We start from the raw sequence: 71,191 nt of genomic DNA on the forward strand, positions 1-71,191 counted from the left end.
ACTATACCATAACAAGCAAGATATATCTCTTTACAACATGTGGTATTCTTCCTCTCCCCCATACTTATTCTATTCTTATCCTCCTTTGAGGTTTGCTTAACTGTTTTTTTTACTGACTTCCTTTTTTTTAAACCAAAGGTGTAGGCGAATAATGGGGTCATCGGTAATTTACCTACCCCTCGCTTCCAAGCTTTGTGTGATCATTTGACTCAAGAGTAGAATAATGAGGTCACATGTAATTTACCTACCTCTCTAAACTGATCAAAAATCATCTCATCTTTTATTCTCTTTTTTTTTAAAAAAAAAACAAAGCTCTCAAGAATAATCTCTTCAACTTAAATAAGGGAGAGGAGTATCATTTTCTTTTGAAGATCTTACTTGTCAGGCATGAACAAGGAGTCAAGCTCTATGAACATCAATCTCCTTGATGAGTTAAAAAGAAAAGTACAGAAATTACTTCAGGCTTTTATGGATTCAGTTGGAAATTTAGATGTCTCTGGTTTACTGGTCAGCCATTGGATTTTTCATTAGTAAGATTAGAGGATTCAATCTGCAACATTATCAACCAAGTCAGTACACCTAAAAAGAAAAATCATAGGTCCCAACACAATTTTAAAAAATTTGACTCAATAAAAACAAAAATCGGTTTTGACAAACTAAAAACAAAAACTCTGTTAGTAGTTAGTACTAACCTCCCCCAGACTTAAACAACACTGTCCCCAGTGTTTTCAAGTAAGAGGAAGGCAAAAAGAAGCAAAAACGTATTGAAAATTGTAATGAAAAGATGAACTGTTCTCGGGTTACCTTGGGGTGTCGACCAACACCATTTCAGTGTTGATCGACACTCATCACGAATGGTGTTTTGGCCGTTACTCCTTGTTAGTTGCAGTTAGTTGTGTTGATGGATCAATCCTTGGATGATTATTCTGTTAATAAGCACTCAAACACAAGTTAAAAGCAACATGATAGATAGACAATTCATAATTTCAAACAAATTTCAAACAAATTTCAAACAAAAACTGACTCAAGGCAAAAAGAAAAATGACTCAAAAGGAAAAGAAAAACCTAGAAGTGGGTTGCCTCCCACTAAGCGCTTGTTTTCGGTCATTAGCTTGACTGTGATGAAGCTCAGGCACCGGGTGGAGCAGAACGTGGCAATGCATGCTTTCGAGAGAATGTCCTCTTCATCCAAGGTGGTGTATAAGCTTTAGGTTCATGAGGCCTACCAAGGACATGAGGAGCAGGACCAGGGTGGGATTTAGGGATGTGTTTGCTTCTTTTATGTCCTGTAAAATCATCAACAGAAGAAACAAGCGCTCTACGATAATCTCGTGGCTTGGTTAACTATGAAATAGTTTTTGTACCTTTGAAGGTCTTATTGATGATATGAGGGGGATTAGGTGCAGATGATGTGTACCTTGGCCTTACGTGAGAACTCTGGAGTGTGGAGTGGGGAGGTTTCTGTTTGGGAACAGTTTTCTGACTTGGAGGATCAGTTTTGGACAAGTGCAGGCTCGGCTGTGGAGGGGTGTCGACCGACACTGATGGAGCATCGATCGATGCTAAGCCTGCAACTCGAGTAGCAGAAACTTTTTCAATAGAAAAAGTCTGTCCATCAATAGTAGGAGCTCTCCTCAGCTTATCCATCTCAAATTTCATACTGAAACCTCCCACATTCAGTGTTATGTGTCCCCTCTGCACATCTATGATGGCACCAGTTGTAGCCAAGAAAGATCTGCCTAAGATGAGAGGATCTTTAGGTTATTTATCATACTTCAGTACCACAAAGTCAGTGGGAATCATAAAGTTTCCAATCTTAATTGGAATATCCTCTAAGACACCTTCACGAATTCTTCGGGATCGATCAGCCAAGATAAGAGAAATCTTAGTTGGCTTGAATTATGTCATCCCAAGTCTCACAGCAACAGAATGTGGTATCAGATTAATACTAGAACCAATATCACAAAATGAGTGTGCAAACCTTCCTGTTGAGATTGAGCAATCAAATACAAATCTTCCAGGATCTGATAACTTCTTAGCAGTCTTACACTGAATTGTTGCACTCACTCTCTCAGAGACTACCACTTCTTGTTTCCTCTCTTTCCTCCTTGTAATAGGCTGGTTTAATAGAACTGCACTGACATCTTTTGAAAGTAGTGCTCCTTCCTCAGGGTCCAAACCATTGGATACTATTCTCTTCACATACCGCTTAAGAGGTGGTGAAAGCTTAACTGCATCAATCAAAGGCATCTCAATCATCACCTTGTCCATCATTGCCTTGCATCTAGCTTCCTCCATCTCCTGCTTGGATTTTCTTGGCTTAGGAAAAGGAATCTTAGATTCGTACACCCTCTCAGCAGCTGCTGGAACCGGAGATTTTGCAACTTTGGGTTCTGTCTGAGAGGGGTGTCGACCGACACCCATGTGGTGTCGACTGACACCCATGTGGTGTCGATCGACACCATCGTCTAAAGTCAAAAAATTGGCTGATTGCTCTCCCAATTCTGCAGAAGCAATTTCACCATCATCTTCATCTCTCACTGATATGGCATTGCAAGCATGCTTGGGGTTTGATTCAGTTTTTCCAGGAAGAAAACCCTCTTGCCTTTTAACAGACCCAGCAGTCTGCGCAACCTGATTCTCCAGCTTCTTAACATGAATATTCATTGCATCAATCCTCCCAGTAAGCTCATTGTAGACATTGTCAATCTTCTCATTGAATGTCACTGTCATATTTTCCTGTCCCTGAAGAAGCTGCTCAAGCATGGCCTCAAGTCTACTCTCAGAAGGAGTTTGTGGAGGTGGAGACTGATAGGAAGAGTTCCCATAAGTGGTTGTGAAGTTGTTCCCTTGTTGCTGCTTCTGAAAATCAGGCTTATGAGTATAGCCCAAAGAGTTCCCACTCTAAGGCTTGTTGCTTTGCTGATTACCGAATCTCTGACCCTGATTTCCATAGACAAAGTTGACATCTGCTTCTTCATTCCCTGTCTCAACTTCAGCAGCAAAGTGAACTGATTTCTTACCCACAAGAAGATTATGCACTGAATCTAGCTTAGCATTGACTGAAGCTAGCTTGTTTGAATCAAATCCTCCATGTAATCTCTTTCTTTCAGCATCAGCTCTCTTAGTACTATTGCTGGAGGCCAAATTCTCAATCAAAGCTTCAGCATATTCAGGATATCTTGTCTTGAAATTTCCATGGCTTGCAGCATCAAAAGCTAACTGATACTCCCAGTCACATCCTCTGAAGAAGATACTCAGCAATTGAACTCTTGAGAAACCATGGTGTGGACAATCCCTTTGATAAGCCTTGAATCTCACTCAAGCTGTCTTGAAAGCTTCATCTGGTCTTTGCATGAAAGAGGACAGCTTAACTCTCAACTCATCTGACATTGCATCATCATAAAAGTAGTTGAGGAAGGCCACCTTGACGTCATGCCAATTTGTCAATGACCCAGCTGGTAACTGCTTTAACCACTGAGATACTTCTCCGGCAAGTGAGTAAGGGAAGAGCTTGCAGAAGATGTAATCCTAAGTCACTCGATTAGCCTTGATACTAGTCACCAGATCCTCAAAATGCTCAATGTGGTCCAAAGGCTTCTCATTGGGCAGGTTAGAGAAAGGTCTCTGCCCTACTAGTTGAAAATATGCAGGTTGATAAACAGGTTTTCACCCAGGGTATCAATCCCCTATGCAGTTGTAGTACAAAGGGTTATCAATCCAAATTGTTGTGTATTGCTAGCAGGAAGGATATGATCAGAACAATGCTAGTCAAGCCAAGCAATTAGGGTTTTGGTTCTAACGATTCCTAAAATAAACAAAGTAAAATTATATAAACAAGTAAACCACACGACCTAAGCACTCTATGCAAGCAATCGAGTACAGGATCGAGTGGGGTGATAAAGTATGCAAGTGAGATATGAACAGCTCGAGGTATTACTCGATACAGGTTATCGTGTACCTGATCGGGTAAGTAGTCGAGTAAGTGAAAGAAATGCAAATAAATAAAATACAAAAGTTCCTAAGGATGGGGGAAATCGAATCCTAAGTGTTCTAGACCAATACGGATGCCTTACATGCCTCAAGCAATTGTTTCCTAGACAAAGAACCTCTAAGACATTGTCACCACACTTTCGCACTAGCAACAATCAACCTTGAACACATTACCACACTGTCGCACTAGCAATATGAACAAGCAGGCATTAAGAACGATTCATTATTGTCAGTAGACTTAAACTCATCTAATTTTGTTACTCAGAGTTAAGTAAACCTCTAGCATTGGCTAAATCAAGCATTTTATCTACTCCTTTCGGCCTGTAGCATTTGTAAACGCCCTAGATCTAATCTCAACCTTTCGGTCTGTTGACAGCATTAAGAGCACCAATCTAGAAGGAAATCTATCATTCATTTACAATCAACTAAAGCATCCTAACCGATCAAGAACAAAAAATCATCTATCCCATCCCTAGAAACTTTACTACACTACTCGGAAATAGAAGCGAATAACAAAACAATCAAAATGAATGAAAATGACATTGTATTAAAAGATAGAGTAGAGTAGAGAAAGTAAAGGATATAAATCTAAGAAAACTACAAAATAAAAATGAAAAACAAGAAGAAAAATGTTGAGTCGCTGAGTTCTCTCACAGGAGCGCTCGCTCTCTGGTTTGAGGTTCTGCGGCGTACTCCTTTGCAAGCTAGGGGAAGAGGGGATTTATATATGGAAACCTATTTGACCTAGCTTCCCAGAACTGCCCGATGATCTACTCAATGGGGTATACGAGGGTGAAGTCGGGTTACTCCTCGGATGGATCTTCGGGTTGCTCTTCATGCTCTTGGATCCTCCTCGATCGTGTTGGGGTTCGGACTTGTTCTTGCAACTCGATGGCTCCTTCGGGTACAACCTCGAGTTGTCCTTGTTTTTCCCCATTTTTGGCTCTTTAGCACCTGTTTTCATCCAAAATATGCAAATGCAGAAATGCAACACCCTAAATGCTCTAAAAGTGAATTCCTACAGTAAATGACATAAAAATGCTAAGTTAGAGGTATGAACAATGCAAAATATGGACAAAAAAGGATGCTAAAAACATGTAAATTAGAGAGTTATCAGACCCCGAAACTTAAATCTTGCTAGTCCTCTAGCAAGGAAGTAAGAGGGTACGGATTGAAAGTGGGGACTCATAACCTTAAGATGCTAACCGAAAGATTCAAGCTATAGTCCTTAAAGATAGTTTAATGGTGCTAAGATCAATCAACATACTTACAAATATTTTTCTATGCTTATTACCATGCATCGATCTAGCTCAACCTCCAACTAAAGATAAGGAACATCTCTTTCACATTCAATTAAGTGTTTGGCAAATTCTTGCAAATGGAAGGTGAATCAAGCTCAATCGGTTTCAAGGGTAAGGCTTTTTAGTAAGGTGGTTTCAAACAAATTCTTTGGGTGGTTTTCTCTCAAAAGATGGAATGCTAGACAGTTGTGAAAACTATCTAAGACTGAGAACAATTTGGGCATACAAAGCTTAACTCTTAATGATCTATCATTTTCTCATTTACTCTCATTTTCATTTTTTTATTTCTTTAAACCCCCTAGAATTTAAACTACCCACATCCTTGATTTTAACTCTCTTTTTTTTTACTCCCTAAAGTTTAGACTTTTAAACTTTAAACTTCTAGCTCTCTCTCTTTTTTTTTTTTTCTTTGCAAAACTCCTAATGTAGATATATTCTTCTCTTTTTTCTAGGAGACTATAGCAAGAATTCTTCTTTCTTTTTTTTTTTCTTTTTTTTTTTTTTTTTTTTTTGTTTTTTGTTTACTTAGAGACTTAGAGCTAATTGATTCTAACCTTAGGAACTTTTTCTTCTTCCTTTTTTTTTTATTCCACAACCCAACCCCAAATAAACATTCTAACCACCTAACCTTCAAAATCGAAGCTATTAGCTAGTTCAAATTCTAACTTAGCTAAATCAAGAGGCAGTTCTTTGTCGTTCTCAATACTCTCAAGGTTTCACAACCTATAGCACAATGAAAGAGGCCTCACTCAAAAATTCACAACAAGGTTTGAAAGAAAGATTTAGGTTCATGGGCAGGACAAACAAAACGGGTTAAACGAAAAGATTGGTAAAAAGTGGAGTGCTAGCCCGAGTTTGGAGTTACCATGAGCAAGTATTCAAATTCCATAAGCAAGACAATTAAAGTTCAAATTAAATCCAATAATATAAGGATGTTCTAATGTTCAAGCAAGTGGAGGGAGCATTCAATCGACAGAAAGGGTCTAAGCAAAGATTTTTCATTTTTTTCCAAAGACTGATCTAGCAACAATGAACTGTGACTAAGGGCAATAGCTTCAATCCTAAGGTTTGATTTTAAACAAGGTGGTTTTAATCATTTTCCCCTAAGATGCATATGCGACAATCCTATATGAAACAAACTAGACTCAATCCTAATATGCAAATGCAACTACATGAACACTCTTTTCTTTTCTTTTTCTTAAATTTTTTCATTTTTTTTTTGGGGGTTTTTAATGCACATAGATGCAATGCAGACTCAAATGAATAAAACTAGCATGCAAGAATTTGAAATAAAAAAAAATAAGAAAATAAAACACAATGTTAAATACATTCTAGGACCCTCCCCCCAAACTTAAATTACACAGTCCCTGTGTCAATAAAAGTTTGAAAAAGAATCCAAGAATCACACAAAATGAATTAAACTAAATGAAATGTTATATACAAAGATCGGATGAAAGTGGTACCTCATGGGTTGGTGAAGAAGGAGGTTGCAACAGCCTCCATACTCGCCAACTTGTAGCCTGGGTCGTCTCCGGCTTCAGCAGGTGCCGGTGTTTGCTCGTCAGAGAGCTCAGAAATGCGCACTGACGACTTACTCGGACCAACATCCGAGGTGTTGATCGAGGGTGGGATCGCGTAGTTCATCGGGTAGGGCATCAGGTAGTACGACGGAAATGGCGGAAAAGGTCCAGAATGATCACTTGTGTATCCACTCGCAGGGTGCATCGTGTATGGCGTCGTGAATGGCATCTGGTAAGGTGGAGGGAAGATCCCTGTGTACTCACCCGATTGGGTGCTCGATGGGTGCATCAAATAGTTCATCGTGTAACCCATCGGGTTGGGCTTCGGGTAAGCATCAGAATGGCTTCTCCGCGATGCCTCATGTCGGGTGATGTTCTCCTCGGCTTGGGGCTCGTATGATGATGCTCTGTAAGGTTCTGGAGGTGGCAGTCCTCAAGTTCCTCCTAGCGGTCCGCTTCTCCCCATCCAAGTTGGTGCTTGTGCCTAGGTAGGAGCTGAGGCACAACTTCCCTTATCTTGCAACTCCTTGATTTGACCTCCCATTGTCTTCACCGAACTGGTAAGATCTTTTACTTTCTTCGCCAAGAACTTGTTCATCCTCTTCAGCCAGCTGATCCTCTTGTGAGCTTCCCTCACTCCAACCGGTTGCTTTTGACAGCATACATACTCCTTAAAATCGAACTCCTCCGAGCTATCTCCCTGTCTCTGCCCGATCTCCTCTCTCTTCTCAGCTTCGGACTCCTCCTTCGGGTTGTACAGCTCCTCCAGCGGTGGTGCGAAGTCAATGTTGTCGCCCAGCCGAACCTTGGTGCATATGACATTAGGTAGAACCATTTGAGCAGCTCCGGCGGTTGGATGGACAAACTTGAACAGCGTCATGTCATTAGGCCTTCCATGGGCCAAAAATCTCGCCAGCACGAGGTAGTCCGCATCCAGCCATCTTGGTTCATGAACAATTCCTTTAAGGGCACATGGCATGCCACTAGGATCGGTGTGACTAGTCCCCCAATGGAGATCTCTCCGCCTCCTTCTCTTCTTTTCACGGCCCACGATTTCAGGTAGAGGAATTGATCGAGTAACACAAACAACATGCTTGTATCCGCAACATCTCCAACTAGTGGTGTACCATCCCTAGTATTGTCCAAAACTCCATACAGTGCAATATCTAACAGCTGGAGCTCATGGTCGTTCACATTCCCAGTCTCTTTTCTAGCAAAAAGAGTGCATGCAAGGGACTTGTGAAAATACCTCAAGACAGGGCTCCTTATTTGAGCGGATTTGGAGCTTGTGGACTTGTAGGGGTTCTTGTCTCCTATTGTCAGCCATAGGGACCTCATTTCTTCTTTGCCTACCTCCATACCTTCCCCACTACCAGATTTGAAGCTATACAGCTTCTCCATCTCTTTGAAACTGAGTCGATAGTCCTTGTTCCTCACGGAGAAGGTGATGAACCCGATCCCCCCATCATGTAGTAGGGTCAGGTGGTCCTCAAAATAGTGCAGCTTCAAGGTTGAAAGGAAGTGGACCGTCTCCTCCTCATATGCTTCAAGGTGGGCTCGCATCAATTGGCCCAGGTGGCACATATCGAACAGGTACTCGACGTCTCTAGCAATGCCCAATTGCTTTATTGTATCTCGGTGAGGGTAGCGGGTACCAACAAAGCTCATCTTCTGGAAAAACTTGAAGAGTCTTGCCGGAGTATCCATCTCCTTCTGCTTTAGTCTCCGAGAGGCTTGGCGGGTCCTCTCTCTCTGCTCCTCTTCTCTCTCTCGGTCCTCCTCCTCAGCGTGTTGATCCTCTTCCTCAACTGCTCTCTCAACCACCTTCTCAGCCTTCTCCGAAGCCGTTCTCTTCCCCCTTGCAACCGCAGCTCTGCTCCTTGATCGAGAGATGTGGATCTCCCCTTGCTCTTCTCCTCCGGCATCAGAATCGACCTCCATAGGGTCGGTAAGTGTCTTTTCGGACGTAGACAGGTCCCTACGTCGAGAAGAACGGCGGAGAGCACTCGCCATTGGACTCGGTGAGTGAACTCGAGGGCCTACTCGATCGGTTACTCGAGAATCAGGTCGGGTGGTGGATCGGGTTGTGCATCGGGTTGGGGAGGCTAAACGTCCACCCAACGGTTGGGAATGTGGAACGTTTCCTCTTCCTTGAGACTCTCGAACTTCGACGGCATCACCTCCGGTTGTAGCAGCGGCGGGGGTTGATCTTCTTCCCTTCCTTTGGTTGATTCCTTGAGAAGAAAAAGGCTAAGTCTCGAGGTTAATAGGGTTAGCCCCAAAGAAATCGAATAAAGCTCGATTTTGAGAGAGAATAGAATCGAAACTTTGGAAAGCAAAAACTCCAGGGTTGAGAGATACTTATCGGTGATGGAAGGGGAGTGAAACGAGTTCCTTTCTTGTGTGTGTGTGAAATGGAATGTGAATGAATGATGTGATGATGATGATGAACAATGGTGAAAGCAGGGTGTTTCAATTCCCCTTATGCAATTGTAGCATAAGAGGTATCTATCCTAAATGAGTGAATGCAAGCAATCAAGGTGTGCAATACTTGTCTAAGTTAAGCCGATTATAGAGAGTGTTTGTCACTAACAACCTATTGCAGAATGTAAAAAGCTGAATGGACAAGATACTAAATGTAATGGAACAGAATGATTATGGCAATAATGAAACTAGAACAGAGATCAAACTATAGTAATGTAGGTAATGAACTAATGCAAGGAAAGTAATGAACAGGAAACTAAATGAATGCAACAGAAATGCAACTAGAATGAAATAAGAAACGAGACAGGACAGAACAAATCATAAACAAGAGTTCTGGGAATGAACTCGAGCAAGCACTGGATCGAGTGCAGGGTCGAGCTGGACAAAAACGTAAAACAGAGCAATGCAAACAAAACCGAGCAAGACAAAATTAAATCAAACATTGATCAAACAACAGGATTTAGACTAGGAAATCAATAGACAAAGAAGGTCTTAGGGATGGATTCATGGGCTGAACTTTGATTGTGGTTATCTAACTTGATCAACAAACCTCAATCAACATGAGCTAATCTCTAGACAATAATCTCTAATAACATGTTAATCCACTCTCATGGCAAAAACAATCAAGCTAACATATTTCTAGACTTGTTCTCACAAAGTAAAGAATCTATACAAGCAAGCATTAAGCAATATGTCAAGAATCAAACAAGACTTCTAATCTCTTAGCAAGTCTAATGATAATCTCTAGATCTAGCCTTATATATGCACCTTAGACATTGGTGTGATGCTAAGAAGCTTGAGATCAAACCCTACCCTCTCAGTTATAGGATCAACATTAAGAACATCTAGCCTAGAAGAGATCTACAACAATCAAGCTTGACCAAATCAAATAACCACAACATCCATCTAGCCTAAACCATCCCTAAGAGCTAAGGAAACTACTCACAATCACACATGATGAACAGCAAAGTCATAAACCCAGAACAACACGAAACTTGCATGATTAGAAAGATAAAACAGAGATCTACAATATTGGACAAGGAATCAAACTCGAATTCTTGATACTTTGAAAGTTATGAAACAAACAATTACAAAGAATCTTGTGTTTTTTCCTTCAAAAGAGGTACAAGATCTAAGAAAATAAAAGTGCAAAAAGCATAAATTCCCAAAAAGGGTAAAATACTAGGTTTGAGAATATCTAAAAAGCTGCTCTCTGGTGGCTGCAGGGTACAAGGTCCTTAAATAGGAAAAAGGAGGGGAAGCCCTAAAAATGCTAAAAGACAAAATAGCCAGGCGGCTCTGCCAACTCGACCCGGTGCTCGGTCGAGTGACCGGTCGAGTTGGGTTTTCTTGTGCTCCTTCCACTCGGTCGAGTCTCTTTCAGCACACGGTCGAGTGTCTGGTCGAGTGGGCAGTCGAGTGGGACTCCGGACCTTGGTTCTCCAGCCTTAACTCCTTTGCTTTCTCCTCATGATTGCTTCACTTCTCCTCAGCATTGCTTCCATACTCCTTAGGCTCCAAAATCACCTGTTTATGCAAGAAAAGATGCAAATGCAATGCAACTACACTCTAACGCAAGAACAATCCTAAAAATATGCAATAATGGTCAAAAAGGATAGCAAAGGATGAAAAAGATGTGAATATATTAAGGGAAAACAGGGTAAAATATATGAACATCAAGGAGAGAATGTCGAAACCCCTTAAATAGGCTAGGGTTTGGTTGGTGGGCTTCACTGAGAGTGGGCTTCCTTGTGGGATTCAGACTCCACTTGCCACCCGAGGAGGGACACGATCAGGCGCGTCGAGTACGGTGTCTGGTTGACCCTCGGGTTCCTCAATTTTCCTCTTCTTAATTTTCCATTTTTTTGTTTTTTTTTATAAAATTGCAAAAAAAGAAAAAGTAAATAAAAGTAAGTAAAATAAATAAGCTAAAATTAAAAGATAACTTTGGGACTTCCTCCCAAGTGAGCTTGTTTAAAGTCACTAAGCTTGACTCTTCATGCTCCTTAAGCATAGGGTGCATGTGGAAGAGGTTCTGGAATCCTCTTCACTGCAGTAGGCTGGTTCAACAGATTTTCCAGGTCTTGTCCAGGTTCTAAGGCAAATGTGGTGTTGACCTCTTCAAGATGTTGCACCTTCCTTTGCTTGGTCTTTGTAAAGAAAGCTTGACCATCAATGGTTGGCCTCTTAATCCCCTTCTTCACATCAAACTCCATCTTGAAATGTTCACCATGTTCTATTCTGATCTTGTCTTGCTTCACCTCGATCACAGCACCAACTGTTGCCAAGAATGGTCTTCCTAGAATCAGCGGATCATCCGGTTCCTTGTCTATATCGAGGATCATGAAGTCGGCAGGCAATTCTAATCTTCCAATCCTGAGAGGCAGATTCTCCAGGATACCAATCGGATGCCTCACTGTTCTGTCGGCCAGAACCAAATACAATTTACTTGGTTTAAAATCAGTGAATTCTAGCTTGTTGGCAACTGGAAGCGGCATAATGCTAACTGAAGCTCCAAGGTCGCACAAACAGTTCTTGAAGATCAGAAGTCCTATCGAACACGGCAAGGTGAAAGAGCCAGGATCTTCAAGTTTTTCCTCAATTCACAGCTCAGGATCCAAGCAAACTCCACTTCTCAGAATTTCAAAACCGATCTCCTTGACAGCTTCCTTGACCTCATCCTCCAATCGAGCTGCTTCCTTGGCAGCTTCCTGCTGAAACTCGTGTGGGAGCAAAAACTTAGGTGTTGGAGCTTTACGCTTAGCCATTCGCTCTGCAAGAGCCTCCAGCTGGATGTCAAGTGCAGCATTGAACCTTTCCTCTAACTCCCCTTCTACTAGTGCAAGTGGTTGAGGCTGATCTATCTTTTCAACATCTACTCGATGCATCATCCGATCAACACCATCATGTAGGTCATCGGGTTCCACTTTGGGTTGTTCTTCGGTTTGCGATTCTCGAACCAGTGCTTGATCATCAACTCGATCAGTCTCTTCGGCTGAAGACTCGAGTTCATACTCGGATATGTAGTACTTGGCCTCATTTCGCATTGAGTGTTCCACCTCCTCCCCATCTTGATCATCACTGTCCCCAGTGAGGTAGTCCTCAGAGTCATCATCAAGGAAGATGGCTTGAGCAGTTGCATAATCCTTGGGGTTTTGAACAGCTTTACCTGGGAGTTGGTTGATCTTTGGGGCTGGTTGGTTGTTGTGATGGCCTTCCAGGTATCGAACCTTTGTGTTAAGTGATTCGTACTTGGCATTGAGATCATTGTACCCTGAGTCCATCTTGTTGCTCATCTCTGCGAACCGTTTCGCGATGTCCATAGAAGCGGTAGCCTGATTCTGAATCATTTGCTGAATGAGATCGCGTAACTCAGCTTCTTGTGATTGGTTTGGTGGACCTTGGTGTTGTTGGAATCCAGGTGGTTGGTTGTAGGTTCATGAATAATGCTGCTTAGGTGCATCACCTTGGTTGTATTGGACAAAAGGCTTTTGTTGGATCTGGTTCCCTTAAACTGCAGATGGGTAAGTTTCGTACTGAGGATTCGCAACATTCGGGTTCCGATAAGACAGATTCAGATTCGGCTTGAAGTTGTTGTACCCTCTGTTGTACCCTCCTTGGTTGTTGATGTAGTTAACATCCTCTAGTTGCATAGTCTCCCCATCTTGTTGTTGAAACTGCTCTTCCTCTGATATAGCATGAACATGCTTATGCTGGTTGAGGAGCTGATCGAGCTTGTCATTGAGGGCTTTCATGTCCCTCTTGTACTTGGCATCTTCCTCTCCTGTAGATCGCACAGAGCGATCATATTCCTCATGTAGTTGCCATCAGATTGAGCCAAGTTCTTAACTAGGTCCCAACCTTCATCAACATCTGTGTTGAGGAAGTTACCATGGCTTGCGGTGTCCAGCAACATCCGTATCTTGGGGACCACGCCTCGGTAAAGTGTGCTCACCAATGAAGCATTACTGAAGCCGTGATGTGGACATCGAGTAGTGTATCCCTTGAAACGTTCCCAAGCTTCACTGAACGTTTCGTTGTTCCTCTGAACAAAGCCGGAAATGTCATTTCGCAGCCTTGCGGTTCTGGAGTTGGAGAAGAATTTGTCCAAGAATGCCTTCTTGCACGCTTCCCAAGTGGTGATGGACTCCTTAGGGAACGATTTCTCTCAGATTCGTGCTTTGTCTCCCAAAGAGAATGGGAAAAGCCGGAGCTTGAAACTTATTGCTCTGTATCATCTGGATGAGACTACTCTTGATCTCAAAATTATTGTTCTGCACAGCTGGTCGCACAATGCCATTCCTTTGAGTGTGAGTAGATGGAGCATCTCCTGCTCCTATATTGGTCCTTGCTTGAGGAGCTGGTGGACCGTTCTGATTATTCATCGTCTCCTCAATGATTGATGGTTCTTGTTGAACTTGTTGTTGTCTGAGTAGGTGAGGTCTGTCGATGAAATGACTCAGGTTCTGGCTACTTCTGGATCGTGTTTGCATGCACAGGTATGTGTCCGAGTGTGTACACAAGGATCAACTCGATACAGGTGATCGAGTGAAGGGTCGGGTGGGTGCTCGGGTTGTACCTGAGATTCAAAACAAACAATGCGAAAGCAAACAAGTCAGTATCCAAACCAAATATAAACAAACGAACTTGATCTAGCAAGCGCTAAAATCCGAAACGTAGCAAAAGTAAAACAACCAAATGGCAACAGCGCCAAATTGATAGACAACGGCGCCAAATTGATAGACAGGTTTTCACCCAGGGTATCAATCCCCTATGCAGTTGTAGTACAAAGGGTTATCAATTCAAATGGTTGTGTATTGCTAGCAGGAAGGATACAATCAAAACAATGCAAGTCAAGCCAAGCAATTAGGGTTTTGGTTCTAACGATTCCTAATATAAACAAAGTAAAAGAATATAAACAAGTAAACCACACGACCTAAGCACTCTATGCAAGCAATCGAGTACAGGATCGAGTGGGGTGATAAAGTATGCAAGTGAGATATGAACAGCTCGAGGTATTACTCGATACAGGTTATCGTGTACCTGATCGGGTAAGTAGTCGAGTAAGTGAAAGAAATGCAAATAAATAAAATACGAAAGTTCCTAAGGATGGGGGTAACCGAATCCTAAGTGTTCTAGACCAGTACGGATGCCTTACATGCCTCAAGCAATTGTTTCCTAGACAATGAACCTCTAAGACCTTGTCACCACACTTTCGCACTAGCAACAATCAACCTTGAACACATTACCACACTGTCGTACTAGCAATATGAACAAGCAGGCATTAAGAACGATTCATTATTGTCAGTAGACTTAAACTCATCTAATTTTGTTACTCAGAGTTAAGTAAACCTCTAGCATTGGCTAAATCAAGCATTTTATCTACTCCTTTCGGCCTGTAGCATTTGTAAACGCCCTAGATCTAATCTCAACCTTTCGTCTGTTGACAACATTAAGAGCACCAATCTAGAAGGAAATCTATCAATCATTTACAATCAACTAAAGCATCCTAACCGATCAAGAACACAAAATCATCTATCCCATCCCTAGAAACTTTACTACACTACTCGGACATAGAAGCGAATAACAAAGCAATCAAAATGAATGAAAATGAAATTGTATTAAAAGATAGAGTAGAGTAGAGAAAGTAAAGGATAGAAATCTAAGAAAACTACAAAATAAAAATGCAAAACAAGAAGAAAAATGTTGAGTCGCTCAGTTCTCTCACAGGAGCTCTCGCTCTCTGGTTTGAGGGTCTGCGGCGTACTCCTTTGCAAGCTAAGGGAAGAGGGGGTTTATATATGGAAACCCATTTGACCTAGCTTCCCAGACCTGCCCGATGATCTACTCGATGGGGTACACGAGGGTGAAGTCGGGTTACTCCTCGGGTGGATCTTCGGGTTGCTCTTCATGCTCTTGGATCCTCCTCAATCGTGTTGGGGTTCGGAATTGTTCTTGCAGCTCGATAGCTCCTTCGGGTACAACCTCGAGTTGTCCTTGTTTTTCCCTATTTTTGGCTCTTTAGCACCTGTTTTCATCCAAAATATGCAAATGCAGAAATGCAACACCCTAAATGCTCTAAAAGTGAATTCCTACAGTAAATGACCTAAAAATGCTAAGTTAGAGGTATGAACAATGCAAAATATAGACAAAAAAGGATGCTAAAAATATGTAAATTAGAGAGTTATCACAGGTTTCAACTCAAAATCATTCCTCTGGAATGGAGGAGGAACAATAGCAGACCAGGTCTCATACACAAGATCAGCCCGGTTGTAGTCAGCAATGGTCATGATCAAATCTCGGTTGCCTGTCTTCGAACCGGATTGTTAACGTGGTTTGCAGCTCCACGTCTGTCTGCAGGAAGGGGGTGTCGATCGATACCCTGTTGGTGTCGATCGACACCATTGACAACAGCAGCTTGCTCGTCGCCAACAAAAACTTCAGTAATAACATTCCCTTCTGCATCAAGCTTTTGGCCCTGCTCGTTGCGCAAGTGGCCCTCTTGATCCCTCAAAACACCATCCTCATCACACATCAGAATGATTGTGTTAACCATCTTCAAGGATTTGGCTGCTTTTCGGTTCTCACGCTCAAGTTATCCCAACTCTTGGTTTGAAAGATTCACAGTAGGACCAGTCTTGTTGCTCCTTGTGTTAGGCTTATTAGGCATACACCTGAAACAACAAAGAGAAGAAAAACAAAAACGTGTAAGTAGAAAATAAAAATAAAAGTTTAGACGAAATTAAAAACTCAAATCTAATGGTAGATCAAAGAGTCCCCGGCAACAGCGCCAAAATTTGATATGCTCAAATTAAACCCTAAAGCTACTCTCTCAAATTAAGAGGCCACTACAGTACTTAGGGGTCAAATTCCACAAGGACTCAAGTCTACACAATAAATTATAGAGTTTTATGATAACGCTAAACAGAATAATCGGAATTAAAATAAACAATGCAAAATATTAATTAAAAGCTGTATAAATTCAGATGATCAAAAAGCTAGGTCCAAGAAATTTCTCAGGAAATTACAAAATATTAAATCATTTAATAAATTAGGATTCAAGCAATTAAAATCAGATCTAGAACTCTAAACACTTTTGTAAAATAAATCAGTTCTCACTACAAATATTATCTAAATTTAAAATCAGAAAATCCAAATCTCTTTGCAAAATTCTAGGTTAAAAATCAGCTTTAACAACAGGTTTATATTGTTCATAAAATTATTAAATCAAATCTCTTTGCAAAAAGTAATTTTGCTCATCAAGAGGTTTTATCAAGAAATCAATTATATTCTCATATCAATTTATTTCCCTAAGATAATAATTCTAGATGGCCAATCAATGATTAATTATGAAGAACAACCTATGATGAGGATCTAGTATGATAATGAATCCTAAATAAACAGATCTATTAAATCATAAAAACCCTGTGAAAAACCCTGAACCTAACAAGCAAACTACTCAGACATATTCAATGAAGAACAAAACATAATTCTGAATAATAAGCAATTGATATTAAAAGAGTTAAGAGGGACTTTATGAATTCTTCTCTCAAAAAAATTCAGATCTCTCTCCCAAAAGCTCTCAAAATCTCACAGGGTTGCAGAAAATAAAACTTGCTAGAATAAAACTTAAGGGTTTACAAAACCTAAAAACACTATATCTATGTCATAAAACATGTCAGGGACTTGTGTTGCAATTTAGGAAAACTTTGGGTAAAACTGTAAAACTTCCAATCTTCTTGTTCTCTCGTAGACAAACAGAGGTGACGATCGATGCTAAGGCAGTGTCGATCGACACCATCACTCTGAATCGAATCCAACTTCTCTTCCTTGATGAATTGCTCCAAAATCTCTTAAATTGCTCCATTTTGCTCCTTTCATACCAAAATCCTATAAAACTTGTAAAGACTCTCAAAGAACCTAAAAACACATCAAAAGACTCTAAAAGACTCCTTATACCATGGTTAAAAACCATGAAGGCCGAGACGCGGGCGTTATAGTCATCCTCAGCTACGAAATGGACAGTCTGCTGTTGACTTAGCAAGAGGCGGTCAAGCTTGTCATTGTAGTTGCCGTCAGATTGGGCGAGATTCTCAACTAGTTGCCATCCTTCATCCACTTCTTTGTTCAGGAAATTACCGTTAGAGGCAGTGTCAAGCAGCATGTGGATTTTTGGAAGTAGACCACGGTATAGAGTGCTGAGCAGTGACTCGTTGTTGAACCCATGGTGAGGACACTGGCTCTAGTAACCATTGAAACGCTCCCAGGCTTCACAAAATGATTCTGAGCTCTTCTCAGTAAAACCAGAGATGTCATTCCTGAGACGTGCAGTGTTGGCATTGGAGAAGAACTTTGCCAAGAATGCCTTCTTACAGTCATCCCAAGTGTTGATGGATCCCTTGGGGATGTTTTTCTCCCATTGATGAGTTTTATCTCCCAGGGAGAATTGGAAGAGTCGCAACTTGAAACCATCTTCACTCACTCTGTTGATCTTGGTGAGACTGCACAGACGGTCGAATTCATCCAGGTGATCAAGTGGATCCTCCATAGGCAATCTGTAAAACATGTTCCCTTGGATCATAGAGATCAGACCACTTTTGATTTCGAAGTTGTTATTCTGCACAGCAGGAGGGACGATTCCAGCATGCTGAGTATGAGTGTTCGGTGCATCTCCTACACCAATGTTTCCCGGTCTCGCATTTGGTCCATTTTGTTGTTCCATAGTGACTGGTGCGGGATGATCAGTGAGATGACGAGCTTGTCGTGGTCTTTGTAACCGATTGATGTCGTCGATAGCAGGAAGGAGATTCTGATGTCCTCTTGATCTGGTGTGCGTGCAAGGTTGCAATCAACAGGTTCTTGAGATGCAAAACAAACAAGCAGACAACCAAAACAAGTGTAACAGAACTTAATCTTGCAAAACTTGTAATCTTAAATGTAGCAAAGATAATCCCAAATGGCAACAGCGCCAAATTGATACTAGGATTTTTGTATGTCTATCCTTGTGGGTTCAATTAACCTTATGTGTTGTAGTACTTAAGGTGTCAATCCAAATGGAATGTTGCTAGCTTTCAAGATGCAATCAAGATATCACAAGTCAATCCAATATGAAAAGAGTGTTTGTCTAACAATCCTAGAATGATGAAAATGCAAAAACGGAAATGAACTGTGGAATTAGAAACAAAAATGTATGACAAGAAGTAAACAAGAGTAAAAACCAAAACAAGTCTAAGCATGAACAAAATAGCAAGACTAGAAATGGTCTCAGGAATGCAATATCAATAAAAAAGATAGCAGTCCTGAGGATGGGAGTAATTGATCTCGGTGGAGTATCCTTGTCTACAGAGTGTTTAACATGCCACAAGCGATCTATCCTTAAACAATGAACATCACAACTTAGCTAATCCAATCTCTTGGCAAAAGCTACTCAGACTCAACCACTTCCATACCTAGCTCTCGCTAGAGAAACATTGTTGAGCAGGGATGACAAGCAAGTTCATTCACGTCAACAAACATCCTAGAAAACTAATCTCTTAGGCTAGGAACGTAAGTTTCTGACACTAGTTGGTCAAACATTTCATCAAACACCTTTTGGGTGTGGAAATGTCACGAACCTAGTTCCAATTGATCAGAGAGAAACTAGTATTTCTAACACTAGTCCAGAAGGGAATCATACAAATCAAAGCTTAAACACTCTACATCCTAAGATCCTCCACCTAGTCTATCCCATGCATCCCCAAGAACTCTAACACTACTCAGATCTGGAAATCATCACCAAAGACACAAATCCAGAAAACATTGAAACAAGCATTCTTCGATAGGTAAAAATGAGATGGAAAACTTGTAAAAGAAATCAAATGCAAATACTCAATAATCGCCAAGATGTCAGATTACAAAAGTCTGAGAGCATCTATGGTGGCCAGGTAAACCTTTAGGAAAAGACCAAAACGAAAACGAGATGAAAGATAAGATGTCCAGCCAAGACTTAACAAAACGTATTTATAGTAATCCAACATGGAAAACTCTAAAACTTAAAACGACAAGGTAAAGAGTCGGTTTTGGGAATCTCCTAAAGCGTGTAAGATGGAACGTCTTCCTAACATGTGCGAACGAGTGGTGGCTCGAGTGGGTGATGGTGTTGGCTCGAACGGGTGGCTCGAGTGGTGTTGGGTCTACTCGAAGGATGTGGACTCAAATGGATCGAGTGGGCTGGTCTCAGCTGACGAACGGTCGAGCGGTACAAGGGTTGAGAAGAGGAGTCTTGACAGAACGACGATCGGCTCGAGAGAGGAATATAACGTTGGCTCGAACGACGACACGAACAGTGACTCGAACGGCATCTCAGACGATGTGTTCCTGACGCTTCCTAGATACCTGAAATACTCCGAAATGCACAATGTATGCAAGGATGATGCAAGAACTACCTAAATATGCAAAGTATACAAAAGAGACTAGAAATTGATGTAAAAGGACTAGTTATTCTAGCTTAATGCATAACAAATACATGTTAAACAGAGACAAAATATAGACATCGCGTGCGCAGATCCAGCTTCTGGTCGGATTTTCTTCATCAATCTTGACCTTTTATACTAACAAATCTCGACCATATAATTTAAATCGTGTTTTAAACTAGAATCAATAAATATTACTAAAAAGGCCAAATATTCTGATCCATTTACAGAATTTTTTTAAAAAAACTATAATTAGATTATTTCATTCAATATGTAGGGTCCCTATTAATCAGATTTATTAAACCATACACTTAAATTTAAATTTCGGATATTGTAGTTTTAAAAACATAAAAAATACTTTTATTTTGATTGATAATTTAATTTATAAATTTATAAAACTCAAAAGATAATACCTCCTATTATAAGGTTTATTTACGATTTATGTAACACATTGTTAGATTTCAGAAATTATATATGGTAACCTTTTAAAAAAAAAAAAAATATGGTAACCTATGATAATGTTTATTGACAATTAGTTTTTACCTTTTAATTATAAAACGAGTTATGGTACAAACCTTCGTATATGACTTCATCCTATATTTTGGCAGATAAATTATGGTAACCTTATAACTTCTTCTTATGTTTTGGGAAACCATAATACATTGGTTTAATAAATTCCTTAAAAATCTATTGTTAAATTTAAAAACTTCACAAACAACTATTTTTTGGATTCCATTTTTGCTGATTTATTAAAGCATAGAATTCGAAATGCATTGAGTTATTATTGATTTTTTTTAATAAAATTTTAAATTTTTAAATTATATATTTTTGTTAATTTGTTTGTCTTTTTTTTGGTCTTATGATAAAAACCCCAAAGAGTCAAACTAAAATACACTGGAAATAAAGCTAAGAAACAAAATTGACCACAAAAACAGCTAATCAGATTTAGCCCTCACTTGATCATGAAGCCAAGAAGGATCTCCAAATATAAAGTAAGACTGAAGCCTTCCATCTCTTGTAACACTCTTTGCAATAGCTGCAGCCATCTTATTTGTAGAAAAGGCAACTTGATAGCATTTCCATGAGGAAAATTTCAATAGAGCTGCAGAGATGTCACCCAGTACTAAACAATATCTTGGCCATTCCGTGGGATTATTAATTGCATCCATAGCCGCAACACTATCCATAGCTAGACAAATTGTTTTTTACAATCAATAAATTCATTTTTAATATTTAAAATTATATTATTATATTTTGATTGTTAATTTTAAGATTTAACCCGCAGCTAAATAATTTATTTTTTACAATCAGATATATGTATTATTTTAAAATTGATATAATAAAACAATTATTATCCTTGTTGTAACTAGGGCTGGGCACGAGACGGGTACCCTTGAATTTTCTCATACCCTTTATCCGACCCGACCCTAATAGGTAATAGAAAAAAATTATTCGTACTCGACCATTAAATAACGGGTACCCGGAAAAACGGGTACCCGGAAAAAAATAGTTGACCCTTTAAATACCTGACCCTTTACCCTTACCCGGAAAAATGAATATCCGATAAAACAATTGTCAAAAATCGCAATAATAATTTCATATTCCAAAATTCGAAAAGGAATCAATTGGGCGTCGTATATATCATTTCAGTTGGACTCTTTGAACGTGGGCTTTAACGTTAACTCTATAATATATTTATAAATTAATAATAAATAATAATAATACAAAATATTAAAGGGTATTTACGGGTCGGGTAACAAAACGGGTAAAGGGACGAGTAACGGAACAGGTATTGAAAACTAAATTAATACCCTATACTTGTCCCTTACTCACAGGTAATACAATTATAATACCCTTTACTCAACCGTAAAGCTGCGGGTACCCTTTTTTCGGGACGGGTACGAACCGAGTAACAGGCCGAATACGGGTAACGGGTATTAGTGGCCAGGCCTAGTTGTAACACTAACGCTTGTTTATTTTTAGAATTGTAAGTCATCACACCTTTATTTACTATCATAACTCGATGCTACAAAAAGGTTTGATTTTTTTCTCCCCAATCGCAACTTTCTCTACGAGATTTTAACCCGCGACAATTTTTTTTCTTTTTTACTAATCAAGAGAGATTGTAAAGCGGAGAAAGAGATGAAGAAGAGCAAATTCATCACCATCGCTGGTCTATCTCCACCGAGCAATCCGCTCAATTTTACATCTCTCTTTTGGTTGTTGTCATTAGGCGAGCTTCTTGAATTTTAAAATCTTGACAAATTTTTTTTAAAATGTTAAGAATACGAAATCTTTTGTTTGTTACTCCCCTCGTTAGATATCTTGGGGGAGTCATACTTGGAATTGGTGGTCTTGTAGCATATCTTGTTAGAGCATATGGTGGCCTTACAATATGCTGCTCTTACTTTGTCAAGTCCAAAGTAAAAATATCATTTTTGTTTTCTTTTGTGTTGTTTGTCTTCTTGATTAACTTCATCATTGACATTTTTTGTTTGTTTCTTTTGCCAGGTTTAAATTGGGAGTCGAGGTGACATTTGATCTTTTAGGTGTTCTTTACAATCAGGTGAGCTTTTGTCTGTGAATTTCAATTTTCTTTTAAAATTATATAAGTCAATATATGATTATGCTCCTGGATTTTTATATGTGTCATAGCTCCAAGAAATCCAAGAAAGACTAAGATAGTGGTAAAGATGGTACGTACTGCCATGGCTTATTTTAAGGTTGAATTTGATCCGGTTGAGAAATTAGAGGATGCTATCAAATGAAACTATACGTGCGATGAAGCCGATTGTTTTGTTCTCTCTGAATTTGCGAATCGAGATTCACCTACTTAGAAGGTGAAGCTAACCGAGTTTTTAATATCATTGAAGTTGACGACCAGACGAACACACATGCCCCAAAAGAGGATTCATCCTGCATATGGGAGTGACTAAAAAGAAAGAACTGGTTTAGGTTTCTATAATCTCCCCTAAAGTTGATGACCATATGAACGCACATGCCCTAAGAGAGGATTCATGTAATACCCAAACTTTGTACCCCGACATGGTCAACGGGTTGACTTCCTGGCTCGACTCCTAAACACTCTGCAAAACCACCAGTTAACAACACAAAATTAACACTTCACCTAGCCAACATGCAAAAAGAGAGGGGTGAGTAATGGATAATTACTCAGTGAGGGAAAGCTTCAGGTTCCTGAAGTCTCCGCACTCAAACACGTTTAGACAATCACAAAAGTCTAAACCTAAGACAAACAATAATCAGTGTGTCCTAAAGCTTGTGACACACAAACATAAGCACACACCACACAAATGAGACTAAGTCCCATAACCACCACCACACAGACGAGCACGATACGACGGTCCACACAACATCGTCATCCCGTACATTTCGGGTTCTTCATGCATAAGCACTTCTCCCATACTTGTGCTAATGGATACCTCTTGCCTCTTGCACTTCTTCTTATCACCTCACTCTTGTTGGCTCGTCAGCCAATCCTGATCTACCCGCATTTTTCGCCTGTAGACCACCACACAACTACAAGGATTTCTCTTTGCAGGACTCTCTGCGGCTAACCCGCTTTTACGTGCCTTGGCACCTTATTTCCTCACGCACAAGCACTTATTTTTACCAAAACATAACAGGCATTCACGCAATCACGTCAATATCAATTAACACTCATTCATTTCCTATTCTCATATTTATTCTAATTCTTATATATTATAATACTATATATTTATATACACATAAATAAGATATACTCTCATCCGAATATACGTTAATAATAATTATTTAACATATAGGTATACTCAGGTTAACCTTTAACCTTAAACTAAGTAACTATCCAAACATTTTTAAAATATATAGAAGACACCAACTAGTCTTCACCTTAGCCAAATGGACCGTGTCCTTGTTAAAAAATAGCAATACTGCAAATCCGGTTCAACAATACTTTTTAATCTGCATGATTTAGATTAACCAATCAAATATTATATTCCAATAATAATCTATGATTTAAATCGAATAACCAAAATCCAGTTGTCTTTCCCAATTAAATTAATTAGACCTAAATCTAATAGTTTAATTTACCAGAACTTCATCTTTACGATCCCATGAATTGAGATTTAAAGGAGAAAAGGGGCATTTTCCCAAAGCCACAAAGATAGAGAAATTTAAAAAGCCACATTTTTTCAAAAATTAGGCTTAGTATTTACTTTTAAATAGTGTTGTAGGGATTTTTCTTTAAAACAAAAAAAAAAACATAAAATGAACTTTATGAAATGTTTGTTTTGTTATTTCTTACGACATTAACTCACTAAATCTCATTTTTAATGAAATTATTTGAAAAACGTAACATTTCCTTTTATATATTTTCTAGAAAAATATAATACATATACAAGCAAATTACGGCACTGGCTTCAAAGCAGCTATTTATAAAATAGGAAATAAGTTAAAATATTAGAAGAAATAAAACCTGAACATTATTGTCGTCATTGCCAGAATCTAACTCTGCGGCTCTGTGAGTAAATCTGGACAAAGTACTTCAAATAATTCTATCCTATTCCCAAAGGGACCTGCATTTCACTTTTTCAACCAATTTTTTTCATCCAATTAAAACCCAAAATTGAAGAGCATGAAAATATTGGCATGAAATTAAACTTCTCCGCTTCTCTTGGTCTACACTCTACCGCATCAAGTCTTTTCATCTCGCCCCCAAAACTGGTTTTAACTTTTTCCTTAACTACTCTAACTCTCTAAGAGTACAACGCTATGATATTTACTGAATTTTTATTGGCCTACTCCGATAATTTTGATAAATTGATTAATTACTACTGTACTATGCGGCATAGTCCATGCCCTTAGTTGAAATTAGTACAATATTTAACGTACTAATCATAAGTTAAAAAAAATTGTTCATGTATTTAATAGATTCCCTGATATATATATATATATATATGTATGTATATATATATATATTTATTCATATGCAATATATGTGATGTTGACAGAAAATTCCAGATTCCAGTTTTAATGTTTTCAAATAACATAGTTGTAATTGTTACGTAGCTTCTTTTGGTTTGTTAGTCTCCCATTTGGATTTGATGAATATATTATGTATATATGAAAATTTGAAACTAAACTTTTCAACAAAATTTTGCTTAAACAAATTCGAGACTGGAATTAGGTAAACATTGATAAAAGAAATAAAAATTGAGTAAACAAATAAAAATTATATAGGTGGAAATTTGTCTGGTTGTTACTAGATATAGCAAAACAACACTGTAGTAATATGGATGAAAAATAAGACATTATCTATAAAAATAAACCTTTACCATCATCACTTATTGATTTTATGCTTTTATCGACTTACCATCACTTATTCATTCTCAACCAAAATCACAACTCTAGTACACGTTGTCTCCCTTTAAAATCAATTCTAACACCAATATGTAAAAAAGCTGGTGAAGACCTCCATTAATGCCCCCCTTTTCCTCTCTATTACTTTTTACATTTACACCTATATATACACAGACAATCATGTTCCCTTCAACATCTTCAGCTCGTAGCAAAAACCTAAACAGAGTTCACATTAACATATACATCAATTTTTCAAACTAGCTAGCTAATAGCATTTTTCGTATATATAAATGACGAAGTCGGTGGCTAATTTGGCTCTAGTAGGGTTCTGCATACTGCAAGTAATGAGCTTACTTCTGCCGCAAGCCAACGCTAGGGCTTTCCTAGTGTTCGGAGATTCCCTCGTGGACAATGGTAACAATGACTTCCTAGCTACCACTGCTCGTGCCGATAACTACCCTTATGGTATCGATTTCCCAACTCACCGTCCTACCGGCCGTTTCTCCAATGGTCTTAACATTCCAGATCTCATCAGTAAGCTCTCTTTTCTTATTCTCCAAGAACATTAACACTCTCAACGTTACCAAAAAAAAACAATATGAATAATGATTATCTGTTTGTAGGTGAGCATTTGGGTCAAGAGTCTCCAATGCCGTACCTCAGTCCTATGCTGAAGAAGGAAAAACTATTAGTCGGTGCTAACTTCGCCTCCGCCGGTATTGGAATCCTTAACGACACGGGAATCCAGTTTGTAAGTTTCACCGGCATTACTATTATCATCGGTTAAGGGAATTTTTGAGATCTTGATGGTGAGGGATGTTTTGCCAAATCCAATGCAGCTGAACATAATTAGGATCACGAAGCAGCTTGAGTACTTCGAGCAGTACAAGCTCCGAGTGAGTGGGTTGGTTGGAGAAGAAGAGATGAATCGGCTCGTGAATGGAGCTCTTGTCCTAATTACACTCGGAGGCAACGATTTCGTCAATAACTATTACTTGGTCCCTTTCTCTGCAAGATCTCGTCAATTCTCTCTTCCTGACTACGTTGTCTTTATCATTTCTGAATACCGCAAAGTCCTACGGGTAAGTTTATGATTACAACTCAACTGCTATTGGCTTAATAACCTACTATACTAGTTAAACAGATTTATTTATTTTTTTAGTTGGAAAACAGAAAATTTGGTAGAAATTTATTTCAATCTACTCTAGGAAACACTAGACAGTTCATCTCAACCAAAAAAAACAGGAAACAATTAGTTTATATAAATTTGAATTAATAGTAGTAAATATGTTGAAACCTACATTTTGGCAATTTCTTTCGCCTATGTAAAAATTCAAATTGTTTGTAGAAAATGTACGATTTGGGTGCTCGACGTGTCTTGGTGACTGGAACAGGGCCGATGGGTTGCGTCCCGGCCGAGCTGGCTCAACGTAGCCGCAACGGCGAGTGTGCTACAGAACTACAACGAGCCGCCTCACTATTCAACCCACAACTCGTTCAAATGATAACTGAACTCAACAACGAAGTTGGATCTTCGGCCTTCATTGCCGCTAATACTCAACAAATGCACATGGACTTTATCAGCGACCCACAAGCATACGGTACATGCTCTTATCATTTTGTCCCTCTTAATTAATTTTATAGATTTTCTTTTTCATAAAAGAGAAGAAAGACTTATTTATTGGCAAAATTATTCCAAGACAGGGTTAATATTTGGGCATAAAAAATTAGCCTCAATGTACATAAAAATTTATTGTAAGGATTTCATTTTGACTTTGGTTTCAATTATGTTTTGAATAAAAACAACTAACAAAAAAAATGTTAATTAATATTGTAATTAATATCGTTTTGGTTCATGAAGTTTAAGGCTGCTCCTAGAATTGACTTATTTGTTTACGACCAAATTGTGATTGGCAGGTTTCGTCACGTCGAAGGTGGCTTGTTGTGGACAAGGGCCGTACAATGGGATAGGGCTATGCACACCATTATCAAATCTTTGCCCAAACAGAGATCTCTTTGCCTTTTGGGATCCTTTTCACCCATCAGAAAAAGCAAGTAGAATCATTGCTCAACAAATCCTCAATGGCTCTCCAGAATATATGCATCCCATGAATCTTAGCACCGTCCTCACCGTTGATCTCATGACCTGATCTGCTACTTCTGATATATCCCAAATCCACTCTATGCTTTGTTTTGAGTTTACTTTTCTCTTTATGTATTTTTACATTGGTGGTTTTATTAGTTTCCTTGAGTTATGTTATGAGTTTTGTGTTCGTCAATAATTTAATCACCAATTGTGAGCTAAGAAGTAATATGCAACAATCTTTAAATGTCCATTGTCGTTTTTTCTGTCTTATATTTTTATTCAAATATGAATTAACTGGTAATATATTATTCATGGGCTCATTCTTTATAAGATATCAACTTATAGATCAAACAGTCACGTGGTCAGTTGTTGTACCTACCCTAAATCATAGTTAATAATAATATGTACGAATTAATTTCATTGTCAATTCGGACATTTTAACATCCCCCCTCCCCCCAACTAAAACAATAAAAATATATATATACATTTTTGTGGCTTTGCGTATTTTCGTTCTCGACTAGTATATTTAAAATTGTCCAAGTAAATTATGCCCTTCATTTCGTTCTCAAACTTCTATGTTGTTAATGTTTTCATAAGATATTATTGCTGAACTCATCTTTGTCAAATAGCTTCTACTTTGCGACTTACGTATGAATCATTTCCGAACACCTTAAGCTGTGACTGATCTAGATCATTTTACAAACTTTTTTCAGTTTCTTTTTTTTTTTCTTTTGTGCATACTGATAATAGGAAACTGAAATAATGCTAAGTCCATATTATAAATCAACATTTATATATTTCATATCATGTCTTAAGTGTTACATGTGCTGATGTGCAAGAGCATTTTTTTTTTTCTTTTTTTTTTTTTTTGTCAAATGTGCAAGAGCATTTTCATTGAGTGTGTTTTTAAGGGGAATAATAGTTGGGTTCGGTGTTCACCTCCCCTAAATTTATCTAATAAGAATTTTTCATGTAATAGTGCATTTAAATAATAACTTTAAACTAAATTTAATCATGTAAACTGTTAGAAAATTATTAAAAAATCCCATTAATTAAATTATAAGAAAATAAATAAACTATTAATACTAATCAAATCCAAAATCCATTAGCTCTTTCACTAAAAATCAAATGTGGATACAAATCCACACATCACATCATCTTCTTCATCACCGTCTTCACCGTCTCCCACGTCTTCTCCACCAAAAGTTTCCATGATTTTTTTTTCTTGTTCACAAAGACTTTAATGCGGAAGCATTAAGATCTAATTTAGATACACGAGGATCACTTGCTCTGATACCATGTAAAAACTAAAGACTGGTTTTGGGAAAAGTTCTTTATTTTTGTGTTGTCTTTCTTAGTTAATGATACAAGGGTTTATATAACACAAATTCTTAGGATTTACATATATAATAACCGACGTAAACAAAGCCCAACTTGGACTGTCGACCCATACACCAATACTGTTACAAACAAGACATTTTTTCACCCTACTTGAACTACTAGCCCACCACCTTTTCACTATGTTGACACACCTAAATACAGATCATGCAAGTACTAGTATCGCCATCCGTTTATTTTTTCCTCTTCCAATTTGTAACCTGCTTTTATATCGAAAATCCAATCTATATGTTCTCTTTGTGAAGGGGATTGTCACAATACTCATTAGTGATAAATTGATAAGAGTTAAAGAACACAAAAAGAACACAAAGGTGTTAAAAGGTTACATTGTCGTCTACCTATCAAGTCCCTAATCAAGAGTCTCTTCAGATTCATTGTGTCGATGTGATTATATATATAATCGAGCAATTAGTGAAGTAGAGATCTCATCTTGTTGAATCCTATTTACCCATTTCATCTCCGATTATTTCATGGGTAAGAGATCTCATTTTCGCCTTCTTTTTCATCAGCAAGTATAGATCATTCAAGTAATTTAAATTGTAACATGAATTTTCCTTAGAAGATGTGCTTTGGTTTTTGGCGAGTCTGGTCCTTCTTTTTGACGATTCTGAAGTTCATGCAAAACTGAAATTTGTGAGACAAAGCTCACAAAGAGAGAGCAAACAATCACTTGGCGATTGAATCCCCTTTTACCGGTTTACCCACATAAAAGAGAACTCATTTATAAGGTGAACAAGCCATCAACTTGTGATGGAATCCACTAGATAAACTAGAGATTAACTACTAAATAAAGAAGAGTTTAGAGTGTATTTAACAAGTATTAGGCTGTCCTTAAGAGCAGCCTCTAATACATTACTCTTTACTAATCTACATTATGATTATTAGTTAAACATATGTAGTGAGAAGAGAGTAACAAACTAGATAGAGAAAATACTTGTATTCAATATATGTGTGTTATTACAAAGTAGTTATAAAGCCTTTATATATAGGCAAGGAAGGAGATTTGAATTGTAAACATAAGACAAAGAATGAAAGTGACATGAGGAAAGAGAAGGAGCTTCATGAGCGCCCAAGGAGTGTAGGGAACCACTCCCAACGTCTTCATTAGTGCCCAAGGAGAGAGGGGACCATTGCCAACGTCTCTTTTACCCACTTGTGTTCTCTTATGCTCACATGTGAACACTCCCAATGTCTCTTTTGCTCCCATTTGCCTTCCTTTGATTTATTCAACATTTTCCCTCTCATTCTTTCATGGGCTTTGATGGGCTTTCTAGATTCTTCTATCTTCTTCTCCCTTAGCTTTACTAAGTGTAGAATCATCTTGGCCTTCATTGGACACAAACTCGGCCTTTTATGATACTTGAAGCCTAGATGGAGCCTTGATATCATTCTACTCCTTTGTTACTTCTTCCATCAAGTCTAATACTCCCCCTCAAGCTTAAGTGTAGAGATATTGGAGGTTAAGCTTGGAGAATCACGAGCCTAGTTGAGTGTTATACTTTCTTAAACTTTCTCCTTAGGTTCTCCTTTAAGTAGATAAAAGCTCAGCCTTGTCTTCTTGACATCCGCCTTAGGTTCTTGTTCTCTTCTTCCTCTCTAATACTCCCCCTCAAGCTTGGGCGGTGGGAACCAAAGACCAAGCTTGCAACACACAACGAACTACCTCATTAAAAACCTTAGCAAAGAAAACCACTTGGGATAAAACTTTGCCAAGGGAAAAAGAGTATAACCTTCATGGTTGAATGATGTAGCTATGGCCATGGTTTGAATATGGGATAGCTTTGGCTTCTTGCTTGGAATTCTTCCCATTGCTTCTTTACTTGTCATCTACCTTCTAAGTGGCCTTCTTTTCTTAACACCTTTCTCCCCCTCAAGATTGGCTTGAATGGTTAATGAGAACCAATCTTGTAGGTTTGTGTAAACCCTACTTTAGCTCAAACAATGGATCGATAATTCCAGTAAGCACTTCAATGTAGCTTCTTTTGCAGCTTTGTTCGTGTCCATTCAATGGCCAGTCGACCCTCAACTTATCGCAATGGTCGAGTGCTTCTTCTCAGTCGCGCTAGACTGATATATCTCCAGTTAATCGAGCATAACTCGTGAACGGTTGCTCCGATTGGCATGATCTCACCTACACTGGCCCGATAACTCAAATTTCTACAGGTTTTGTGAAGAACGCGGAAGCTGAATAACAGTGTAAGACCTCCGTATGTGTCGATCTTTGAGACGCTTCGGCAGAGATTTTCTTGTTGCCGAGAATAGAGTAACTAGAATGAGAGTTGGCTCCTTCCTCTAAGTGTTTCCATTCCCTTTTTAGTCCTTCATGACTTGATTTCTCCTCTTTATGAATCTCTTTGCTTTATCTTGTGTTTCTCATGAGAATGTCCACACATGCCTCCTCTCCTTTAAACCTTCATCATGAGATTTAAAGAAAATTTTTAAAGTATATGTAGTGGGGTTTAAGAAAACACTAAATAAAACTTGAGAAACCAATTGAGAGAATTAAGATAAATAAGGTAATTTTTTTATTTCTCTTTAAATACTATATTTATGTTAAGAAAATATTTAAAACGAATTTAAAATTATTTTAAAAACGAAATAAAATATAAAATTAAATAAATTCAAACTTGAAATTCAAATTGAACAAACTTGAAATAAGATGAATTTAAATAATTTAAAAGGTAGAGTTTAGAAGGTAGCCTTTTTAAATTAGAGATATGCTTTGAATCATCTTTGGGACCACTCTCTTGACTTGGTCATGGCTTGGGCCATGTCTTTCAGTCTTGAAACCTTGTGCCTAGAGAATCTTAACTAGTGCACATTCAATCAGCTCTTAACAACTTTTACACTACCACACATGTTTTGGACCTGATTCATCACCTTCCACCAGCTTGATGGCCATTGGTTCTAACTTCCAAGCATTGTGATGTGCCAACAACCTCACCATCTTTAAAGAATGAACCTGAATAAGACAGATTCTAAACAAGAGATGGTGAGAGATTAGAGAATAGAGTCTATTACTGAAAATAAAAAGAGAATTTTGGAGAATAAGTAACCAAGAATAAGTAACCAGAGAATATAGAGTATTAAAGAGTATAAGCAATAGTTTAAGGAGAATAGAGACTAGAGGATAGAGAGTTTGCTCAAGAGTTCAAATGGACAGAGTTCTGCTCTGTTTTCTTGAGTTTTGCGGAAGCTTTAACAACCAAAGGCATCCAATAGTCATTGAGAATTTGGTGCTTTAATGGCTGAAACTTATGGACCATTTGGACAATTAGTTTATCCAACGGTAAAGACAGAAGACATATGTCTTGAACAACTTAACCCACGAAATAACACATGAACAAGTGATTTTTCGATGGTTTTAACTGAACAAGACCCACAAAATATCATATTGAAGATGATTTTCGTGGTCAACTGCAAATTTCAAAAAAATGAACCTATGGAACAACCATTTGTCCATTGGTTACAAAGAAGCATCTTTAGAACAAGCTTTAATCTATTTGACTAAGCTAAATGTCAATGCAAAAACTAGATCTTTTCCCTCCTCAAGCTTGGATTTGGGCATACCAACAAAACCAAGAACAAGCTTGCAACAAAAAGATGTGAAAGAGAAGATTTTTGAGACAATAAAGAAAAAAAAAGCAAACATTAGAAATGAGTTCTTAAGGAACCAAGAGAGCAACTAGGCTCTGAACCATGTTGGATTTTATGAGACAAAGCTCACAAGAGAGAGCAAACAATCACTTGGCGATTGAATCCCCCTTTACCCACACAAAAGAGAACTCATTTCTAAGGTGAACAAGCCATCAACTTGTGATGGAATCCACTAGATAAACTAGAGATTAACTACTAAATAAAGAAGAGTTTAGAGTGTATTTAATAAGTATTAGGTTGTCCTTAAGGGCAGCCTCTAATACATTACTCTTTACTAATCTACATTATGATTATTAGTTAAGCATATGTAGTGAGAAGAGAGTAACAAACTAGATAGAGAAAATACTTGTATTCAACATATGTGTGTTATTACAAAGTATTTATAAAGCCTTTATATATAGGCAAGGAAAGAGATTTGAATTGTAAACATAAGACAAAGACTGAAAGTGACATGAGGAAAGAGAAGGAGCTTCATGAGCGCCCAAGGAGTGTAGGGGACAACTCCCAACGTCTTCATGAGTGCCCAAGGAGAGAGGGGACCATTGCCAACGTCTCTTTTGCCCACTTGTGTTCTCTTATGTTCACATGTGAACACTCCCAATGTCTCTTTGCTCCCACTTGTTTTCCTTTGATTTATTCAACATTTTCCCTCTCATTCTTTCATGGGCTTTGATGGGCTTTCTAGATTCTTCTATCTTCTTCTCCCTTAGCTTTACTAAGTGTAGAATCATCTTGGATCTTTATTGGACATCAACTCGGCCCTTTATGATATTTGAAGCCTAGATGGAGCCTTGATATCATTCTACTCCTTTGTTACTTCTTCCATCAAGTTTAATACAGAGATCAACAATTACTAATTTATTATTCCATTTTGTTGGAGCTGTTGAGCTCTCAGTAATACAGAAAATGATATGAGGCCTCACTCTCTGGGTACTAAGAGCTAATCATCTTCAATGTCTTCGAAGTCGTCATCCCTACAAAAAAAAACATCAGGTGACCGTTTTCTTCAATTGTACAACATTACGTACCTATTATTGGAATAATAATGGTCATCATGTTGAATCCAGGGACATATAAAATAATTTTGGACTGCCTTTTACATTTGCTTAATGTAAAATCAAAGAAAAAAATTTCTATCATTCAATTTAACGGCCTATGAAAATCTTATGTCTTAATCGTAACTTTGTATTTATAAAGTATCTCAGGAACTGCAGGATAATATTTTTGGAAACATCTTAAAGAAGGATATGGCAAGATCTCCATATGATCCTAAAATTACCAAGGTCAAAAGGTACCAAAAGTATATGTTTCCTATTGAAATAATTTATTAGTTTTAAGAATTTTCAGAAAAATTGAAAAGCATATGAGTAGTTTGAATTTAGTTAATAAATTAAATCGTATAAATGAGTAGTAATGAAATTTTTTTAAAAAGCTAAGTTTAATTTATAAGAGAATTGTTTCATTATGCAAACATGATAAGTTGAATTAATAGATCTATATATTTCTGAATGACCTTTAAGAGTAAGAATTTTTGATGATCTCGATAGTATCTTCATCTGTGAGTGCCTGGCAAAGCAAAACATTGACGTAATATAACTTGACATATTAATTTGAACTCCATTAAAATAATCATAAGGCAGGTTAGGATAAACTTATATTAGTCAAATCTTGTAAACTCTGGAATTTCTAGATGAAAGATAAGTTCAAAACAATCATCTCCATTAGTAATTTGAATGTAAAATAAATAAAAACAGAATTCACTTAATATAGAATATTCGATGGTTTTTATAGTAGTCGAAGATATCAGTTCTCGGTTATTGTGTGAAATGAAGAATATTCGATGCAATCAATATAAGATTTTCTGTTTTTGATTTGATTTTCGGTTTGATATGATATATCATAGTAATATTAGGGATTGGATCCAAACTGTTTTTGTTTTCCGTTTGAGATGATTGAAATTATTAATGGTTAGATGTAAAATGGAGTATTGTGTGGTTTAGATTGTTGTGATTGATAGAAATGATAATATTTGACATTAACTGAAAATATATTCAGTTAAGTTTTTGATTCCATTTTGCTCATTGATATGATACGAAGCAGATGATTAAGGATTGCATTAAAGTTGTTGCAATCTTACCTATTTGATTACGAAAAAGATGGTAACTATTGAGTATGGGTTGTTGCCATTGATTGAAATGAGAATATTTGACATTAACTGAAAATATTTTCAGTTATTTTTTTTATTTCATTTTCCTGGTTGATATGATACGGAAGAAGATAATAGGGATTGCATTAAAGTAGTTTCCCTTTCTATGGTATAGATGATTCGTTTATGATGTTGTTTGAATTCTATTGCATTTTCAGGTTTGACAGCAAGTGACTGTTTGGATACACAACTAACATAACTAAGATCCGAATAGAGTAATAAGCAAACAAAGAGGGTCCGCGTCCTTTTTAGAATTTAGATTACTCATTTGCCTTTTTTATTTTTTTCCTTGTTCTTCTTTAGTTTATTTCGTAGGGGCAGGATATGGAATTTTTGTCTAGTTTTTTTTTTTTTGGCTTTTGTACTCCCCAATTAATATTATACATATAAACTATATATATATTTATATATTAGAGATAATGCTAAATTTCCTAAACCAATATTAACATTTATCTAATATCTTTTAGATGCTTCTAGAAATATTTTGATGATTTTCATTTTCGGATTTGTCGATCTTGATCGATCTCTGGTTTTCCATCTCCCAATAATAAGCATCAAAACCGCTGTGTTAGTGGAGCGATTTTCAATTACACTATGCAACTCTATGTTGTGAAATTGCTAATTTAGTTTTGAAGTGAATGTGATTTTGGAATCCTATTCACTTATGCTTATGTTTTCTTGCATTTTCATATCGTTAATTTGTAAATTATTTCAAAGATCAAGGAAGAAAACTTAGAAAGGAGAGACACATCTGTAAATTTTATTAATCAAAATTAGATACTTAACCATAAGTTTTCGATCCTTAAAAAATTCTAATAATGTTAAGAAAAAAACTCGAATTCACTCCTACAGGTGAACCTCCTTATTCACCTCGGATAAACTCAAATTGTAATACTATAGAGGTACACAAAACTTTGCAGTTTTATTATGTGGGGGTCGAATCCACAAACCTCAAAATTACACAATTGATTATTTAAGTTTTTGAATAAGCTAAACAGAAAAACAAATAAATTAAAATAGCAGTGCAATTAAAGTAAAAGTGTTGTAAGTCTAGAAGGAATGCATGCTAGGCCTAGGATAATTCTCAGGAAATCAGATAAATCAATTAAGCAGAATTCAGCAATTAAGCACAGTTCTTCAACATTAAACACGATTGTAAAATAAAACTACTCTCGCTGAGAAAATTATCTAAGTTTAAAACCATAAATCTAAATCTCTTTGTAAATTCTAAGAATTAAACATGCAATGAAATCAAGTTTCTTCTGTTCAAAAAAAAAATTAATTAAATCTCTTTGCAAATAGTAAGTTTTTTCCTCACCAAAGGTTTTATTAGAAAATCAATCACACTCATATAAATTGATAATCCTAATATCTAAATGGCAAGTGATCAATCTAGATTAGCATTCAGAAGAACCTAAGGTGAAGAACACAAGAGATGATGAATCCAAATCAAATTAATCAATCTAACTGTCCATGAAATCCCTAAAGAGAAATTCTAAACTTAACAAGCAAATTATTCAGACATAATTCATAAAGCACAAAACATCTCATGAATAAATTGCATTAAGAAATAAAAATAAAACGAAAACGAGTTCTGAATCTCTCTGAATAGGTCTTGATTCTTCTCTCTAAAAGCTCTCTCATAATATCTCAGGGAAAATAAAACATAGATCTAAACAATTATCTAAATTTTTTATTAATAGTGTAAATCACGACTTGAGCCTTAATTGAAAATAAAGAAGACTTCGGGGGAGAATATACAAATCTTCAAAACTTCATAACGATGCATAGTTCAATTGGCGTCGCTCGACACCAGGAGACCTAGCTGCACGAAATCGTCCATGTTGTTACAAAGTATTGCTACGAAATTAGTGATAACAAATTATATCTACAAAAAGCTACGCATTTGTGACAAAATATTAGTTATCATTTTGTTGCAAATTAGTAAATTTTCGTAGCAAGTTTTCTACAAAAAACTACTAACCTATTTTGTAACAATTTTACTACAAATGAAGGGACAACATAGTTTGTAGCCATGAATTAAAAAATTGAGATTATATTTCTACAATTTAGTTGTAACAAAAATTATGATGTGTGACGAAATAGTCGTAGCAATTATTATCTACAACCCACTTGTAGCAAAATGGAAACAAAATATCTACAAGCCACTTGTAGCAAAATGGCGACAGACAAGTGTGGCTTACTGTAGTGAACATAGTGTCGCAATGTAGTGTAAGTAACAGTGGGGAAGAGATATGGGTGTTTGCATTATAGAGTAGGGAATCAAGCAATTGTAGTGGGCTGTCATATCAATCAAGTTGTATATAGAGCCATCACCATTAGTTTATAATTTTCACTGTTCATTTGAATACATGGATCGATATCTCACACTATATATACATGTGTTCTCTTCTTATCTAAAATCACAAATGCTCTCTTCTTTATTCTCAAACACTTATATCTTCTTCTGCATTTTTTTCTTTGAGCTATATAACCTTTCGTTTACATATTTTCCTTCAAACTATTCTGTAAGTATCAATAAAAAACTATATAGTTCTTGTTCTAATGTCTTCCTCACATAATAATATTGAAGTTCAACGAGGATGGATATATAAGCGTATGGATCCATATCTGCCAAAAGTATCCATAGAATACGAAGTTGGGTTAGAGCAATTCAATATGGTAGAATGTGGTGTCCATGCTCTGTTTGTAACAATGGGGAGCTTCTTTTTCCGAACGTTGTGCACGGACATTTATATAATAGAGGATTTCAACCCAACTACTATGTTTGGACAGGTCATGGAGAGACGCTAAAACCTGCTGCTTACCAACATCAAGACGGCAATGAAAATTATGATTACAATATAAATCAAACAGCCGAAACAGAATGGGATTATAATGCATACATGGGAGAATTTGATTCTAGAGGAGAATTCTTCATGCCACAAACAAGGTAACTTATGTTTAGAATGACTTAATGATTTTTTTTGAAATAATGTTTATGCAAGTATGGTTAATAAAAAAAAGCAGACGTTAATTAACAAACTGAAAATGAAATGTTCTATTAATTATTAGAAGGCGTTATTTTAATATTTTGTTACATGTTAAAAAAATGATGATACACATATTAAACGTTATGAATTTGAGCTACATAATATAGTTTAAATTGTTCAAATATGAGTTACGTCCATGGTGCATTGGTTTATATAAGTTAAAAGATATTGAAAGTTTAATTAATGTTGAGCTTTAGAATATGTAAATAAAATATTAAACGTGAGGTTATAATTTAATTTACATTTTTATTTGTCTTAGTGGGATGAGTGGTGAACACTCTGGTGAACCTTTTGTACATGATAATGCTTGGAAAGTTCCTAACTCGGAAGCAGCAAGTTTTTTCGACCGTTTAAACATGGCAAGTGAACCTCTTGATGATAATTGCGTTGAAGGGTTGTCAAAATTCTCGTTAGCTGCTGATGTGATGCACATTAAGCCGAACCACAATCTAGCTGAAACTTGTGTTGATGATGTTTCACAACTGATTCATAAGATATTACCTGAAGGTAATGTTGCTTCCAAAAGCTATTATGAAACAAAGAAGCTGATGCGTACATTGAGTATGCCTTACCATAGGATTGATGTATGTGAAAATAATTGCATGATTTATTGGGGTGATGCTGATGAAAATTTACTCATATGCAAATTTTGTGAGCATCCAAGGTACAAACCACATAAGAGGTTTAGAAAGGATCCCTCAACTGCAAAATGTATTCCATACAAGAGGATGTTCTATCTGCCAATAGCCGATAGATTAAAAAGATTGTATTTATCCGAGAGAACAACACCAAGAGATTGATGCCACTTCTTCATCCGGAGAGACAAAATTGAGCTATGTGTTATGTTTCTTTAAAATGATTGATTGTTGCATTGCACGACTAGTTTCATAAATCTTTTAGTTTGTCAAAATTAAATGTGTTGTCTTACACACATTATATGTATATGGTATGTTGTCTTTAACACGTTATATGTTATGTACTTGTCTTCTACTTAAAATTTGGGTAGAGTCGATGATGCAGGCACAAATCACTTTACTTCACACTATCGTAGTATAACAATAACCTGTAACTAAACGTTCATGTTTTTTGCTTTCAGGTTTGGTTTTGATAACCCTCCACGGCGAGCCATCGTTGCTTCCATCCGTAGGCACTTTGATGGAACATGGTATAACATATCATCTATTCCCAATGAGGCCCTCATGCAATGGTGGGGTGATTTCATCGTAAGTCAGTTGTTCTGGGCATTTTTTAAACATCTTCTTACAATTATAATTGATACCACAACTTGTAAACTAAACATTTTTCTCCATTTGTAGCAAAGTTTTTATTGGGATGATGCAATTGGAGGAGAAGTGTATTATTTGTGGTATCATGTTATTGCTGGACGCCTTAGAGACATGATCTCGAAGGCTAAAAATGCTGGTACTAAGCCAGAATGGATAAGTGGGGAAATCTGGGAGACAATGCAGGAGTATTGGGGCACCGACGCAGCTAGGAAGAACAGAAAGATAGCAAGAGATAATCGAATGTCTTGTCGTGATGGTTTTGGTCCACATGCTCACACCGATGGTTCACGATCCTACGACCAGCTACGAGAGTTAATAGTAACACATCTTCTCTGACCTTAAGTTTTATATGTTTGATTAATGATATATAAAAGCAATAGTAATGTGATTGTATTTGTCTCTGTTTTATAGCGACAAAAGGAAGGGATTGAGCCTTCCATGCTTCGCATCCTCAGAGAGACTCACCGCAAAGCTAATGGCACTTATGTGGATGATAAGGCGAGGTCGATCGAAGAAGAGATTCAATGACAGATTGATGCAATCTCTCAAAACTCCGATGGCGCCTCACAAGAAGATGAAGATTGCACAGGTTTGACTCGGCATGAAGAGGATGAGCTTTTCTATAAGGTAACATTTTCTCATTGATATCTATTTGGATCAGTTTGGTTCATCACTTTAAATTTGGTCTCAATTTAATCTATTGTTCATCTTTAATTTACTCAACACAATTTACTCGGTTGCTTAATTTACATACACAATGTATTATAGCACCACATATTGATGCATATGAGAACAGTTATTAACAATGATCCCTTCAATAGGTGGTACCATCTCAGAATGGGAGGATCTTCGGTCTTGGAGGCCAAAACTACATTCGTGAGCGTGGAGAAAGCTCAGCTGGTGCACTGGAAAGACTCTCTCTTGAAAGTCAACTGACTTCTCTTCAAGCGCAGCTGGCAACTGTTGTGGAACATATGAAGCAATATATGCCTCAAGGTGCCTCAAACTCATCCCCATCGGCTCAACCAACAAATGCTACGGGTGCTTCAGTAACCAACCCAGCTCAAGCCAACAACAAGGATTACTCATATGCCAATCCTGAAGCTATGACTGGACCTCCGCAAATTGCTTCTGACACCAATCACACTCATCCTACTAATGTGGTTAATGAGTCTCATGAGCAAGAAAACGATGAAGATGAAGATCTTGTAGGTAGTACCCTCCACTAATGAACTAGTTCTCTCAGCTTTCTTAACAACCTTTTGCCTTACGTCAAAAACTCTACTTTGTAGTCATTTGGTCTCAAACACTGCTCTTTCTGTTGGTTACAACTCTGCTCTGTTCTGTTGTTTAAAACTCTGCTTTTGTCTGTTATCTGATTGTAAAACTCTATCTATCTTTTGTGTACTTTTATTTAACAAATTTTTTTTTTACCAATTTGGCGCTACATATAAAACCTTGCATCACAAGGCAACAAACATCGTAAGAAACTTACAGGTCAAAATGTGCAGGTCTCACGACATAAAACTATTTCTACCAAAAACTTCGTATCTAATTTGTTACAAATCCATTGTTACCACTCGTAGATAATTTATTACACCTCAAATTGTGTGAGATAATGGCTAATTTGTTACAACTTCGCGTATCTAATCCCTACAGAATATCTGAAGCAAATAGTCACTACTCTACTACACCAAAAAGGTAGCAATCGGTAAAAAGTATTGACAAGTACCGTGTAGCTTTTTGAGAGTTCTTTATTCACAGAAAATTTGTTGCTTTTTGTAAATAAACGCTACTAATAAGGTTGACGCAGTTTGTAACTAAACGTTGTAGATAATTGTAACAAGTAGTAGCAAATACCTATATATGTGTTTGTAACTAATTTGTAATAACTTGCTACAGATTGTTACAATGCGTAATTATGCAACGACCAAATAGTTACAAGTCAAATTTGTCTCAATCCAGTAACAAATTATTTTTCACTACGAATACCTCTTTATACCTACACATTATTTTGTAACCATACAAGTTGTTTTTACTAGTACTACACCAATTTCTCTCTCTGGACTCGTTTCTTCGGCGTAACTTCTCTTTATAATCCAAAAGTGCTACAAGATCTCCAAATAAGTCCAAAAAGATACCTAAACTTCCAAATACTCTAGAAACATATCTTATATCATGGCTAAAAACCCTAAAACCATTTCAACTTCCTATTATTTTTAGACAATAAAAATAGAATAATATGTAATGTGATAGTAAATTTTCTTTTGAAACCAAAAAACCACAAAAATTAAGGAAACCAAATTTGTTTACTTTTAACTAAATGAGGTTAAATATTTGTTTAGGTTTACAAATAAGAATTTCGTTTGCAAATAACTAAACGAGGTTATATATCAGTTTAGGTTTATTAAGAACAATTGAGGTTTAGATTTTACAATTTAATGAAATTATACGTTGGTTTAGATTTATAAAGGAAGATCAGTATTTATATTTTATAATTAAATGTATTTATATGTCGCTTTTGATTTATAACAGAATAGTTAGGTTTTACATTTTACAATTGACTGAATATATATGTTGGTTTGGGTTTATAAAGGAGAATTCAGATTTAGATTTTACAACTGAACAAAATTATATGTTAGTTTAAGTTTATAAAAGAGTGGTTAGGTTTAGATTATACAATTAAAGTGTATATATATTTATACATATGTATATATATTTTGATTACAACAACGATAATAAATATATAAAATTTGTTTTCTCAATTCGTTTTGCTTTTCTGGTATTAATTGAATTTTTTTAATATAGTATTAAATGACATATTTTTCTATTTTCAAGTTTTGATGATATATGACTTGCAGGTTTTGATTATAAAAGAATGTAGCTTAGCATTTCTTTTCCTCCAAAGTTCGTACACCAAATATGAAGGTTCCAATTAGTCATGGTGCATGCTACTTTACACCGTTCAAGTGTATCTCTCGACTCTTCTGGTGGTGACAATCCATATGGTTATTAGTTTTTGTAAATAAAACCAAAAGAATTACAAAAGTCAGATGTTTAGGCGGAATGGTTTCCTTTACAAAAAAAACTAATAACAAATTCCAACAAACCCCCACATAAATAGAAATGACTATCTATATATAAATTTGGATGGACCCAATGAACCATATATGATTTCCAACAAACCTAAACCTAAAAAAGTTCAACAAACTCCCAAAATCAGCTAAATCATAAATTTAGTGATATTTCTTCTCTTTTCACCTAAATTTGTAAGACTCACTTGCATCTTCAGATCTGCATATCGTAACCCCATCCCCTATCCCAATATCAAAACACTATCCCCTATAATAACTGATCAAAGAAAAAACAATCTATCAATAATCCAAATAGCGACTAATTTGTAAATGGACTTGCGATAACTGAAACAAAACTTTCAATAACCAAAAGGATATGGAGAATAAACTAAGGCATGACCACTGTAATCTCTATTGACCTTGTGGAATGTCCTCTACAACACATTCTCCACATTTGCCTATTGAATCTATACATGTGCTAAACCCAAAACCTTTAGGTCGTTGATTTTTAAAGCCGCACATCACTGTTGGATATAGGGTTTGCCCCCAACATTTATAGAAGTCCAAACAGAAGATCGTAGGGAGTTTTGGGCCTGAAGTCTTGGATCTGGTCCATCTGACCGCAGGGGCAAAATCGTCATTTTACAGAAGAGAAAGAGGGAACCCTAGGTCAATGGCCCACTATAAATACCAGAGGTCATTGTCAGAGCTCTAAATCCACTTTTGGGCAATTAAAGAGGGAAGAACAATTATTCTCGTATTAACTGCACTTAGCTCTTTGATTGTCATTTTCTGTAAACCCTCATCTTGAATTCTACGTTAATAAAAGGACCAGTTTCGATTTATCCACAATAAGATCCATACTATTTATATTGTCGATTTCATACATCAACAATTTGGCGCCCACCATGGGGCTAGACGGAATCCTTTCATTTGACGAATAGAGTTTAAAGACAAAGGCGTTCTCGGAAAACCAATAGCATTTCTCATACCGATCTTTCTAGCAACGAAGGCGTCGACTCTTCCGCACCACGTTCTCCCGCATCTCGCATCATGTCCCCTAGGCCAACCATATGGGGCCGCACCCGCTCGAGGACGAACCAGCTCCAAGGCAACAATCCAACTGACCGCAAAGCCGTTGGCGCTACGCGTGTCGCTCCGACCAATGGCTTAGCCAATGGCGCTATTCCTCCGGAACGTGTAGCCATAGGCGACAATCCAACTGACCGCAAAGCCGTAGGCGCTAGGCGCGTCACTCGGACAAATGGGGTTACCGACGACACTACCCCTCTTGATCGTACTACTGACGACGTCACCCCAACTGATAGCGCAGCCGCAGGCGCTATTGGACACGCGCGTCGAGGCATTACTATCAGTCAGGACGAACCGATCACTCAAGACGCCATAGGCCACAATCTGAAGCTCGACACGTGTGAGACGAAGACACGCTGGCACCATGCACTCCGCGAGCTGAACACAATACTCCGTGTGTCGAACAAAACACTCTGCGAGCTGAACACAACACTCCTCGAGGAGCGCACCACGCCAACGGAAGGCCCCGACTTTCATCGATCGTCGTTGGACCCAATGGCGAGCAATCGAGAGTGCATTTCCAAACTGACCAAATGCTCACGGATCAAGGTGTTGGGCCGAATCAACCCGAGAGTGCTGAAAATCGCGCCCTGCAGTAGGAACTTCATCAGATGCAAGCTCAGCTGAAGAAAATTACGTCGCAGATGCACTGCGTAACAAGCGCGGCACCAGAGCTCGAGAGTGTGCTAGCAGACGTTAGAGTAAGACGCAACCCCGATACCAACAAAAGTAACCCGATACCATACGACGGTAAGGGGGATCCCACTGTCTTCCTTAAGTTGATGTCCATCTATATTGGTAGTTCGTACTTTTCACCAGAAGAGGAAGACGCGGGAAGTTGTCAACTGTTCGTCGAGAGCTTAACCGGTGAAGCGTTGAACTGGCAAGGTTGTAGGCCAATTCGATCGATGGTTATGAGGCACTCACAATTGTCTTCCTTCAGCGTCACCAATGCTTCATGCATGTCCCTGTGTCGAATGCCGACTTATGGAGAATGCACCAGAAGCACAACGAGTCGCTGCGAACTTTCATGGTCAGATTCAGAGGAGTCGTATCTCAGCTCGCCATCAGCAACGACACCACAATAGGAGCTCTAAAGAACGCGCTTGCCCGCATAACCAGGTTCAAGGAAGACCTAACAATCTTACCCATCACGTCCTTGGGCGAAGTCCATGCGCGGGCAAACCGATACATCGAGGTAGAGGAAGAACAAGGGAAAGAGAACCTCAATCAGACTGATGTTGTAGAGAAAGCATCCGAAAAAACACCAAGTTCGAAAAACAAATCTGTGCAAGAGTACTATGAGCCTCGCCAGCATTACAGCAGAGAATACGCCAAAGGTGAGAAAGGAAGGAAGGCAACGATGTTTGCTATCAATGGAAACGAGCAACAGAAAGGCAAGCGCTGGAACAAGTACGATCGCGAAACTGATGGTCCTACCTTCAAAGGCAAGCGAGGTTATTGTGAATTCCATAAATTTGCCGGACATTCCACGGAGGATTGCAAAACACTTCAATACATTCTTCTTCACAAGTACAAAAGAGGTTTCATCGATGTAGAGCGAGAACGGAGAAAGGTTAACACGCATAAGGATAACCCGTACTGTTTAGCAAACTAGCAACAGCATGAAAGGCAGCGTGAGAAGGAGGCTGCAGCACAAAATGACCAAACACGGGCACAAAATGACCGAGCACGAGAAATCGCTCGCCCCCCCCCCCCCAAAGTGAAACCATGATGCGGAAAAACACGATGAACCACCAGCTCCTCGCCGAAGGATCAACATGATCATGGGCGGCTTGTCAACATGTCGCGACTCCGTTCGGTCAAACCAAGCTTACTGCCGCGAATCAGAAGCAAAACGAAGCTGGCCCTCCCATAGCAGCATGTTCAAAACCTCCTCTGATCCTATCACGTTTACTGAAGAGGACATGCGCAACGCGAGTCCAAACAACGACCCACTTGTCGTAGAAATGATAATTGGGGAAAGTTTGGTAACGAGAATTCTTATTGACACCCGCAGTTTGGTCAATGGAATATTCAAGGATGTGCTGATCTACACAACATAACACGTGACATGCAGCCTCTAATGTGATTCGACGGAGACACCATAATGACTGTTGGAACCATCACACTTCCGATCTACGTCGGCGGCACGATGCAGTGCTTCAACTTTGCAATTGTAGACAAATCCATCGTCTACAATGTCATTCTGGTAACACCGTGGCTTCACAAGATGCGCGCCGACTTTTCAACTTACCACCAGTGCGTCAAGTTTCCAAATGCGTACGGTATCTACACGCTGCGTGGGGATCCTCTGATGGCACGAACTTGCTTCATCATCGTGAAAAAGATGTGGAATGCAAGGGCTTTTGTAATTGTCGAATCAGCACCAAAGCGGGATCCACGTCGGAATAGGTGCCGAGCTACCAATAGCTCTAAGGGACTAGCTTGTTCGGTTTCTGCATCAGAATGCAACCACCTTTGCCTGGTCGATAGACCACATGACGGGAATCGATCCCAGCGTTACCAGCCACTAACTCAATGTCGATCCAACTTACAAACCAGTTCAGCAAAAATGTCGAAAGCTCGGTGCAGAGCGAACAACTGCGGTTAATGACGAGGTTCGGAAGCTACGTGATGCGGAATCAATCACTGAAGTTTGCTATCCAGACTGGCTGAGTAATCCGGTGGTGGTTAAGAAGAAGAACAGTATGTGGAGAGTGTGCGTTGACTTCACCGACATTGATCAGCTCGTCGAAGCCACAGCTGCAAACGAACTGTTATCTTTCATGGATGCGTTCTCGGGCTACAACCAGATAATGATGCACAAGGATGACCGTGAGAAGACTGTGTTTATTACCAAACAAGGTACTTTCTGCTACAGAGTCATGCCATTTGGATTGATAAACCGGGTGCAGCATATCAGCGACTGGTGAATCGTATGTTCGCGAGCCAACTTGGACGAACCATGGAAGTCTACATCGATGATATGCTCGTCAAGTCAGCTCAGGCCAAAGACCATGTCACGCACCAAAAACAGTGTTTCAAGATACTCAACAAGTATAGCATGAAGCTGAACCCGGCGAAATTCACGTTTGGCGTTACTTCCGGCAAATTCTTGGGGTACCTCGTCACGAAGCGCGGGATAGAAGCAAATCCAAAGCAGATTTCAGCGATCATCAACCTTCCATCTCCAAGAAACACCCGCGAGGTGCAACGTCTTACCGGGCGCTTCATCTCTCGCTCAACGGACAAGTGCTTGCTATTTTACCAGCTCCTTCGTGGAAATAAACGTTTCGAGTGGGATGAGAAGTGTGAACTAGCATTCAAACAACTGAAAGATTACTTATCATCTCCGCCAGTCCTAGCAAAACCTGAGCAAGGAGAAACTTTGTATCTCTACATCGCAATCTCTTGCTCAGCTGTAAGCGGCGTACTTGTAAGAGAGGATCGAGGAGAGCAACATCCTATCTTCTATGTGAGTAAGACTCTCGATGGCGCCGAACTCCAGTATCCGACTCTGGAGAAGCTCGAATACGCTGTCGTAATATCGGCTCGCAAGCTCCGCCCCTACTTTCAATCTCACACTATTGAAGTTCTGACGAATCAGCCTCTACGGACAATCCTTCACAGTCCAAGTCAATAAGGCCGCATGGCGAAGTGGGCAGTGGAATTAAGCGAGTACGACATTGAGTACAAAAACCACACTTGCGCCAAGTCACAAGTCCTCGCAGATTTTCTGGTTGAGCTCTCTCCTGAACTCGAGGCTGACTCCCCTCAGCCCGAAGTATGGACACTCCAGGTGGATGGCGCTTCGTCAAAGATGGGTTCAGGAGCAGGCGTACGCCTAACTTCTCCCACTAGAAAAGTACTGGAACAATGGTTTCGTCTCGCTTTCTTTGCATCAAACAACGACGCTGAGTACGAAGCACTGATCGCTGGATTGCGCCTTGCGCACGGAATTGGAGTAAAAAAAATACAAGCTTTCTGCGACTCTCAGCTTGTCGCACATCAGTTCAGTGGAGATTATGCAACGAGACACGAGCGCATGGATGCCTATCTCAAAGTCGTTCGCGACTTGTCCCAGAAGTTCGAGTTCTTCGAGCTCGTCAAGGATCCACTAAGCGAAAATGTTCCAGCTGATGCGCTCGCGACGCTTGCTTCCACATCAGACCCCGATCTCCGCCGAATAATACCTATGGAGAGCATTGATCGCCCAAGCATCGACGTCAATTCACTGTCCCTTGCTCCTGTCATATTCCCAAAAGTCGAGGCCTCAGCACATGTACCGGCAAGTTTGAACAACGTATTTGCAGTACCCGCGGCAGCTCCCGCAACATCACCACTGGCCTAGGTTTTACTACCCCCAGCTCAAACTCCTAATACTTTCGTTGACGACGATTGGAAAACTGATATTATCGCCTACATCGCTGATGGGATAAGCCCAAAGGATAAGTGGGAAGCTCGACGATTGCGCGCTAAATGCGCCCAATACACGATGTTGGACGGCAACTTATTCCATCATGATGCTAATGGCGTCCTCCTTGTCTGCGTCAACAAAAAGGATGTAAAAGACATCATGCGCGAAGTGCATGAAGGAGCCGGAGGAAACCATTCGGGTGGTCATTTCTGGCCAACTATGATTGCCGATTGTACAGCATTCGCAGCCAAGTGCGAAAAGTGTCAACGCCACACACCATTCATCCATTCTCCGACTGAACTACTGCGAACAACCTCACCACCATTCCCCTTCATGCGATGGGCGATGGATATTGTCGGGCCGCTAAAACCATCTAACGAAAAGAAGTATCTCCTGATCATGACGGATTACTTTACCAAATGGGTTGAAGCAGAATCATATGTCTCGCTTGACGCAGATGAAGTCCAGAATTTTGTTTGGAAGAACATCATATGCAGACATGGACTTCCATACGAAATCGTATGCGACAATGGCCCCCAATTCATCTCCCTAAGTTTTGAAGGATTTTGCGCCGGCTGGCGGATACGCCTGAGTAAGTCAACGCCGAGATACCCTCAAGGCAACGGACAAGCGAAGGCCACCAACAAAACTATAATCGCCGGGATCAAGAAACGGCTCGACGCCAAGAAGGGTCTATGGGCTGACAAACTCGACGGCGTCCTATGGTCTCATCGCACTTCCCCGTGCAAATCAACTGGAAGAACCCCATTCTCACTCGCATACGGCATGGAAGCACTCGCTCCAGCCGAGGTAGGAATCCCGACTCTCCGACGATCTATGCTCGTTCACGATCCAGAGCTGAACGACACAATGCTGTGTGACCGACTCCTATTCATCAAAGCAGAGCGCGACCAAGCTCTACTACGGATTCAGTACTATCAGCAAGCCGCCGCAAAATTCTACAACGAGAAAGTCAAGTCTCGTTACTTGGTAGAGGGTGATCTCGTCCTCCGCAAAGTTTACGAGAATACAAAAGAGAAGAACGCTGGAAAACTCGGCGCGCATTGGGAGGGTCCATACTTAGTCTCAAGATCGTCAAGCCTGGCGTCCACCAGCTACTCGAGAAGAACCACACGCCAGTCCCGCGATCCTGGAACTCCGCCAACCTTAAGCGCTATTATCATTAGTCAATCTACCACAAAAAAAAAGTATCTCGTCATCGAGCATTCACTTGTAATTTGAACTACGAATGGTTTGATCCCTTTCAAGGGTACGTAGGCAGCCTCTCACGAACCCTTGAAATAAAAAGTTTCGCAACGAAACACTCTCGAGCGATCTATCGACTCTTGTTCTCACGCCCTGGCCAGGCGGACAGCTCTAAAACGTGCTCCGCATGGGTGTAGTGGTGAAATAATCCACGTCATTACTTCGGTAGGACATTTTAAGCCAAGCCCAGACTCGCAAACCCGCAATTCCTGCAGCACCTACAGGGTAAGCCGATCACGCGTACCACACCTAAAATCGTACGACAAGTCTGTCTTGTCTACTCGAGATGTTTTGGGGAACAACATATCCAGGGTAAGGCAGGATACGTCCTGCACTGCAAAATATGCCCTGTAGGAAGCAGCAGAAGCAGCTTCATCATGAAGGAAGCAAAAATCGGTAATAATCAAGTTCATAAATCAAAAGCAACCAAGCTCGCAAATATCCAAAGGAAAAGTACAAAAGCAATCAGCAATCGAGTTCGCAGCATCACCAGCGCCTTTTGTCGGCAGACTCGAGAAACGGCGCTAGATCAGCGTCAAGAAGTGGCGGCACCACAACCCCGGTAACCTTCACTTTGAACTCTGCTTGGCTAGCTGCGAGACGCTCCATCCTACTCTCGGGAATCGTGGTTTCCCTGCCAATCAACTTCTGAAGACATTGCCTGGTCCCGGTCACTTGGCTGAGAACGAGCAAATGAGGCTATCTCTCACGCGTTGCAATCAAGTGCATCATCATACGCTCAGTATGCTCCCGATGCGCCCCGATCACAACAGCGGCCTTCGCATGCTCTTCCTCCTCGCGATCATCTCGCGCTTTCCTGAGACGCGCTGTCTCGGAATTGAGCTTCCACTGAGCCAACGTTTTCCGGACAAGCAAGGTCTCCCTTCTAGCCGCGTGCACCTTGTCCTCGTAGTCGCCAACAAGGCGGTTCGTCCAGCTCATCGCCTAAGTGATCAAGGAAAATAGTTGGATTACGGCTAAGGAAGATGCACATTAAAACGAACTAAAGGATCAGATTCTAACCTGGAACTGCCGACGAACGGCCTTCTCTTACGTGGTCGGACAAGCCAAATCATCAGGAGCAGGAAGCGGAACAAAGTCACCATGAATCATGCTTGCAAGATCTGCGCAAGCTCGTGAATCACTAGAGAATGCTTGATCTCTCACGTCGTAGCGAAAGGAAAACGAGTGATCGTCCGTCACGCAACCTTCCTCCGCGTGATGAGGATGCCTAGAACTTTCTCCAACCTCTTCCGGGAACGATCACCACCAGCTGGTGGAGCACTCCCACGGGACACGGAAGAAGGCTTCTTCGTGGCACGAGCTGCAGCAACCTCGGCGGAACGATTCCTACGACCAGGCTCACCCTCGGGAGCGGGCACCTCACCATCCTCGTGTTCCACGACAACTCCCTCCGTGTCAGCCTCGAACAAGTCAGCATAGCACGGCATCGGGCAATCTCCCATTTGCAATCCATTCCGCGAACCTGCAGGAAAAACATAAAAATAAGTTACGTGAACATATGAGTATCGGGATGCGGACAAGCAAAATTGAAAACTTACAAGTCTATGTGAAGAAATACGGAAGCTTTGTCAACAGTCTCGAAGTCACACGCAGCAGAAGGTGGGAGGTTATCTGCGAGTACAAAACAAATACGATCAGCAAAGATATTTAGAAAACCAGAAAAACACGAATCCAACCCAGTAACGACTACCATGAGTCAAATTCCAAGCAGAAGGAAAAGTCGTGTTCGGGTCTTCAACCGAAATCTTGTTTATTTCCACGAAGAAAAACCGCCTCCGCCAACCGTGAATGTTACTCTTCTAGTCGCGCGTGCTTGTAAGGCCAGGCATACAACAAGCACTGCATAGTCCAGTACGGTCGAGCGTAGGTCTCGTAGCGAGCTCGAAAAGGTCGCAGTTGATCGAAATTCCCTTCCTGGCACCGATTATCGTGAGTCCCACCGCATTACGGATGGTCGAGATTGACAGCTGCGAGAATACAATTTTCCGACGCACGTAGTAACTCTTCAAGAATTCTGGAATCGGGAACCATAGGCCACATTCGATAAAGAAGTCCTCGTAAATGCATAGGTGACCTTCTGGGCAGTCCCATGGACGTTCGTTGGCACTCGGCAGCGCAAGCTGCAGGTTGTGTGGCATCTCGGAGAGATCAAACATGCGGGCTAGGGAAACATCAGTGCTCAGGGTCCTTCCATCATCACGGAAGAAACGTTCTCCGCCTCCCGTATGATCCTTGCGACGTGTCGGAACCCCATTACCAACGGCTAAACCAGCGACCAGAGACCTAGGAGCACAGTCCGAGCCTGTGCATTCTTTTCGTACGCTAACACCTTCCCTCGCCGTTGACTTGAAGGATGTGGGATCAAACTGAGGTCCTGAGCTTCTATAGGAAACATGATTTCAAGCTCCCGAACATCTTCTTCCGTCAAATCCGCCAGATCTGTCACGACACCTCCTCCTTTCGACGGGTCCCACCAGGAAGGATAGCTCGTCCCGGTTTCGTCAAGGTCTCTCTCTAGCGCACGATACAGATCATCTCCAAATTCCTCCGGAACGTCACCATAGACATCATCTCCTAAAGCCATTGCGCGAGGTCTTGCAAAACTCACCAAGCAACCAGTCAGTATTGGAGCGACAAACCACGTCAGAAACATCATATAACTCAAGACTGATCGATCACACCAGAGTTATGTGCGTACTACGTACTGCGCACCGTCACCATCCCGCATACCATACTGCTTCACTTCCCACACATCACAGCACAGTCCTACCTCGTACGAGCTCGTCAATTTCTCCATAAGCAGGGATCTCGTCAACGTGTCTCGAACGGTGACCTCGCCTAACTCTACCTCGCACTCACCATCTCGCCCCGTACAACGACCATCTCGCCATCTGGTGGAATAATCGCTACGCGTATCTCACGGGAACACAAACGAGCTTGCCATCAAGAGACTCGATCACGCCACATCGTCTACATGCGAACGAAGAAAAAGGAATCACTTCAACACGCTATGAGCACACCAGTTGCGAGATGCGCACTCACCACCTGCGCGAGATAAACACGGCCTCGCCGAACCACTTGCGAGATGCGCACTCACCACCTGCGCGAGATGACCAACCTCGATCTCGCCAGTAATTCCATACGGAGAAGTGTTAGGCTCGCCAAGGACACGATAACGTCATGAATTTGAGCTAGGAAAAGTCTCGTACGCTGCAATCTCGTATACAAGCTCCAAACTCACCACTACTACCTTCTAGTTCCAGCTCAGCAACTTCCCAATCCGCAGCAAGGAACTCGCCACAACATCAATCTCGCAAGCACACATCCGACCTCGCTACGAGTTTGACATCGCCTCGAACATGAACTCGCGTCGTCAATTCTCAAGTCTCGCACATCGCGCCGCATACTGCCCTACTTGACCTCGCGCATCGTGTCACGCAGGGCGCCACCCCATCTCGCCACTCTGTCTCCTTGTCAACCTCCCATCATCGTACGGAGCCCACCACGTCACCTCGCCAACGAGAATCTTGTTCTCGCCCCTGAGATCTGGATCTCATCATCTCATCACCAAAGGCCTCGACCTCTCGACCTGGCCAAACTTTGATGTCACCTCGGTTGCGAGCTCGTCCCTGTCTCGACTTTGCCAGGTCTCGAGCTTGCCGAAACAAACGGGACGGAACGAGTTTGAATACGCCGCAAGAACGAATCTCGCAATCTCGTCCGCCTCTCGCCAACGCGTCACAAGCAGCAAAGAGCCATCGACACCATTGAGTACACCGACCCATGCTAGGAACCGCTGATTCGTGGCACCAACATGAGCGGCGTCTAAACCAAGACGCTTAACGGTCTCGGCCAGAACTAAGAGGGCAAGGCGCCACTTAGGACGAAGGCGAGGTCCCAGCTGGTGTGTCTGTCAACCTACTCAGCTGCGCAATGGCAAGATCGGGATACCAGGACGCCTCATGGTCCCGGTCTCACTTAGCGGATACGGCGGCGGGAGACTAACTGGAATCCCGCGACGAGTAGGAAGAGCCACAGGCGGAGAAGTATGGGCGGCGGATCGGGAAAAAGAACCATGGCCTTACAAGCCAAAACCGAAAACAATAAAGAGATAAGGGAGAGAGAGAAGAAATTTACCTTTTGGAGAAGAGAGTTGAAAGTAAAAGAAGAGCAGTCAAGGGAACATATTTATATGGGGGACCAGCGCGTTGGCCGAGGTAAAAAGGAAAATCTTATTTTTTAAGCTGTCTCCACTTCCCGTGCCTCAAGAAATGTGCAGAGCATGCAAAATACTCGTTTAAAACCCGAGAGGCCTAGAAAAACGTGCACAATGCACTATTCATCCCGGAATCTCCCGGATATCTCGAAAAATGTGAGCAATGCACTATTCATCCTAGAACCTCCCGGATGTCTCGAAAAACATGTGCAATGCACTATTCATCTCGGAATCTTCCGGATGCCTCGAAAAACGTGCGCAACGCACTATTCGACCAGGGACTTTCCAGAAGGCCTTCAAGCTCTTAAAATCTTATGTTCCTTCTGCAAGACGAACCTAGAGACAAGGAACTGTACTCGACGAGCTCAAACACGCCATCGCTCATCGGACTAAGGGGGGACCATTTTGGATATGGGCTCTGCCCCCAACATTTTGGATATCTGGCTCATATGGCCGCATGGGCAAAATTGTCATTTTACAGAAGAGACAGAGGGAACCCTAGGTCAATGGCCCACTATAAATACCAGAGGTCATTGTCAGAGCTCTGGGTCCACTTTTGGGCAATTAAAGAGGGAAGAGCAATTATTCTTGTATTAACTGCACTTAGCTCTTGATTGTTATTTTCTGTAAACCCTTTTCTTGAATTCTACGTTAATAAAAGGATCAGTTCTGATTTATCTCCAATACGATCCGTACTATTTATATTGTCTATTTCATACATCGACAATCACCACAACAATCGTGACTTTTTAAAAAAACAAATTTAAAATTATATTCAATAAAAAATCCGTTTTTACAACGAAGTGTTACTTTTAGTTGGAAATTTCTGAATTACACCTCTTAAACAATGCTTGGAAAAAAAAAATTCACTTAATAATGTGTAGTCAAATCAAAATGAGTACGACCCTCTTTATGGACTTTCTTCCTGATATGGTAAAAAAACAATCATTGTGCATGTTCTTATCAATTGGTTTCACAATTCGCATAATATTGTAAATTGAAATATTCATAATCCGTCATATAACCTGTCCATTCATACTCTAAATTTATATAAATTTAAATGTTCATAATAATATAAATTCGATTACAATTTAAACATACCAATAATAATATTTTAATTTTAAAAAAATTATTATACTTACTATAACCAAATTCAACCGGTTCAATTTTTTTATGATTTGTGTGCTTCTTAAGTTAAGTTTCTTACTCAGTCGACTTAGAATTCAATTTTATCTTATTTATAATATCCTTATTTTATTTTATTGTTAACAACAAAATATTATAAATTATTGTTCTGAGATCGGAGAGAACACTTTTCTGTCGAAGTGATTTAGGGGCGGCGAAGTCAATCGATGTTCAAGTTCCGAGCTGAAGAGTTTAGTTATTTAGTTCGCTCTTAACTATTGAAGAGTTTAGTTATTTAGTTCGCTCTTAGCTATATAATACAAAAAAATAGTAAAAAAATCTTATTATTAGCCAAAAATAATCTGTCCTTGAATACAATCTCTCTCTTTCTAATTATACTACTGTGAGCCTTTAATGTGAATTCAGTTAGTCCATCAATCTCGCGTGTGATATATGGCTGATAGCTAAAGGAATCTTGATTACTTTTCCGAGCTCCAAGGTGATTGATGCGCTCTTCGCTAGTTCAGTATGGTTCCGGATCACTTCCCTTAGTTGGGCATTCTTGCCTTAATGGACCGAGCTGCCTTCTAATTCCAACCTGAGTCGTTCGTCTCGGGAACAATTGTTTAAACGAGGTGATTCACTGTGGTACCAACAGTTCCCGCCCTAAATCTCTCGAGCTAATTAGCTCGGGGGACTTTTGACTTGCCTTTGTTTGCATTGGGAAACTAAATATACTCCAAATCTCATGATTTGATCGCGATAATGATAAGATTTGCCTTCCCAAACAAGGAAACGGTCCCATCCGTCAGCCTAAACAGCTATATGAGGGGAGGGGGGGTGAACATCGACCTTTCGCTCTCCCCCACCTCTCCTTGGCATATAAAGATAGAGTTCCCTCGATCTTTTCTCAGAGACTCTTGCCTCGATTTCTTTGCTCTTGTTCTCTTGTGGTCACTTATCGCCGGAAAAGAAATAACCGCCTGTTCTTAGTCGATTACCATCGTTTCCATTCATAAACCATGTCACCCCCAAAGTCTACCCCCATTAAGACTGCTAAACCACTCATTCCAGGGTTTTTCGGTCCTCACCCCCCATCTAGGCTCTCCGAGAAGGACGCAGCCGAGATCAAGGGATCCTGTGAGATTCCCCTGGAGATCGAAATCCAGTTCCCAGAGGCTCATGAATCTCCGGAAAATCCTCCACCAGGCTATTGCTGTACCTTTGAGAAGTTTTTCTCAGCATGTGGGTTGTCCTTCCCGCTCTCGTAGATTATCATGCGGATGATGTTTGAACTAGGGTTTGCGCTTCCGCAGACGTGCCCAGCTCGGGCTTCAGTGTTGGGGAAGGTGTCTTCTTGGTTGGTGTTTCGAACCGTGGCTTGGAAGCCACCTCATACTTTTGAGTGGCGGCAGACTTCTCTTCTTCCACAATTATCCAGTTCGAAGCTCGGAGAAACGCGTCCTAGATTGTGAGAAATCGGTTGACAGTCAGTTCCTCTTGAAAACAATACTTGTGCCATAGTCCATGTTTCAAAGCCACCAAAGTGGTTGAGTTCGACATACCCCATATTTGGACCTAGATCTCTTTGAACTTCGTGATATAAGAACAAAGTGACTCTCCTACTCCCTGGCTTAGGTTCCAAATTTGGGTGTTAGTTGAGAGGTTTTCCCAGTATCCTTAACGTGGGTGTTAGTTGAGAGGCTTTCCCACTATCCTTAAGTTTACCTTCATAGCTTGTAACTTAATTTTCCCAGTATCCTTAACGTGGAATCCTGCTACCCGTGTTGAGAAAGGTGTTCGCTTTGACTCCTCAATTACACGAGAGATGTTAGACCATAATTATCGGCAGTCTCTTATAAGGGGGATTTGAATATAACAACCCATGATCTCTTAGATAAAATTTGTTCTTCCATTGGTAGGTTTTAATTTTGGGTCTCTTATTTTTGAAAATGTTGTTTTTTAAATTTAAAAATTTTTAAATAGAATAGAAGTGGTATAAATGTGTAAACATTTAAGATTTTTTTAAAATTACAAAATATTGCATTTTAATTAATTTTCAAACATACAAAACATAATAAAAACATTAATACATATTACATAATAAAAACATTAATACATAATTTTAATAATGATTTGCTCCAAATTTTGCCCAAATATTCTCAACCAAATCATCTTGCAAGCGTTGTTGTTTTTCTCGATCACGAAAATCCTTTCGATTCTTGAGCATACTAGCGACACATGAAGGCCTGGGTGTTGGAAGCGTGTAGTCAACTTCTGAAGCTCTACTTGACTCCATTTGTGCGAATTCAGTTTCATCAAACAGATTGTACCCATCTCGTTCGTCTTGTACGATCATATTATGCAGTATGATACACGCTCTCATTATTTTCCAATTTTTACCTTATCCCAAATAAGAGCCGGGTTTTTGACTATGGCAAATCGAGCCTGCAAAACTCCAAAAGCATGCTCTACATCTTTACGCAGAGCTTCTTGTTGTCTCGCAAATAAAGAGGCTTTTGGAGTTTGTGGCAGTGGAATAGATTGGATAAAAGTAGACCATTTTGGATAAATACCATCCGTCAGATAGTAAGCCAATTTATACTCATGTCCGTTGACACTGTATTTAACTTTAGGAGCTCGACCATGCAAAATATCATCAAAGACTGGAAATCGGTCAAGAATATTTATATCGTTTAATGTACCTGGTAGTCCAAAGAAAGCATGCCAGATCCAGAGATCATACGAAGCCACTGCCTCTAAAACGATTGTGGGCTTTCCAGATCCGTGGGTGTATTGACCTTTCCATGCGGTGGGACAATTCTTCCACTCCCAATGCATACAATCGATGTTTCCTATCATGCCGAGAAATCCGCGTAACTCGCCTTCGTCGAGTAGTCTTTGAAGATCTGCTGGTTTGGGTCTTCTCAAGTACTCATCTCCAAATAGATTTACGACTGAATCTGTAAAATTGTCCAAGCATAATAGCGCCACGGTTTCAGAAATTCGGAGGTATTCGTCAAACGCATCAGCTGCAGAACCATATGCCATCATACGAATTTCTGCTGTACACTTTTGCAATGTAGACAGACCCAACCTTCCGGTAGCATCTCTTCTTTGTTGAAAATAGGGAACTTCATTTGCGAGCTTATCCACAATACGAATGAATAATGGCTTGTTCATTCTAAAACGGCGACGGAAAATGTTGGGAGGGTAAGTAGCATCCTCACTGAAATAATCATTCCACAAGTTCTCATGACCGACTTCTCGATTTCTTTCAATGTGAATTCGCTTTTTTCTTGGTTTAGGTGGTGGTTGACTTTGGATTGGTGGAGTAAGAAGATTTTGCCATACATGATTGGTGATTTGATCGCATGTTTGATTAAAACATTCATCAAGTATGTCATCAACATCATCATTATGGGAAGAAGATGCCATATTTAGAGAGTTTGGAAATTGAGAAAAGGAGTTTTGGTGTTTACAGTTTAGAAAAGGAATTATGTATTTGATCGGTTTGGTGTTTAGATTTTGTGTGCTAGCTTTGGACATTATATAGAAGAAATTGTGGTGTAGAAAACTTAAAATTTGTGTGGTAGAAGTACTCTCACAATATGTGGTTTAAAATGATAAATGAACATGTGGTTAAAGTACAACATTATACAAGAGAAAATGTGTGGTAAAAGTACAAAAATACAGTAGTGTATGTTTTGGTGTCACATGACCGACTTCACATGACCGACTTCTTGCTTCTTCCTTGTTTTGGTGTCACGGGTGTTTCTTGTTTCACCTGCATTACAATGACAACATCCCAATTAATCATACATCCCAATTCTCATAGCATAACAAACACCATACGATTGACAAAGCATCCAAAAATGAAACATAAACACAAACAAACTGAAGACATAGTTCACACCATTCGATTACTAACAACATAGTTATCAAGAGTCGATTACAAAAAACACAAGGAGCTTGTCCTAATGCATAAAACAGTACAAACAGAAACATAGTTCATAAAACACTTGGAGCTTGTCCTAATACATTAAACAGTACAAAAGAAACATAGTTAATAAAACACTTGAAGCTTGTCCTAATACATAAAACAGTACAAAAGAAACATAGTTAATAAAACACTTCATTCTCTAACATTCAACCAGATGAGATCATGTCAGCAATTAGCTTGTCTTTAAGAGCTTTTTCGGATTCAGTTAGTGAATCCTTTTTAGCAAACAGATTATCAAGCATCACATGCTTCATATGCTCTTTTTTCATAGCAAACTCCATCTCTTTCAGGTTGAAGTCCTTCTGCTTCATCTCATACATCTTCGACACACGATCCAGCTGAAACTCCAAGTAAGCTTTTCCATCTTCCTCCACATCAATCGGTTGGGTGTTAGAGGTTTTTAGAACTTTCCCTTTGCAGCCTTAACACCTTGAGGACGGGGCTGTGATCCATCAATATCATTAACCGGATGTGCATCCTGTTCAGACCCATCAACACACACCCTTCCCCTCTTCACTCCATTGGCTTTAGTAGATGTGGATGCACACCACTTTTGATCGTACCTTAAGTCTCTCCAAGCATGCTCCAAGGTAAACCGATGTCAATGATCATCAAAGTATATTTGGTGTGCCAACTTCATCACGTCATCTTCATTCTGTCCACTACTCTTCTCTCTTGTCGCAGCCTCATAACAACCAACGAACTTGCACACCAAGTCATTTATCCTCCCCCACCTCTGCTTACAATGACTCGCCTCCTTCTTTGGCCGACCTGCAGCATTTGGACACTTTGCAAGGTAATCTGCAATCATTCCTCAAAAGGCACCAAGTCTTTGTTGATTCGAAGTCACCGGATCCTTGCTCATGTTGAGCCAAGCAGAGACAAGCAAGATATCATCAGTTGGTATCCATGCATGCCTTGTTTTGCGGTTTTCTTGCGGTGATGCAGGTTCAGATGGAGCTTCAGAACATGGACTTAGAGAAGGACTGCCTTGGAGGTTTTGTGTTTCAAGTTGGCTTTGTAACAGATTCAAATAGCTAGAGGTGGGATGATATGGATTCATGTAGTCGTCGGAATCCATATCGTATTGTGTTTGTTGGTTGAAAGAGTTTTGGTGAAAGAGTTATGGTGTTTTGGTGAAAGATTTTATAAGGTTTATAAGGGTGAAATTGTTTTGGTGTTTTTTACTATGAAGAGGAAGACTATGAATTTATAAGGTTTATGTTTTTTTACTTTACAACTAATTAAGTCTTTACGTAAACTACACCAACCACACATTAAAAATCTTCACAACCAACTAACACAATACTTCAAACATAAAATCAATGACTGACTAGACTAACACCTACACTAACAAGTAGTAAACACATTTATCACAACCAACAAACAAAAGCTTTAACATAAATGACTCACTCTCATACTTTAACTAACATCAAATAAATGAAGAAAGAAGAGGATGATAATTACCTTCCTTCATGGCCGACGACACACACTCTATACTCATCAATCCATCGACATCCTTTTTGCCCATTTAACCTCAAAACAAAAGAGAGACATATATCAAAAAACCGCAAATTAAATTGAATATCAAACAAGGACAATATACTAAAGGAACAACACTAACTTATCAGGCAAACAGAAGGAATGAAGCATACTACAACCAAAATCGAACAAGAACATTATACTTTGTTTTATGACAATAATGTCTAAACAACACAAAAGATCACTTATCAATCGGTAAACAAACACAAACACACCAAAAACTATACACAAACAGACCAAACACATGGTTCTCAAGAACCCTAATCCCTTTAAAGCCACCCTTATCAATCGGTAAACAAACGGACCAAATCGGAACATAAACACAAACGGACCAACTTGTAACACAAACACAAATGGACCAAATCGGAACACAAACACATGCACACCAAGAACCCTAATCCGTTTAAAGCATCAATTATCAATCGGAACAAAAACAAACCACGAATCCAATAACTCGAACAAACATCAAAAACCCTAATTTCATGCATCCAAAATCAAATCAACCTAACAGTTTACCTAATTATACTATTGTAGTCAAAAAATTACTCTCTCAATCGAATTGATCCAATCTCTTCCGATTGAATCGCCTTCTCCTTCAAATCCCCTCCGACACAATCTCAACAACGACTGAAATCGCCACCGCTACAGTCACCTCCGATAAGATCACCGCCGATAATAATCGCCTAAGACCCAACACTCCATCGATTTTATTACCTCCGATTAAAGCATCTCTTTCTGACATCAAATCGAGTATTTGACCGCGAGAGATAGAGAGAAAGAGAGAAAGAGAGAAAGAGAGAAAGATGCGTGAAAACAAAAAAAAATACCTTTTGTTTTTTTCTGTTAGCCAACGAGAAATGGACACATAGCGTCTCTTACAATCGATTTCAGTTTGTTATATTAGAGAGTCTCTTCTATTTTTCTTTTTCTTTTCATTTATTTTTTCCCTAAATAAACCTAAACACCTCCCCGATAATCTTGCTATTAGGTGCCAAAGTGGTTGCACTATGCACTCTAGATCGCATAGTTTGGATCTCGTCCTGCACTCCATGGATCTCGGAGCTAGAAGCAAACCCTGGAGATATACTCTCTTGGAGGATGGCTCCACCCACTGGGGAGGAAATCAAACAAGGCCAGGCAAAGTAGTAGCGCCTTCAACTCCAATCGGAATGAGATTCTCGTCAGTCAACGGTATTGTAACCTGGGGAGCAGTTTGGGGTGGAACCACAGTCCTGGGTGCTGGTGCCATTGTTGTTTGAGCTGGTGTTTGCTGCAAAGTGAATGGTGGAATAATTCCACCGTAGTCCAAGGCGCGCCGCCGTGGGGTTTTCTCAAAAGAAAGTAGATCGACCCGATCGGCGTAAGCACTGTGAGATGTTGACAGATCGGTCACCCAACTGGAGATTGCCTCTAAACGAGAGGTGACGTGTCTTCCCAACCTATCGAAGCGTACGACCAAGGCGGCAGTCGCTGTTTGCTGACGATCCAATTTTTCCGCTAAATCCTGCAAGAGTATTTGGATCAACTCCAAACTTACCTGGTTTGAAGATTTGTGGGCCATGGTGATGAAGAAACGAGAAAAGCGTTGGAACTGTCGAGAGTTAGGTGATAGACCCCCTCTTTCTAGCGCCAAATGTGAGATCGGAGAGAATACTTCTCTTGTCAGAGTGATTTAGGGGTGGCGGAGTCAATCACCGTTCAAGTTCCAAGCTGAAGAGTTTAGTTATTTAGTTCGCTCTTAGATATGTAATAGAAAAAAATAGTAAACAAACCTTATTATTAACCAAAAATAATCTGTCCATAAATATAATCTCTCTCTTTCTACTTATACTATTGTGAGCCTTTAATGTGAATACATTTACTCCGACAATCTCGCGTGGAGTTTATGGCTGACAGCTAAGAAATCTTGATTACTTTTCCGAGCTCTGAGGTGATTGATGCGCTCTTCACTAGTTCGGCATGGTTCCGGCTCACTTCCCCTAGGTGGGCCTTCTTGCCTTTATGGACCGGCTGCCTTCTAATTCCAACCTGAGCCGTTCGTATCATGAACAATTGTTTAGACGAGGTGATTCACTGTGGTGCAACCAATTGTCTAAAATTTGTAGCTTGTGTGGGACGTTAGACACACACACTTTTCCTTTGTTAATTAAATAATATCTACCATTTTTTAAAATTCGAGTCATAACATAAGGAGAAAAATAGACTTTAATTAACTTTATGTATTACTAGATAAGTTTTATAAATAACATTATTTATAAGTTTTATTTTTGCTATAATATACTGATTTATATTTCTTTACAAATCTTTTATATATTTTACTATTAAAAGCGTATTATACGTCTTTTTACTTTCACTTTTGCATAGTTTTTTTAGTTACTAAAAATTTTTCGTTCAAAAAATATTTCTAATAAAAAATATATTACATAGTATACTAATCAAAGATGTAACATCACAATAATGTATGCCCAACTATGGAGAGAACCTCGGCTTCGTCCTCCTCCCTTATGGAGAGAACCTTGCATCCAACCTTCTCCACCACGGAGAGAACCTTGGCTCCACCTTCCTCCCTTGGGGAGATAACCTTGCGTCCAACCTCCTCCACCTTCCTCTCTTGGGAAGATAACCTTGCATCCAACCTCCTCCACCATAGAGAAAACCTCGGCTCTGCCGCTCATGTGTAGAGAGAACATGTTCACGTCTTTTAGCTATTTTAAAATGGCTTGCTCAAACAACCAATGAAACTAAAGACCCTTTTCTAACGTCATAAAATCTTTTTATAGTAACTAATGTTAAATTTTCCAATGTATTTGTGAAAGTGTCTTTGACACACAATGATGTAGCCTTTGTCTCTGGAACTCCCCGACTGCCACCTTTCTTAGTGAGCCCCATGTCCACTCCCAGTCCATGGGCCCACGTCTACTTCTGGTCCACCCATATCCGACGGCCGGTTTATTACGTCCAGGAGACTTTAAATACGTACTCCAATAAATCACCATATGATCTTTTCCTATGTTTTGTCCTCACTCGAACAGTTCCGACAATCATTTCCCGAAAGGTCACCCATCCTGAAACTACTCCAGCTCAAGCACGCTCAACTCTGGAGTTCTCTTAAGACCATTGATCGAAAAGATAAGTGCATTTTGGTAACATAAGTGGCCAAATCAATTCTTTTAAACCTATCCACAAACCAGGGTATCACAGTCTCTGAACTCCTATGGATCCATCAACAACAATTTATGTTCTTCCAATCTATCTATCCATCAACAACAACCATAATTTGTGTTTGATTAGCCTATTTTATCTAACCATTAGGTTAATGAGCTTCTACTCTTTATATACCTTTGGGATTGAATGAATGGTAACAATTATGGTTGCACAAAAATGGGATTGAATGAATGGTAACAATTAATCTTACATATTACAAACTGAAAAAGTAGAAAGTAGTAGAAAGTAGGAGAAAGTAGAAGAAAATTTTGGTTTAAAAAATAAGAAAAATTTACCTTTCCATTAAAAAAGTTTTACCAATAGAACAAAGTTTAAAGCGATACTTTTTGAATAAAATATTTTTTTAGATGAAAAGTATGAGACAATCTATGTTTATATAGAAGTGATTATTTACAAATTTAAAATTAATAATTAACTATATATTTTCCTTAATCCCATTTCTATTTTTTGTAGAATTAATAACTTAAAATTAAAAATAAGTAAATAAATTTATAATTTCAAAATTTTTGATATATATATATATATATATAACCTCCTTAAAATTATTTTTTAAAAAACACTTTTAATTTTTGTAACTTTTTTGATAATTATCTTTTTACATTATTATTATTGGTTGTAATCACAAATCCCTCCTATTAAATATTAACTTTTACACATGTCAAAATCTCAGATTGATATAAACTTGACACATGTCAAAATCTTGTTAATGGCTAACTTTTAAAACCCAACTTTATATAATAAGATATAGTGATTATAAAAAAATAATGAGAGAATATTACTTTTGAATTTTAACAAAATATTTTAACTATCTATTATTCACATATTATTAATAGTGAAACATTGTATAATTATATCATAAATGTTATAATCAATGTTAAAATCTTTTAATTGTGTTTGGTTATAGCTAGCGATAGTGGTGAATTAATTGTATAATCAATGTTAATATATTTTTTTGTAAAAAAAATCAATGTTTTTTTCTTGAAAAAGATCAGTGTTAATATCTTTCAAACTATTGTTTTTTTCTTTAAAATGTACTTCAAAAATAATAATATCCATTGATACAAATAATAGCATTTCTCATTTCTAAATTATACTTCGGTCATAAGAAAAAAAAATAATTTTTATTAAAACTAATGATTTTGTCTTCTTAGATTGGTTACCGTCATATATAATTTATATCTTAAAGAGGTTAATTGAGATGGATAAGGGCATATTTTCTGGAAATAAGATTTATGGTTATAAACTGTAATTTAAAAAAAAAAAAAAAAAATCAAAGAAAGACCAAACATCAGCAGCAGCAGACTTGATTAACCTTTAAAGGTTTTTTTTTTAATTGCCCCTTAAACAGAGACCTTTACTACATGCGAATTAAAAAAAAAAGTTCAAAATCAAAGAGCTACTTAAGGCTAAAATAAAGTCAGCCATTATTATAATTAAAAACATAAAATTGAAAGAAGAAATTAGCCGCACGCTGAGCTCAACCACCTACATCTTTGCACAATCCGTTGGCATAAATGAGACCTTCTTAGAAACAGTGTCGTAACCAACAAGAAAGTTCATCTGCGACAAGTTCCCGTATATGGATAAGCTCGGGCTCGCACGGAAGGCAAAGCAAACCAAATCCTGCGAGATTTGTACAAATATATTGGAGGAGTCTAGCTTCACATCTGCTCCATCAAAATGCATAGTAATGACTGGCACTTTCAGATCAGAGGTTGCGCTGTAACACAGACTTAAACCTCCCTGTGGATCCTTCTGCCTCTCAGCATCGATTGAGGACGCAACCGCATCCTCGAGCTCCTTGTAAAATTCGGTGGGTAACAACGTCATAGTTGTGCCGGAATCGATAATGATGTTTCCCTCGCCGCGTCCAGAGTCTGAGCCTTGGAATGGAAGTTTCTTGCTTCCCACGCTAATGGCTTCTAGGGTTAGGTAATAGAAGGTCTCTGGAGACTTGGTGATCAAAGGAGTTGAAACAACTCCGGTTCCCGAGACGTCGGCATTGGTTCCGAAGTTGATCTTGCTCGTTTTATCAGTTTCAGAAGAGAAAGGGACCAAGCAGTATGAGAATTTACCGTTGATCGAGTCACCGAGTTGAGTAACGAGCGAAACCGCACCACCACCAAGTCCGATGATTCCAGAGCCCTTTTCGTTAAACGTTCCAGCGTTGTTGTGACCACAGCCGATGATTACATTCTTAAGCTGCACGGGGCGGTTATCGGTGGAGCCTAACGTTAAGGTGTCTGCGGCAACGTTACCCTTTGTGTATGAATGATCCCCGTAAGACATGGAGTAAGAGCAAGTGCTGCCATCTGTGGAACAGGAGGCTTGATTTTCAAGAGCACTACATTGGCTTGAGGAGCAAGCAACGTCTTTGTATGTGGACGACGCTGTAGGGTCAAAGAGAGGATCGTCTTGAGTGTAACAATCATCACAAGGTTTGCACTGCGTCCAGAGGAGATCACTTCCGGTGTCAGCGATGGCCATGATCGGAAAAGGAGGTGTCCCAAGGGATACGTTCATGAGATATTCACCGCCATTTGAGGTGATCTCAGTTTGTGGTGAGTTAAGTGATGCATCCTCAGTGAAATGAAAAACACGGTTAACAGATCGGTGGATAGCGTTTCTCAACCGCTGGGAAGGGGTTTCCGCTGGGTTATAGAAAGGCGATTTAGGAGAATCGCGGTGGATCAGATCGGCCGTGAAGCCTAGTTTTGGTTTGGCGTTAGCGTTTGAGAGAAAAGGTGAGCAGAGTAAACAAAGAGACAAGAGAACTGAAGAGAATAGGGAGGCCATTTTCTTGATTGGTAGTTTCAGTGAATGGTGAGGTTTTTACTTTTGACAAAATAATGAGTTGATATTTATAAGGTTAATGAGATGGTGGTAATTGAATAGTAATAAATATGAGATTCTTACGTTTTGAGTATGTTATCTTTTTTTTTTTACCAAAAAAAAAAAAGAGAGTACGTTATCTGTTTTTTTTTTTTTTTTTTGACAATTTTGGGTATGTTATCTTCAAATTGATTTATCATTTGTGTTTAGAGAATCTGACAGATAATCAACAACAAAAAACTGAAGAGTTTCTACATTTAATTTATTGAATATATATTTTCTTCTTCTTCGAATCCAGATTCTTCATTAAAGCATTCAGCGAAAGTAATTGAAACTTTTAATATTATGATATTTCATGATCTTCTAATTTTCATGAATCATTCAGCTCGATATATATACAACGTATGATTTTGATTTTATGAAATTTTGATGCGTGTAAGTATAGATATCCATTTACTAGATGATAAAACGCGTTACCTTCAAAAGACAATTAACTTAGACAGATTTATGTTTATTATTCTAAATTTTAAAAATGGATAAAAATTCTAATTTTTTTAAATGGATATAAATTTAAAATTTTAAGAAAAATGAAGCTAAATCAGCATTTGTATATAATTTAAATATCAGTATACATTATGAGAATACTTATGCAATATAAAAATATATCTTGTTATATTTTTATTAACACGATTTTCATAATAGCACGTATTGTATTCGATGACAGTTTATTTTGTGGGTTTATTACAATTATTACATGATATTGTTACACGATAACACTTAATCTTTCTCTAATGGTTCGTGATTTGAAACATCCCACCAAATTTGCATGATCAATAAATAATATATTTTCATCATATCTCGCATAAAATAATTTCCCTTAAATATTTACAGAATTACGATCCTAATCATAAAGATGTCTAACATGCAAACCCGTTCGTGTTACAGAAAATGCATGTTCATCATAGGAATGTCATATATTTAAAATTTGTCTGTAATCTTTACTCTTTAGTATTGCTAAGAGAGTTGCGCCGTGGAATCTCAACTAGACAAAAAACAGCTAACTAAATAACTGACCGAACCGAACTGAATAACATTCTAACGGTATCCAAATCGAAGTTTATAAAATAATTGAATGGTTAGTAAATTTGTCTATCCAAACTAACCAAAACGAAACCGATAATATTCAAAACCTAGAAGATACCCAAAAATAATAGATCTAATACATTTTTTGTGTAAACATATCTAATACCTAAAACTGTAATTATAAACACAAAAATATTAATTATCTTTTAGATTCAAAAAGACAAAGAAAATACTTTAAATAGTCAACATATCCAAATGTTGTTAGATATATTTCTCAAATTGAATTATTCTTTTGCAAAATAGAATCACATTTTAATATATATATATATATATATTTGTATATTTTAGGTTAAAAATTTGGTTAATTTTTTATATTTGGGATAAAACCCCGAACCACACTAAATTTGATAATATTTTGGTTAGTTACGGTTATATATTCAAATATCCAAACCAAACCAATCCTAACCAAAATTATTAGGATAACCAAATGGTTATTATATTACCAGATCCGAATTAACCGAAATCGAACAGTTAACTGAATGCTAAGGCCTAGTGGAATCAATGTTGATGAGAGCTGTTCATCATAACCGCATATGCTGCAGGTAGTTGAATATCATCATGATAAGATTAGATCAAATATCTTTAATGATGATGTAAGAATGTTAGAATTTAAAATTCATGATTGAATAATAAATGAGTTTTTTATTTAAACACATATCAATTCAAATGTTTGATTCAGTGCACCCCCTTAATTTTCTTTAAATTCATGTAAGTCCATCTCTGAAGGACTCTTCCCTTTATGTGAATATCATGTAAATCCTCAAAAAATTTCATTTAAGAAAAGTTTTAAACCCTTTAGTTAAAAAAAAAAAAAAATTGTAGGTACATCACATGTAATAGGGACATAGGGTTTAAGTATGTCTAGTGTGTACATAATATATCTTGATGCCTTGTAAATACTATAATTTGTTAAGGATATTTTACTCATTTCATAACTCACTTGCAAAATGGGGAAATCACTCTTCTGTTTATCAAATCTAAAAATAAAAACTAAGTGGTCCGACTAATACATTTAACACTATGCAGTCGACTTCAAAACATTTGCCATTTATTCACAAATTTTTTTTTTGCTTACCGTCCACTATCGGCTCTGGTCATATCATAGAAGATCTATATCGTTTTCATCGCTAGGTGAAGATGCCAAGATGGAGAAACTTTTCTTATATGTGGCCGATGACACTCCAACTTTGAGGTGAGATATGAGTTCATCCTATATCACTTAACTTTTCTTCACTGTTTTTCGTAGAATTATCTAAGGATCATATTAAATTCTTGATAGGTCTTTGAAAATGTTAACAATACATTTCAATTTTTCTAAATGAACCACGTACGTAACTCATGGAAATTACTTATTGATCCCTGCCTACACAATGTTGATCAATATCTTATGTATTTTTTCAAACCAAGCTCGAGGAAGCTCTCCCGGTTTCTACATAATTGATGATAAGTTATGTCACAATTGATCTCTTTCTTATACAATCCGGTGGACATCCTTGAACTTTTTAACGTTGCCTAATCCCTGACTAATATGTACATTTGCCAGATTTAAAAATGCCTCTAAGTACTTGGAGTCTGTCTCCAGATTGGTTAGATGGTTGATCTTGGAAAAGTAAAATATACTCTGTTATCTTATGTTGGACGAGCGAGGTTAAGTATTATATGTAGCTCCAGTCTAATGTCATCTGAAGTCCTTTCCAAACCAAGTGTCGTTAGCTCTACTAAAGAAAACACCAAGGGGAAAGATTAGAACAATTTTGCATTAATAAAAGAAAAGATCTCGGGCCAAAAAAAAAAACTCTTCTACTCGGATAGAGAGAATAAGGTATCCTGTTCGTAAAGGTTCTGTAATACATGCGTTTTCAAACTTTAGGAAACCAACGATTCTAGTATCCTCTTAGAAGGACCGATTCATCAGTTCCAATAAACTTTTATGAGTAAACTAAAAGCGCCAATGAGTGTGTTGACAAGATATTCTTGGAAAACTGTAAAGCATTTTAAGTGTTTAAAATTTGTCTAGACACAGAAGAGAACAAACAACTTAAAAAGAAATTCTAAGAGAAGCGATGGCTGCAGTGAAAAAACTTAGAAAGGGATGATGAAACATCGTGACCAACCCGCGAAAGAATAAAACCATCTATCTGAAAACTTCAGCTCGAGAAATTGTATAAAAAACCAAAGGGGCCGGAGTGATATGAGATTAGGCATTAGCAGATATTTTCTTAAGCAGTCTTCGGCTTTGGCTTGATACCCTTCACTCTGGAGTATAAGAAGACACCTGCAAGGGCGATTCCAGTTCCTGCAGCAGAGCAAAATAAACAACAAATGAGCTCCAAAACTTTAGATTATACACAGAAGCCAAGAATAAGACTGTATATTACCAAAAGCATTAACAGGCGAGACAGGTGTCTTGAAGAAGATAACAGAGCTCACAATAACCACAACACGTTTCACGCAGTTTCCAACAGAATGTGTAACAGGTGATACTCTCGCCAATATCATGTACGAAACCTGTATTTTCCGCATATTTCACAAAAGACAATTCAAAATCTTTATATGCTCAAGCGAAACAACATAATCTCTAGGAAAAAAAAAAAGCTCACCTGCTGGTACGCGTGGAAGCAGAGTGCAGCAATAAGAGACTTTGTGTATATTTGTTGAACATTCACACCCTGCAAAACCGAGATGGGCTGTTAGGAACAGGAATTATTTGCCAAGGATACAATACAAAATTTGCAATATATAAAATATACTCACAACTGACTGAATGTATGAAGGAGTGAACTTGATGCCTTCAGAGAAGAAGGTCACAGGAGCCATCAGAACGAGAGACATCAATGTTATAATGGAGAAGAGCGTGATGTTGTCCAGAGAATCCTGCCGAGACGCAACATCAAATTTAGCTATTTTATTCCACAACACGTCAATGAAAATTTGATCCATGCACAGGAAACTTACATCTTTCTTAACCATGACTTTCTTACTCAGCACATTACGGGATTGGTTAGTCAAGTTTGACGCCATTGCACTCGTAAATCCAGCCCTGCCACAAAAGTTAACATAGTAAATATCTGAAAGTTGTCAGAGGAATAGAGATAATCACAACATAAAAAAAAAATGTCACAATACTCGTCGACAAACTGACCAGTTAAATGAGACCTCTGAAATTGAAGCAAGTGCAACTCCACCAACAATTGGTATAATGGCACCAATTACCCACGGAGTAGGCGCCTAAGAAGAAGTTGGTAAATAAGTTATGCTTTAAAACTTCAAGACTGGTGAAGACGTTGCACATAGTTAACACAAATAAAAAAAAAACGCAATGACTAATATTGAATATCATAAATAGGGTGGATGTTCGCAACAACAGATAGGAACCTAGACAGTAAACATGAGTGCATCAATCAACTCCGAGATGTGAAAGAAAAACACAAATCAGAAAAGAGCTCACCTCCCCAAGAAACATAGCAGACAACAAAACAGAGAAGAAAGGCTCCATGGCTTTAATGGTGTGAGTAAAGGAAACAGAAACTTTCCCAAGGCTCATGTTCGTAAACAGATTACCAAGTGTGTGCACAACGGCAAGCGGCAAGATGGCCGCTAACTATCAAGGTTAACAAATCAAAGTGAGTGACATATCTCCACAACAAGAAGCTTGTGATAAACAGTATCAATAAAAAAAGCAAATAAAACACACCTGAGCACCAGTGATCTTGGGTCTCTTGTACAGGTTAAGAGCCCACATGATCGTAATGAGAACACTACCGACAGCAAACTGAACCAAAGTGACAGTCATTGGAGCGTGCAGAGCTTTCAAAACCTGCAGGAATCACAAGAAACAAGAAACTATAATTGGTTCTCTCAGAAATCAATAATCCACAAACCTCTCTCCCGTTCAATATGACAATAGATTACAATTAGATATATAAACTGTTCCTCTGTGCATCCTATACTCAACATATCCGTTCCGATTCAAAGCCGATAGAACAGTGAGAGTCATGAGACTAAATCAAAAGCGAAACATTGGAGTTCAGATACAATACCTGCTTATTGTAGATGTTGAAGTAGATATTGAAAAGGTACCACATAGCAAACAACAAGCCAAGTTCTAGTATCTTCGACAATTTCCCACTCTTCTCTCCATCGTCAGCGCTTTCAGGAACTGCAGTAGCGGCGGTTTTGAAACGATTCGTGTCCAAGGAGCGAGAGATCGAAGAAGGGACACCGGACCAAGCTCGGAGAGGCGAATCAGACGAAGCGAGACGCCAAGACCGACGAGATAAAGAAGGAATAGAGACAACATTTGGAGAAACGTTGAGATCGTTGAGGTTCGAAGAAGCGGCGGTTAAGGGATGGCGAAGAGAGAGCCGCCGTGGTTTTAGGAGAGGGAGCGACGGAGAAAGAGAAAACACGGCGGAGCTCTGCATCGTGGTGGAGAT

At 38.9% G+C, this 71,191-nt stretch overlaps 4 protein-coding genes, 2 long non-coding RNA genes, 2 other non-coding genes and 2 pseudogenes across 17 annotated transcripts in view; 6 read left to right on the plus strand and 4 right to left on the minus strand.

Moving 5' to 3' along the window:
• The first annotated feature begins 13,269 nt into the window (after positions 1-13,269).
• Positions 13,270-13,376, plus strand: LOC147936265 (small nucleolar RNA R71). Its single transcript, XR_015569752.1, has one exon. It is a non-coding gene; the product is annotated as a small nucleolar RNA R71 (small nucleolar RNA).
• A 4,141-nt stretch (positions 13,377-17,517) lies between these two features.
• Positions 17,518-17,624, plus strand: LOC147936266 (small nucleolar RNA R71). The gene has a single exon (XR_015569742.1). It is a non-coding gene; the product is annotated as a small nucleolar RNA R71 (small nucleolar RNA).
• Positions 17,625-21,720: 4,096 nt separating this feature from the next.
• Positions 21,721-22,559, plus strand: LOC104719215 (uncharacterized). Of its 2 annotated transcripts, XR_015568459.1 has the most exons (5): positions 21,721-21,785; positions 21,868-21,982; positions 22,070-22,172; positions 22,261-22,315; positions 22,405-22,559. It is a non-coding gene; the product is annotated as an uncharacterized LOC104719215 (long non-coding RNA). The 2 variants fall into 2 exon arrangements; XR_756571.3 differs by lacking the exons at positions 21,721-21,785; positions 21,868-21,982 and having other exon boundaries at positions 22,035-22,172.
• Positions 22,560-25,096: 2,537 nt separating this feature from the next.
• LOC104719216 (GDSL esterase/lipase At5g33370) lies at positions 25,097-27,443 on the plus strand. 2 transcript variants are annotated; one of them, XM_010437078.3, is made up of 5 exons: positions 25,097-25,641; positions 25,731-25,858; positions 25,947-26,189; positions 26,456-26,708; positions 27,025-27,443. In XM_010437078.3, the coding sequence occupies exons 1-5, from the start codon at positions 25,398-25,400 to the stop codon at positions 27,255-27,257; spliced, it is 1,101 nt and encodes a 366-aa protein (XP_010435380.1). In that variant the 5' UTR covers positions 25,097-25,397; the 3' UTR covers positions 27,258-27,443. The 2 variants fall into 2 exon arrangements, with proteins under 2 accessions (XP_010435380.1, XP_019086578.1); XM_019231033.2 differs by having other exon boundaries at positions 25,217-25,641; positions 27,042-27,443.
• A 2,070-nt stretch (positions 27,444-29,513) lies between these two features.
• Positions 29,514-32,616, minus strand: LOC147936267 (uncharacterized). The gene is made up of 2 exons (XR_015567997.1): positions 30,322-32,616; positions 29,514-30,232 (listed from the first exon to the last, which is right to left on the minus strand). It is a non-coding gene; the product is annotated as an uncharacterized LOC147936267 (long non-coding RNA).
• Positions 32,617-33,041: 425 nt separating this feature from the next.
• Positions 33,042-40,230, plus strand: LOC104719217 (uncharacterized). 7 transcript variants are annotated; one of them, XM_087469118.1, is made up of 8 exons: positions 33,042-33,241; positions 33,454-33,539; positions 37,251-37,407; positions 37,767-38,014; positions 38,604-38,730; positions 38,824-39,111; positions 39,205-39,420; positions 39,615-40,230. In XM_087469118.1, exons 2-6 carry the CDS (start codon positions 33,512-33,514, stop codon positions 38,906-38,908), a joined length of 645 nt encoding a protein of 214 aa, XP_087325244.1. In that variant the 5' UTR covers positions 33,042-33,241; positions 33,454-33,511; the 3' UTR covers positions 38,909-39,111; positions 39,205-39,420; positions 39,615-40,230. The 7 variants fall into 7 exon arrangements, with proteins under 7 accessions (XP_087325244.1, XP_087325242.1, XP_087325245.1 ...); XM_087469116.1 differs by lacking the exon at positions 33,042-33,241 and having other exon boundaries at positions 33,446-33,539; positions 38,829-39,111; XM_087469120.1 differs by lacking the exons at positions 33,042-33,241; positions 33,454-33,539 and adding an exon at positions 36,876-36,982.
• Positions 40,231-43,603: 3,373 nt separating this feature from the next.
• Positions 43,604-44,577, plus strand: LOC147936268 (uncharacterized). Its single transcript, XM_087468658.1, has 2 exons — positions 43,604-43,870; positions 43,963-44,577. Exons 1-2 carry the CDS (start codon positions 43,604-43,606, stop codon positions 44,575-44,577), a joined length of 882 nt encoding a protein of 293 aa, XP_087324784.1.
• An 11,558-nt stretch (positions 44,578-56,135) lies between these two features.
• LOC147936269 (uncharacterized) lies at positions 56,136-57,448 on the minus strand (annotated as a pseudogene).
• Positions 57,449-64,059: 6,611 nt separating this feature from the next.
• On the minus strand, positions 64,060-65,637 carry LOC104719219 (aspartic proteinase CDR1 pseudogene; annotated as a pseudogene). Its single transcript, XR_015568167.1, has one exon. The product of XR_015568167.1 is annotated as an aspartic proteinase CDR1 pseudogene (transcript).
• A 3,092-nt stretch (positions 65,638-68,729) lies between these two features.
• LOC104719220 (phosphoenolpyruvate/phosphate translocator 1, chloroplastic) overlaps positions 68,730-71,191 on the minus strand; it is a 2,734-nt gene continuing 272 nt past the window's right edge. The window contains exons 1-9 of the mRNA XM_010437082.3: positions 70,796-71,191; positions 70,450-70,572; positions 70,204-70,356; positions 69,898-69,983; positions 69,711-69,795; positions 69,510-69,629; positions 69,356-69,424; positions 69,134-69,263; positions 68,730-69,051 (exon numbers count right to left, since the gene is read on the minus strand). The exon at positions 70,796-71,191 is cut by the window's right edge and continues 272 nt beyond it. Coding sequence (XP_010435384.2) covers positions 68,975-69,051; positions 69,134-69,263; positions 69,356-69,424; positions 69,510-69,629; positions 69,711-69,795; positions 69,898-69,983; positions 70,204-70,356; positions 70,450-70,572; positions 70,796-71,191 — 1,239 coding nt within the window. The 3' untranslated portion in view covers positions 68,730-68,974. The remainder of the gene's footprint in view (positions 69,052-69,133; positions 69,264-69,355; positions 69,425-69,509; positions 69,630-69,710; positions 69,796-69,897; positions 69,984-70,203; positions 70,357-70,449; positions 70,573-70,795) is intronic.

Source organism: Camelina sativa, chromosome 10 (assembly GCF_030686135.1).
Source record: "Camelina sativa cultivar CO46 ecotype springtype chromosome 10, ASM3068613v1".
In the NCBI taxonomy this organism is placed as follows: Eukaryota; Viridiplantae; Streptophyta; class Magnoliopsida; order Brassicales; family Brassicaceae; genus Camelina; species Camelina sativa.

Coding starts and splice junctions, on each gene's coding strand:
- LOC147936268 (XM_087468658.1), top strand. CDS start 43,604: ATGCACTGCGTAACAAGCGCGGCACCAGAGCTCGAGAGTGTGCTAGCA. Junction 43,871..43,962: donor GTAGGCCAATTCGATCGATG/GTTATGAGGCAC, acceptor AGAATGCACCAG/AAGCACAACGAGTCGCTGCG.
- LOC104719217 (XM_087469115.1), top strand. CDS start 37,142: ATGTGGTGTCCATGCTCTGTTTGTAACAATGGGGAGCTTCTTTTTCCG. Junction 37,408..37,766: donor TTCTTCATGCCACAAACAAG/GTAACTTATGTT, acceptor TATTTGTCTTAG/TGGGATGAGTGGTGAACACT. Junction 38,731..38,828: donor AATGGTGGGGTGATTTCATC/GTAAGTCAGTTG, acceptor TTTGTAGCAAAG/TTTTTATTGGGATGATGCAA.
- LOC104719216 (XM_010437078.3), top strand. CDS start 25,398: ATGACGAAGTCGGTGGCTAATTTGGCTCTAGTAGGGTTCTGCATACTG. Junction 25,642..25,730: donor TAACATTCCAGATCTCATCA/GTAAGCTCTCTT, acceptor ATCTGTTTGTAG/GTGAGCATTTGGGTCAAGAG. Junction 26,709..27,024: donor CAGCGACCCACAAGCATACG/GTACATGCTCTT, acceptor TGTGATTGGCAG/GTTTCGTCACGTCGAAGGTG.